Source organism: Vigna unguiculata, chromosome 1 (genome assembly GCF_037176805.1).
Source record: "Vigna unguiculata cultivar grain cowpea cultivar isolate G323 ecotype 2 chromosome 1, ASM3717680v1, whole genome shotgun sequence".
NCBI lineage: Eukaryota > Viridiplantae > Streptophyta > Magnoliopsida > Fabales > Fabaceae > Vigna > Vigna unguiculata.
The window spans coordinates 8,574,676-8,646,764 of NC_140792.1; the positions used below are offsets into that span (position 1 = coordinate 8,574,676).

The 72,089-nt window shown below is 32.2% G+C and overlaps 1 protein-coding gene across 1 annotated transcript; it reads right to left on the minus strand.

The window, feature by feature from the left end:
- Positions 1–49,002: 49,002 nt before the first annotated feature.
- On the minus strand, positions 49,003–51,419 carry LOC114191515 (9-cis-epoxycarotenoid dioxygenase NCED1, chloroplastic). Its single transcript, XM_028080728.2, has one exon. The coding sequence runs from the start codon at positions 51,266–51,268 to the stop codon at positions 49,430–49,432; it is 1,839 nt and encodes a 612-aa protein (XP_027936529.1). The 5' UTR covers positions 51,269–51,419; the 3' UTR covers positions 49,003–49,429.
- Positions 51,420–72,089: the final 20,670 nt, after the last annotated feature.

Sequence of the window (72,089 nt, forward strand, 5' to 3'; positions counted from 1 at the left end):
CTTGGAGAAGGTGGTTTTGGTAGGCAAGGATGTGCTACCATTGAGGTTTTGTCTTCCTCAAGCTTTAAGGTTGTGCTTGGTGGTTTTCTAGGTCTGCAAGAGGTGTCTTATTGTGCTGGTTTAATTCTTATGTGATTCAAGAGTCATTGTGTTGTGTTTTTGCATATTTTGAAAGTGTAATGTTGTGAACTTTGTTAATCTTTTGAAATAGTGCAAAGTCAGGCTCGGGTTGCCTTGACTAATTGGATGTAGCTAAGGTTTGAGTGAACCAATATAAAATCTTATGCATTGTTCTTTTCTCTAACCCTTCTCTATTGTATTACACTTTAAAGTTTAAAGAATTTTGATTTGACTCATCTTTTTTACATTCTTGTTTGATCTGCCATTATCTATAACATTGCTCATGTTTGTCTAACTCATTTGAACCCATCTTTATTGATCTTTCATATTACTCCTGACTTAAATTACAAATTCGCATTTCTGCATTCTTCCATGTTGATTGTATTAGTATTGTATCTATTTAATGAAATCAATCTGCTAACTTTGTTTTTGATCGATAAGTGTCTAGTCCAGGAGTGTTTGCATCCATACTTGGTGGTTGATTTGATTAAATTGAAAATTGTTTTAGGCTTTCAAAAGTCACCTTTTCTTTTAATTAGCCAATTCAACTCCCCCATTTTTGGCATTTCAACCATTTCAATACTTACACAAAGTGCACGAACATACATCACATGCTTCAATCTTAATTTCACACATGCATTCATAACTTTGAATCATATCAACACATACAAATATCAAGAAGTCCTTCATACTCATAGTGTAACCCACAAACGGTAATCAAACAGTTCATACTACCCATTCAAAATCATAACCAAGCCCACACAGTACATGCACTAGACTTTGATAGGTACGTTATCAGGATAAAAGTATATAATGTAATATTTTATTCGTACATTATATATATATATATATATATATATATATATATATATATATATATATATATATATATATATATATATATATATATATATATATATATATATATATATATATATATATATATATATATATATATATATATATATATATATATATATATATATATATATATATATATATATATATATATATATATATATATATATATATATATATATATATATATATATATATATCTGTGTGTGTGTGTGTGTGTTCCTGTGGAAACAAATAAGAGATGTTACGGACACAAATATCACCTTACCTCAATCCTCAATCTCTCGAGTTGGCCTCTTCTCGGCTTGTATACGCCATCTGTCGATGCACACAGTTTGGACCCTTGAGGGGTTACCTGCGGAGAGGGCTCTGACGATCAATCCAGCTAAAGGGTTCTCAAAAAGTCAAATCTCTTATTAAGGAATTAATGAAAGCGTACCTTAAATTGCTGGGGTACATGTGTATTTATAGAGTTATTAATTATGTATGTCCTTCTTGTGGGTTGGGCCAGTGTTTGGGTTCTAGAAGGGTCTGGGCTAAGCCCAGACCCCTAATTAATGTCTATTGGTACCAGGAGCCTTGTTTGTGATATTCTAAGTTTGGAGTGGTCAACAGATGACGTCTTGTCTTCTAAACTAGGCAGCATAGGCCGCTATGTGCTTGCTTGATAACTTCACCTGCGTGGTTATATGTTGGCGGGCTTGGCCGTGTGTTTTTATTAGTCCGCTTAGGTGCAGTACACCAGTCCTCCAACCATTGTCGAGGGAGGTGTAGCGGCAATGGATTGGAAGTGTGTGGGTAGTTTTCTTGATTCGTCTGGATGCAGTATACCAGTCCCCCAGCCTTTAAGTGTGATGAACAGTGTTAAGGCTAAAGTTTAAGATGGTAATACAAGGTGAAAGAGTGGCAAATGTTTGTTATAGAGGGTGCAGATAGTGTCTGTTGTAGGAGGGATCTATGCCCGCTCTTTAGCTTTATGCTGGCTAGTTTAGATAGGATATCGGCTCTGACATTTTCATTTCTCTGGATTTGTTGGACGTATACACGGTAGAAAGCAGATTGGATGATGTTGCGAACTAGGTGATATTACAGGAGAGTGGCATCTTTGATTTGGAATTCATCGTTGAGATGGCCCATAGTGAGCTTGGAATCGGTTTTTCATATAAGTGTTTTGACGCCGACTTCACATGCGAGAGATAAGCTGACTAGGATAGCTTCGTATTCGGCTTGATTATTGGAAGTTTTGAAGGGGAAATGGAGAGATTTTTCAATGAGGATATCGTTGGGACCTTCCAGAACGATGTCAGCGCTTGCTCCCTTAGGATTTATGGAACCGTCTACATAAAGTGTCCAGTGGTCCTCCTCAGGGGTGTGTTGAAAGTCGTTGATGAAGTCGAACAGGCATTGGCTTTGATGGGGGTGTGTGGTTCATAGCGAATGTTGAATTCAAAGAGTTCCACGACCCAAGACGACATTCGGCCGACAATGTCAGGCTTTTGGAGTATTTTTTGGATAGGGTAGTCGGTCTTGACAATGATGTTGTGATTTGGAAGTAAGGGCATAGGCGTCATACTGCATGTACCAAGGAGAGTGCTAGCTTTTCCACCATTTGGTATCTGGTCTCCGGATCTTACGAAGTTCAACTGACGAAAGTATATGGGGTGTTGGACGCCAATGATTTCTTGGACCAGCGTGGCGCTCACTGTGTTGGAAAACTTGTTTGCATTCGTCGTTCCAACATAACTTCGCAGATTTTTTGAGTAATTGAATGATGGGTTGGGTTTGTTTGGCTAGTTTTGGCGGTTAGGCGGCCTATCAGGCATTGGACCTCTTTGATATTATTGGGGCTTCACATTTCGATGATAGTAGTGCACGTTTCAGGATTTGCTTCAATGTCGCGCTGTGTGAGCATGAAGCCTAAGAACTTGCCACGATCAACGCCGAAAACGCATTTTTCAAAGTTGAGTTTGAGGTTGTATTGTCGTAGTGCGGAAAATACTATGGACGGGTCTTATGCATGTTGTTGGTGGCTTGGTGATTTGGCAACCATGTCGTCGACGTACACTTCGACACACTTACCCATCAGGTGGCTGAATACTTTGTCCATTAACCTTTGGTAAGTTGCACCTGTGTTTTTTAGGCCGAAAGGCATGACCTTGTGAAAATAATTGGTGTCATCAGTGATGAAAGCGGTCTTGTTCATATCGGTTGTGGCCATTGGGATCTGGTTGTACCCGGGGTATGCATCCAAGAAGCTGAGTACTTTGTTGTCGGTTGCACTGTCAACTAGCAGGTCAATGTTGGGTAAGGGATAGGCATCTTTGGGGCATGCTTTATTGAGGTCCGTATAGTCAACGCACATTCGCCATTTTCCTTTTGCTTTTTTGACCAGAACCACGTTAGATAGCCATGTGGTGTAGTGGGCTTCCTCGATGAAGTCAGCGTTAAGTAACTTTTTGGCTTCTACTTTTGCTGCCAGCCGACGTTCTTCTCTAAACTTTCGCTTCTTTTGGGAGACATGTTTGGCTTCTTTGTAGATGGAGAGCTTGTGGACTGTGACCTGAGGGTCGACACCGGGTAAGTCTGCAGCTGACCAGGCGAAGAGGTCGGTGTTGGCGATAAGAGTGGGTGTCAAGATATCACGTTGTTCTTGTTGGAGGCCAGTACCCAATTTGAGAGTACGACCATTAGGGAGCTCCAAGCTTATAGTGTTGTCAACTAGCTCGATTCGTGCGTCGCATCCTACTTTGGGTCTAGGTCATTGCCATATAAAGTTATGCCAGAGTCGGGTGGGTGTTCAATGTTGTTGGTTTTTGGATTGGTAGTTGAGGGCACAGGCTTGCCATATAGCATTCTCATGCGAGCCGTTGGTCACTATGAATGGTAAGGATGTCACCTGATGGGGAGGGGAATTTCATGGCTAAGTGGGGTATGGAGACTACGACGCCTAGAATGTTAAGGGATGGTCGGCCAAAGAGGACATTGTATGAGGTGGGTGCGTCTACGACAAGGAAATGGATGGGGATTATTTTGGTTTGAGATGCTTCCCGAAAGACACTGTGGAGGTCTATATATCCACGGGTGGAAACCCTCTCTCCGGAGAATCCGTAGATAGGTTCATCATAAGGAACCATGGCAGTGGGTGGAAGTTGGAGTTTCTCGTAAGTTGTTCAATAGAGGATGTCAACTGAACTGCCTTGGTTGATAAGCACATTTTCTACCGCGTAGTGCTCGAGTACTATAGTGATGACCATGGGATTATCCTACTGGTGGTCGACATCGTGGAAGTCATCGTCAGTAAAGGTAATGGGCGGCATGCAACATCTGTGGTGAGATTGGGTTATGTGATTGATATATTGGAGGTGACAGAGGTGTTTCTTTCTGGCTGAGGAGGTGGAGCAGACGTTGGCAAAGCCCCCTAAGATGGTGTTGATTGTGCCGCGTAAGGGGAGATCAACTAGGTTTACGTCTATACAGGTAGGTTGTGGTTCTTGGCAGTTGGGTTGATTGGTGCGATGATCGTGGCGAGTATTGCGATGGGGGTGTCGGTTATCGAATCGTGATAGATGCAGGGGTCCGTCTCTGCGAACAAAACGGCGAAAGTGGTCGGCGCGAACCAATTCTTCAATTTTGTCTTGGAGCACTTTGCATTCATCTATAATGTGGGCATTATTCTTGTGGTACCGGCAATACTTGGTCATGTCAGCATTGGGGGGTTGGAGGTTTTTCGTGGTGGTAGGATGAGGTCAGCATGGAGTGCTTCGTCGAGAAGTCGAGACCTGGGGATGCTTAACGAAGCGTATCTGGTGAATCGTGGTTGTCTAAGCTCTCTAGGCCTAACATCAGGTCGTGTAGGTGGTTTGTCTGGGCCCATGGTTGAGGGGGTATAGTCATTGTAGAATTTGGTGTGGAGGTTTTGTCTCTCTTCCATGCGTATGTTGCGGCCCCAAGCTTGAGTTTGTGCATGGAGGCAAAGGGTGGAGGTAGACGTTATTAGCGAACGGATCGGGTTTGAGGGTGAGAGCCATACACTACATAATCATTTCTTGATTAAGGTTGGGTGTGCGGAGGGCGGCTTTGCTGAAGCAGTCGATGAAAGCACGCAACGTCTCGTCTTGTTCTTGTTTGACACTAAGAAGGGATAGGGTTGTGGTTTGATGTGGGCGACTTCCAGTGAAGTGGGTGGTAAACATGTGGGAGAGTGTGTTAAAATAGTCGATGGAGTATGTGGGAAGGGTAGTGAACCATTCGAGGGCAGGACCTTTGAGGAGGGTGGGAAAAGCTTTACAGAAGACGGCATCGTGGGACTTATAGAGGGCGACGTGGGTTATGTATATTTTAAGGTACTCGTCAGGGTCGGTTTCTCCCGTATAGCGGTCCAGTGTGAAGGGTTCCCACTGGACAAAGAGAGGTGTGTTGGTGATGGCGTCAATGAAAGGGTGGCGACGTCTGGGTGGTTGGGGTGGTAACGGGTGTGGTGGAATGTGATGATGGATGAGGGTAGGAAAGGTAGTGGTGAAGTGATGAGGTGGGATATGGGTGGTGGGGAGGGTGGCAGCAGGGGTGGGTGTTGCGGGGTGCCTGGGGATGGTTGGATGATGAATGTTTGTGTGGTGGGTAGAGATGATGGGTGTTTGTTGAGTGGTGCTAAAGGTGTGCGAGGTAAGTCAGGGACTTCGGGGCTTTTGACGATTCCTTGGCTTTCCCTTTCTCGGTAGGGTCAACCTCGATCTTTCTTCTCAGCGTCGAGTTTTCTTGCCTGGGCGCTTCCATCTCGTCAGCATTGCGTTTTCTTAGGTCAGCGAGCTCTTGTTGCATCTTGGCTTGGCCTTCAAGGAAGGCGGCCAAGTCCAGGGTGACATTAGCAGATGCAGTAGGGCCTGCCTCAGGTTGCTTCATAACTCCAACTCTGCTACGAGTAGCAACCATTCTCGACAGTATGCGAATTGTTAGTAAGGTATTACTTTGTTTCCCACGGTGGGCGCCAATTGTTCCTGTAGAAACAAAAAAGAGATGTTAAGGACACAAATATCACCTTACCTCAATCTTCAATCTCTCGAGTTGGCCTCTTCTTGGCTTGTATATGCCATCTGTCGATGCACACGATTTGGACCCTTGAGGGGTTACCTGTGGAGAGGGCTCTGACGATCAAGTCAGCTAAAGGGTTATCAGAAAGTCAAATCTCAGAAATCGTACATTAAATTGCTTGGGTCCACGTGTATTTATAGAGTTATTAATTATGTTTGTCCTTCTTGTGGGCTGGGCTAGTGTTTGGGTTCTAGATGGGCCTGGGCTAAGCCTAGGCTCCTAGTTAATGTTTGTTGGTACCAGGGGCCTTGTTTGTGATATTCTAAGTCTGGAGTGGTCAACAGATGACGTCTTGTCTTCTAAAGTAGGCAGCCTAGGGCGCTATGTGCTTTCGCTTGACCGATTGCTTGCTTGATAACTTCATCTACGGGGTTATGTGTTGGCGGGCTTCGCCGTGTGGTTTTATTAGTCCGCTTAGGTGCAGTACAATATATATATATATATATATATATATATATATATATTGTAAGACTCCTTTTTTCTGCCCTAAAAGTTAAAGGGGCCTAGCCTCATCTATTAGGCCTAAGGGCTGGCCCATAGGGTGCCCAAAACCCCTAAACCAGTCCTAACCCCTCTCATTCTACACATTTCAGAAAATTAGTTTCTCAAACACTTTTTTTCCCTCAACAGAACTTTGCTAGGGTTGGACCTCTGTCATATTCAAGCGAGCTCGACTCCATCTCCTACTCTTGTAAGTTGGTTCTCAAAATGTACATTCTTTGTTTCTAACTTTGTTATCGTCATTCTAACTAGGATTCACCTCGGTAACCCGTTTTTAATCTGTTCCACTATCTCCAACTCTCAAATCTGCTTTTGGAGCTGTTGTGTTCGTTGGCGTAGGCGTCAGAGTCTTTTGGCTAGCTTTTTCCAAGTAAGGGAAGGTAGGTTCTTTCATATTTTCCTTAAATCTACCTATTTTCAGCTTTGTTTCATAATTGTATGGCTTGTGTGCTATTGTGGATGTATGGAATGCCTCTATATGTTGTTTGGTATGAGTGTTCTCTTTATACGTGCTTGAATAGTGGCGAGATATGATGTTTTTGCCCAAGCGAACTTGTCTTGCCTAGGTGAGAATAGTAGAAGCTGACTCAGGTTCCTGCTCGAGCTCTCGCTTAGGCGGAGAGCCCTCGTTTTGAGCGAGGAAGCATCTCGCTCAAGCGAGAGGGTCTCGCCTAAGCGAGAACTCATGGGAGCTTGTTGTGGTTCGCTTGGTTATAGCTCAAGCTAGAGACCTTACATTTGGGCAAATAGTAGTCTCACTCAAGCGAAGAGGTCTCGCCCAAGCGAGAGCTCGCGAACACTACAATGCTCTTTGTTGGCAGTCTCACCTAAGCGAGAACCTGTAGCTTGAGCGAAAGACCTCTTTCGCCTGAGCGAGGGTCCCTAGCTTGAGCGAGACTGGTGCAGGAATTTGTGTTCTTTTCCATGTTTTTGGTTGTTGGTTGTGTGATTGGTTGGGATACCCTATTTAAAGTATGAAGTATGTGACTATGCATGGAATATCTTATTGTATGGGCTGAAATTGATGAGTTTGGTATGATCTTTCGTATGGAACATGATTGGATGGTGGTTATAAATATTGGCATGAGATTGGTATGCATGATAACTTTATGTTTGGTTGATGAAACATGATTTTGGTATGGTTTAGGACGTAATTCCATGAATCTCTAGGTGAGATCTCATGGTGGTGTCTCATGGTCAGGATGTAATTCCACGAAGGTTTCGTGGTGGTGCCTCATGGTCAGGATGTAATTCCATGACCTTTTTTTGTGGGAGCTCATGGTGGTGCCTCATGGTTAGGACGTAATTCCATGGAGGTTTCGTGGCGGTGCCTCATTATATAATTCAGTAAGGATTCAAATAAGGATTGCATCCTGAAACTCTAAAGAGTTAGTGAGTCTCACGTAGAGCGTACTGACTCAAGTGGTGAGAGTAGCAGGAGACCCTAGTCTTTAGCAAGATAATGGCCTTAGATGTTTGCAGGCTAACCTTGTGCGTGGTAGGATGAAACCCATTGGCAATGGCTTTGTAGAACAATAGGGGCCACCACAAGTGCAAGCATCTAGTGAATCCGACTGATTATATGTATCTGGATAATTGAGTCTTAGAGTCGTGCTTGTTGGTTATCACATGCTTGGTTGTTTTTGGTATCTTTGTCTTTTAAATTGTATGCAATTGTATGACAAAACTTTTTTCACTTTAGCTTACCCTTCTATTTGTTTGTATGTTCTATGTGCGTTTTCTCCTTTTGCGATGATCATCAATTTATTGATGTGAGTAGATGTGAGAACTCCTCATGATCAATACCCTTTATGATAAACAGATTCATTTTGCAAGTTCATTATTACGGGTAGTTCCTACAAAGGATCGGACTAATGACGTATACAATACTTGAATTCTCGATGTAGATGCTACATAGTTGGTTCTCATCCTTCAGAGACTACGGGTATAATAGGAGCATCCATCAACAAAAGGATCACCCTAAGATGATCATCTCTTGGCTATTGAGAACGAATCAAATTAGATGGTTCTATTTCTTATTCTTAATGTTTTCGATCTCGGTTCCGTAGGAACAAGTCATAGAGATTGAGAAAAATAGATCATTCACAACCACTGATGAAGGATTCCTCGAAAAGTTAAGGATTAGTAATCCTTTTGAAAATTCAAAATAGAAAGGATTCGGTCTTATACATAGGGTGATGGAAATTCCTCTACGTAGTTATTCTTAGGTAGGAGTCCATCTCCAAGTATTCTTTGAGGTTGAGGCCTATGTACTACCTTGTATTTTGGATATTGTTCAACCTTTATCTTATTTTGTTAATAGCATCGTGGTGTGCCTTAGACTTTCTCTCCAAGTATCTTCGATTATTCTGTACGATATTTCATTTAATTAAACTTATTTATTAAATAGGATGATATATATATATATATATATATATATATATATATATATATATATATATATATATATATATATATATTTATATATATATTTCAGGATAAAAGTATAGAAAGTTTTGTTAATTTCGAAAACATCAAGAAAAACAACTAATGTCGGAGATCAAATTAATGTGATTTTTTTCTCAAACGAAAATGTACGAAATTGTTTGTTGTAGTTGATTTTATTTTTTTACCAATTGTTTGAGATGAATAGATAAATGAAGTTAACCAAAAGATAACGATTGATTTTAGACTTTTGATTAAACAAAAAAAACTTTTTATTGCATTAAATAATTTTAGTAAACATATTTTTTAACGGGTTTTATATTATCGTAATAAAAAAACAGGTTATATTTAAATTTTTTTTATTCCAATATTTAATCTTTTACCGCACTTAGAGAAATTTGAAAAAAAAATTTGTCTACAATCGTGTTAATTTTTAAAGGGGGTTCGATCAAAGTAGTGTAAAACGCTAATGCCCATATTTCTCTGAAGCAAGTTTAAGACCCAACTATTGGCACATGCCAGTCAAATAGGCTAGTTTGAGATACAGACATTGGATAAAGAAAAAGTAAAGGCCCAACTACAATTGTTTTTGTTATATATAATTGCATGATATTTTTTTTCCTTGTTCTTTCTCATATTGAAAAGTTAATTAGAATTCATTAAATCTTTAGTTCTCAGAATTTACTGTTATAGTATTATTACTGATGGGGAAAACAATAACAAACAATATACCAGAGAATGCAGCGGATATAATTTCCCCTAACTTGCAAGAATCTATGAGGAGCAATAATCAAAGAGCAGCAATAATAAACCACCAAAAGCACAAATAAAGGCACCAAGATTTTTAACGTGGAAAACCCCTCAAATCAAGGGTAAAAACCACGAGTCGTCCAGACCAAAGAAATAGCTTCACTATGATCAACAAGAGTACAAAAGAGTCTTAATCAATAGCACAAATTAGTGCCAACACCCAACCAAATAACAAAGCAACAAAGCTTTCAAATAGAGAAGAACAAGAGAGGAAAACCTCTACAAATCACTGCTGCAGTGAGAAATTAATATCTCCCAACTCAGACCTCGTATCAAAGATCCGACCGGTCAGAATGAAGAGCAATGAGTTCCGAACCTGCTGTAAAAATTTCAGCCCGATCCAACGGTGAACGAATCCGCAGCGCCGAATTTACTGCGACAGCTCTATGAAAAACGTGAACAGAATTTTCCCTCTACCTCTCCCTCTATGTGTTAGGGCTTTCAGTGTATTCTTACTCTATTGTTCTGCCTCTCTCTTTATTTTATAGCCTCCTCTCCACTAGGTTTAAGTGAGACATGGGCTTCTCAAATTTTGGGCCTTTTCTCCACATAGGAAGGGAGCCCAATACCCAACAAATCTCCCCCTCACAACTATGTGGAGATAACCGCCAAACCGGCGATCTCACAACAAACTTCAAACTTTCCTCTTGGCAATGCTTTAGTCATCATATCAGCACCATTATCATCTGTATGAACTTTTTCCAACTCCAACAACTTAGCATCCAAAGCATCACGTATCCAATGATACCTCACATCAATATGTTTGGATCTAGAATGAAAAGTTGGATTCTTACCAAGATGGATAGCACTTTGGCTATCAACAAACAATGAATAGTTATCTTGCCTAAAACCAAGCTCCTGCAAGAATTTCTTCAACCATAACACCTCCTTGCATGCTTCAGTAATAGCAATGAACTCTGCCTCTGTAGTAGACAACGCTACACACCTTTGTAGTCTTGATTGCCAAGCCACAGCTCCTCCTGCAAACTTTATCAAATAGCCAGAAGTGGACTTTCTGGAATCAATATCCCCAGCCATATCTGAGTCTGAGTAACCCATCAAAGTAGGTTGATCACCTCCAAAACAAAGCTTCATATCAACTGTACCATGAAGATACCTCAAAATCCATTTCACAGCATTCCAATGCTCTCTACCTGGGTTTGACAAAAATCGACTAACTGTACCAACAGCATGTGCAATATCTGGTCTTGTACACACCATCGCATACATCAAACTGCCCACCGCAGATGCATAAGGAACTCTACTCATATTGGTCTTCTCAACTTCATTTGAAGGACTCTGTTTAACACTCAGTTTAAAATGAGTAGCAAGAGGAGTACTCACAGCTTTAGCATTTTCCATCTGGAATCTCTGCAACACCTTCCTAATGTATTGCTCTTGTGATAGATAAATCTTCTTTTCTCTCCTATCACGTGAGATATGTATGCCAAGAATCCTTTTAGCAGCTCCCAAGTCTTTCATGGCAAAAGACTCGCCAAGTGTCTTCTTTAACCTGTCAATTCTGGAAATATCTTTCCCAACAATAAGCATGTCATCAACATATAATAACAGGATAATAAAGTCATCATTAGAAAACCTTTTAACAAAGACACAATGATCAGAAGTAGTCTTCATGTAACCCTGCTCACACATAAAAGACTCAAACTTCTTATACCACTGCCTTGGAGCCTGCTTCAAACCGTATAGACTCTTTCTTAGTCTACACACATAATCTTCCTTGCCTTTAACAAGAAAACCATTAGGTTGCTTCATGTATATCTCTTCCTCCAAATTACCATGAAGGAAAGCTGTCTTCACATCCATCTGCTCAACCTCCAAATCAAGAGTAGCAGCTAAACTTAGCACAGTTCTGATGGATGACATTTTCACCACAGGTGAGAAAATCTCATTGAAATCAACACCCTTTTTCTGTCTGAAACCTTTCACCACTAATCTGGCCTTGTACCTTGGAAGCGTAGAATTTGAATCTTGTTTCACCCTGAAAATCCACCTAGTTTCCAATGCCCTTTTGCCCTTAGGCAATTTCACCAAGTCGTAAGTGTGATTATCATGCAAAGATTTCATCTCATCTTGCATTGCATCCAGCCACTGTTTCTTCTCTTCACTATCCAAAGCCTCTTCAAAACACTCAGGTTCTCCACCGTCAGTCAAGGTTATGTACTCATCACAGGAATACCTTGTAGAAGGTTGTTTTTGTCTATTAGACCTCCTGAGTTGGACTTGAGGTGATTCAGGTATATCACCAAGATCGTCATCATCATCATGTTCCTCTTGAGCATCATCAATTGGAACCTCTACTCCACTTCCAAACTGTTGATCATCAACATCACCATGTTGCTCATTGTCTTGAGCTTCCGTTTCAACATTCTCCAAATTGTGAGCGGGCAACCTCATCGGATTACCATCAGTGAGATTACTATCTTTCTCGGGTGTGGTCTTCTCCACCTTATCAATGTCTTCAATGGTCTGGTCTTCCATGAATTGTACATCACGACTTCTAACAAGCTTCTTCTCAACAGGATCATAAAACCTGTAGCCAAATTCATCCTCACCATAGCCAATAAAGATACATTGCCTTGTCTTTTTATCTAACTTGGATCTTTCATCCTTAGGAACATGAACAAATGCCCTGCAACCAAAGACACGCAAATGATCATATCTAACATTCTTACCAAACCAAATTTTGTCTGGCACCTCAATATTCAAAGCAACTGCGGGACTGAGATTAATAACATGCACAGCTGCAAGCAATGCCTCTCCCCAAAAGTGCTTAGGCAACTTTGCTTCTGAAAGCATACATGTAACCCTTTCAACCAAGGTCCTGTTCATCCTCTCCGCTAGACCATTCAACTGAGGAGTTTTAGGAGGAGTCTTCTCGTGTCTAATACCATGCTGCCTGCAATAAACATCAAAAGGTCCACGGTACTCACCACCATTATCACTACGGATGCATTTCAGCTTCTTGCCTGATTGCCTCTCAACCATAGCATGAAATTCCTTGAACTTTTCAAGTACTTGACCTTTCCGCTGAAGAGCATAGACCCATAGCTTCCTGGAACAATCATCAATAAAAGTAACAAAGTAAACTGCACCACTAAATGACTTTACCTTTAATGGGCCACAAACGTCAGAATGCACCAATTCAAGTAATTCTGACTTCCTTGAGGGTGGATGCTTCTTAAAAGATACTCTGGTTTGTTTACCAGCCATGCAATGAGAACATTTCTCCAATTCTGCATTTCTCAATCCCATAAGCACATCCTTTTTAGCTAAGCAGTTAAGCCCTTTCTCACTTATATGACCAAGCCTCCGGTGCCACAAAGATGCCTCCATATACATAGCATTCACACTGTCTTTAGCAACCAAAGCTTTAGTCCAATACAATTTAGATTGTTTCTCCCCTCTGGCCATAACCAAGTTACCTTTAGTGAGCTTCCATTTACTAGAACCAAAGTGATTGTCATAACCACAATCATCAAGCAACTGCACAGAGATTAAATTAAAACGGACATCCGGAGCATGTTTGACTCCTTTAAGCAACAACTGCACTCCCATGTTGGTTTGCAGGCAAACATCACCAACACCAATCACTTTAGACTCACCATCATTACCCATCTTCAACACTCCAAAATCACCAGAAGTGTAAGATGTGAAGAACTCCTTCCTAGGTGTAACATGCAGTGTAGCACCACTATCAATAATCCACATGCTCTCATCAGATACAAGATTAACAGACTCAAAGTTACAAAGAAGAACAAGATCACCATCTGTAGCAGTAGTGACACGATCATCATCATCATGATCATTCTCTCTCTGTTTGCCCTTCTTGTCTTTGTTCTCCTTTTTCCACTTAAAACAATATTTCTGAATGTGCCCAGTTTTATGACAAAAATGACACTCTAAATTCTTGTATCTTGACTTGGACTTGCTCCTACTCTTCTCTCTACCACCTTTATGTTCCTTTTTCTGACTTCTCCCCCTAGCTTCTGTAACAAGCATCTCAGACTGAGATGAAGAACCATGTGCCTTCCTTCTCATCTCTTCATTAAGAGCACCGCTCTTTGCCATCTGAAAAGAAACAACACCATTCGAGGCAGAGTTTGTAATTGAAACCCGAAATACCTCCCAAGACTCTGGTAGAGTATTAAGCAACCATAATCCCATAACTTCGTCATCAAACTTTATGCTCATTCCTGACAATTGATCTAGGAGCCCTTGAAACTCATTTAAGTGATCAGAAATAGAAGAATTCTCCATGTACCTCAAATTCATCAAGCAATTTAACAAATACAATTTATTATTGCCCGACTTAGAAGCATACAAAGACTCAATCTTCTCCCACAAAGCTCTGGCATGTGTCTCATTAGCAATATGATTATAAACATTATCTTCAACATATTGCCGAATAAAACCACATACCTGTTGGTGCTCAAAGTCCCATTCTTCTTCAGACATAGAATCTGGCTTCTATGTAGCAAAGACCGGAAGATGCAATTTCTTGACAAATAATAAATCTTTCATCTTGCCCTTCCACAAATGATAATTTGTACCATTCAAAGTAATCATCTTTGCATTTGCCTCCATCATTCAAGCAAGTAAATATAGCCCAACCAAGAGCTCTGATGCCACTCTGATGGGGAAAACAATAACAAACAATATACCAGAGAATGCAGCGGATATAATTTCCCCTAACTTGCAAGAATCTATGAGGAGCAATAATCAAAGAGCAGCAATAATAAACCACCAAAAGCACAAATAAAGGCACCAAGATTTTTAACGTGGAAAACCCCTCAAATCAAGGGTAAAAACCACGAGTCGTCCAGACCAAAGAAATAGCTTCACTATGATCAACAAGAGTACAAAAGAGTCTTAATCAATAGCACAAATTAGTGCCAACACCCAACCAAATAACAAAGCAACAAAGCTTTCAAATAGAGAAGAACAAGAGAGGAAAACCTCTACAAATCACTGCTGCAGTGCGAAATTAATATCTCCCAACTCAGACCTCGTATCAAAGATCCGACCGGTCAGAATGAAGAGCAATGAGTTCCGAACCTGCTGTAAAAATTTCAGCCCGATCCAACGGTGAACGAATCCGCAGCGCCGAATTTACTGCGACAGCTCTATGAAAAACGTGAACAGAATTTTCCCTCTACCTCTCCCTCTATGTGTTAGGGCTTTCAGTGTATTCTTACTCTATTGTTCTGCCTCTCTCTTTATTTTATAGCCTCCTCTCCACTAGGTTTAAGTGAGACATGGGCTTCTCAAATTTTGGGCCTTTTCTCCACATAGGAAGGGAGCCCAATACCCAACAATTACTATTCTCATTTCTACTATTAGTCTTATTATTATTACTATTATTATCCAATTTTACATACTAAACATCAAATATCATTAATATTCATTACTATTATTCATTCATTATCTTAATGATCACCATACAAAATAATAAAACTTTTCCAATGTATTCTATAGGAAAAACAAAACACAGAAAAACATACACAATTGTATTAAAACCTGCATTTTTTATGCAGCAAGAATTTCATCACAACCCTGTAACGATTTCTTGGATCATTATAAAATTATTATATATAATTTAGAAAATAAAAAATGTGTATAGTTCGTTACATGTCAATCATTCGGACACGTGTGATATTGTGGTGGACCATCACCGATGCATGCTGGTATATACCTTAAAATCGTGTCTCATTGCTTATGTATGCATGTCTGCGAAAAAAAACGTTGAATCTAATAATTAGGTTGCGATGTGTTACATGCATCTTCTCCAAGTTTCTGTGCATTGTTTTGGAACCGAATCAGACACCTTCTTCTTCTTAACCGGAGATATATTAATCTAATATTGTTGTGTTGGCTTGCTCTCACATCAATCGCTGATTTTTATATTGTTTTAGTTTGGTACCTTGAAGCACATATTCTTAGAGAGCGTGACACATGGTTCATCACCATTACCATGTGTGTCCCTTATGTTCTTCTTCAACACAATAATGTAGAGAGAGGCTTTCCCCCAAGGAATTTTAGATGAGTAATAGGACCACCTTTCCCATGCCACACCAAAATCTTCCACCATCTAACCTATATTTTTTTATTTCTTTCTATCATCACTATTCTCCAATATATTCGGCCAAGTCCAACAACTATGGATCCAACACATCACAAACCCTCGTTTCCTTAGGTCATAGCTTGACAAAACTAGAAAAAAAACAACCTAAAATAGTTTTAAAATGGAAGAAAATAAAATAGATTAACCAAAGATTAGGGATTATTAACTATTAAATCAATTTCATATATTGATGTGTGCAATACACTACTTCGAAATTGACATCTAATATTGGTTTTTTGTCAGATTTGACGTAGATGTTAATAAATGTATCATACTTAATTAGTATCGGCTGTTAAAGCCATATAAATATGAAAATTATTATATTGATTAAACCCAAAATTAATGAAAAATGTGTCTTTCGCTAGTCATTTCATGACAATTAAAATATATATTATATCAATTCTTTAAGACAATGGGTATAAAATATATTCCGTCTTTATATCAGTTTTCATTAATTGATATTAATATCTATCACAAAATGACAACAGTCATTTCTAAATCGATGTAATATATTATTGTAAAATATAAATTTTGCTTTAGTAATAGTTAAAATATGTTAAACATAATGAAATCTACCTCACTTAAAAACACAAATTTAATAAGTATTATGATGATATAATTAAGAACGTTAAAAAATAGTGTTTTAGAAAATGGCTATTTGAAGTAACGTACCAAAAGAATATTTCATGATCATAAACACATGTTTAACTAACACTACTTATAAAACTAAACCAGTTTTCAGGTAGAACAGAAATTAAGATCTAACTAAAATATATCCTTATCTTTACCCAACTAGGCGTTGACACTTTCCTAATCTTTGAATGCTATGAGAGCGATTGCGACTAACACACATATCCAACATGTTTTTCAAGCTCCAGAAAATAAATGATTTTTTTTATTTAATTTAAAATTTGTTCTCTATAGCCATAACTACGACAGAGATCTTGCTTTTTCTGAGATGTTCATGATTACATAGTAAGCACTGCGTCATTTTGTTTTTCTGCAATTATCTTGAAATTTTGCAATTGCAGTGTCGACACAAGTGGTAGCTACAATTTGAAACTTGTTGACAGGTGTAACGCTACGCATGCTACAGACATTGCAGGTTAACCCTCGGTGTATACATTGGACCACTGAATAAGGATTTAGCCAACTTTTCTGATGTTCATATTTAACTTTGCTAGCTGTTACTGCCAAAATTCGTGTCCTCTGATTTTTGCATGCAGAATGTGACTCGACTCGGTTCCTCATGCACACGTATCCAACCAACATTCATTGCTTATGTTATTTTATAGACAAAAATAAATCATGTTAAAAAACAAATACTTATTTTTTGTCTGTTCAAGATTTTTAGCAAAAATTAATAATCCATATAATAACATGTTTGCAAACGTTGTCGTTCTAAATGCTATCTTGGGAAGTGTTAGGTCCATGAGTTGACTCCCAAGTTCTTCAAGGGTGAAGACCAAAAATTGTGGTCAGGGAAAAGGGTTTGAACCTAAATTTAGCTACGTTTGTGTGAGTGGACTAAGTGCAGAAGCTGTGAGATTCATGGTGTGTGTGGACTAAGTTCAGAAGCTGTGAGATTCATGAACTTCTTGAAAGAGGGGGCGTCAAGTACTCTGACATTAACAGTTATCTGTTTATCATGGGGAAAGAGTTTATGTTACAGTATGCTTACAGGGAATTTTTTTGATGATTTCTTTACCTTAAATTAATCGGTTAATGGGTTTAAATTTTTAGTATAATAATTGATTAAGACTTTTTTTAACCGATTAAATTTTGTTTTATAAGATTAGTGAATTACGCGTTGAATCGATTAAATGTAATAATCATTTATTACTTATGTTTAATTTTATAATTTTGTTAGAATAATTTATTAAAAACGTAATTTAATTAATTAAATGCATCATAATATCGAAATTGTTTATGTAATCAAATTAATAACATCTTATTTTAATAACTTAAACTTCAATGTTGTTAAGATATTAGTTAAAAGATTAGCACAATTAATCAACAAAAAATATCTTCCAACTAATTTGGAATTGACTTTTAACAATTATAAAACCTACACAAAGAGGCTTAGGCAAATACAATAAAAATAAATATCTTAAATCCATGTAAGCAATGCACATATATAAATTAAAATGCGGATGTTATGTAAATTTAAATGGGTATAAAAAGTGAGTCAACCCGGTTCACACGTGTTGGCTCACCATGAGTCGGGTTGAAAATGAGTGAATCTAATCCGACTCACTTTATGGTAAATCAGGAATTTTACAATCCGACTCAACCTACCACAAGTTGGTGGGTTAAGTGGATTGGTTCACCAACTCACATAAAAAAAATTATTTATGTATTTATTTTTAAGTATTCAAATATTTAAGTAATTTTTTAAGCAACCCATGACATGACAATCAAAGTAAAATCCAAAACCAATATTTTCATCATGCTCACCACCAATATATGATGAATTGTTTCCAAGAAAGTGTCCACATAGTCCAAAAAAATATGACTAATATTACGCATTTTTTGTCATTCTATTCAATAAAAATATAAATAAAAAAACTTCACATTTTTATCATGCTAATTTAGATAAAAATGTTTATAAGACAGTTGCTTAAGTAATTTATATAAAGATTATAGTTAAAGACTAAAGTATCAACGTATATAACTTGACAATCAAATTAATTAAACATTCAAATTATTCAAATATTATTGAATTACATTCTAACATTTAAAAATATGAAATTGTGAACCTATATAATTGGGGATAGTAAATAATTATTAAGAAAATTAAAAAAAAATCGTAAAAAAATGTTGGTGGGTTAAGTGGGTCAACCCATCCTTAACTCGGCTCGAACCCGTTTAACTCGTGGGTTTAGTGGACTGGGTTGAGTTCAACATACTTTTGAAAAAACTGAATTTTTCTCAATCCAAGCCGGCTCAAACCCGTGGTGAGCCGGGTTGGCTCACGGGTTGAAACCCATTTTGACATTTCTATGAACTATGCATGAAAAGAAAGTATATAATGTTGTCTATAATGATATTTGGTCCAAGACAACCTAGAAATAGGGATGGCAACGGGGCGAGACGGGGACGGGTAACGAGTATAATTGTGTACCCATACCCATTTTCTTACTATTCCAATATTAATTTTAATTATTTTTATAAAATTATGGTAAAGGAAACATAATATTATCAAATATTCAATATTAGTGGATGGTTGTTTCTTCGATATCAAATACTTTAAAATAAATTATAATTGTTTACATTTTATATTAGAATACCAAATAAAATTTCATGAGAATCAAAACATTTATAAAATTTGCAAACTGCAAACATTAATGAAACCTAGATGATAAAATTTTAAAATATAAAAGGAAAACAAATATTCAAATTAAAATATATTTTAAATGTTTGTTTACTTCAATTTTTAAAACTCTAATGAATCTTTTTTTATACACTAATAAAATTTATAATACATCACTTGATCAAATAATGCAAAGAACAAATAATAAACATAATAATAAAATTTTGACAATCATCTTATATCTTTTGAACTTCAATGTATGTTGGATGCTAAAAAAGAATATTCATGGCAATTACATTAAATTTTTATATTGTAGTAAATAAAATTTATTTATATAATTATAATAAAAAATTATAGTATGAGTGATAATGAGTTAGAAAAAAAAATAATTTCATAAAATAAATTGAAATAATATTGTACATGATAAAAATAGACAAAAAATAAAAATATTAAAAAATTAACAAATGTGTGTCTTAGAAACAATTTGGGAGACATTGAAAGAAATCGCACAAAGAAAAATAAATGTATATTTAAAGGTATGATGAGATGAAAAATACCTTAGATATCTAAGAAAACTTTTCAAATATCAACATACATACTCAATGGTTGAGAAATAACGAAAATTATTTTAACAAAACAAAAGTTCTTCAAATGAAAGAAAAATTAATAATAATAAGTAAAGAATTTTTTTATATTACCTAGTGATGAGTGCGTATTTTTGCCTCATTTAATGTTTAATTTTGAATATTTAATTGAATTTGTGTGCTTAAAGATTTATTTAATTAGAATTTTCTATAATTGGGTTTATTGAGCATGAGATACAAAAACATGTTAAAAATAGCGTTTTAGTTACATAAATGTTCTTTGAATATTTTGAGGTGTGTTAGTGTAGCTGCAGTTAAGTTGAGCTAATGGAGGTGTGGAAATAAATTGCTTAAAACTTCGTGACACCCTAAAGATAAATCCAAATATAGGAAATTATCAAAATCACAAAAATTCAAGCCAATTGCATGAAGACGACAATAAAAGCTTGAAAATATGAAGTTTGGCTAAACCAAGAAGAGAGCGACAAAAAATTGGACCTTGCGGTTTTCTTTATCTTTATGATAGAAGATAATTTGGGAACAATATATCTTTAGATATTTTATTTGATATTTTTAAAAAATTATCTTATTTAATTATATCATAAAATATTAAAAGATAATAACTACCAAATCTTTTTAAATATGACAAGATCTTCTTGAATCTTTTTAGTTCCACAACACACAAATATATCTTGAAGATATTGGATTATTTAAAAGATAATTTAAGGAGATTGCAAAGGGTTGATTTGGAAAATTAATACAAATATTAATTGGTGATAATTTATCATATATCTTTAATTAATTAATTAATTAATTTAATTATATTAGATATTGATATTATCAACCAACTATATTTTTCAAATAGTCTATATCTCTCTAAATATTTTTAAATATTTATCTTTATCTTTATTTTAAAAGATATTTGAAAGATTTTAACAATAGAAAAACCCAGTCCGTATATAAAGAGACCAAGGGAAAAGTAGAAACAAGCTCGGGACTTCGGAGTTTTGGAACCCTTAGGGTGGCTTAATTTCATTTCCTTTTTCTATTTATTCTTCTTTCTATTTTTATTTTACTTTTGCATTCTATGGAGTGCTGAACTTCTTGGGTTGATTCCATTGTAATTTCATTATGGATTCTGAGGTTAGAATGAAATAATTTCTTTGTTCTTTTTATTATTATTGAGGTTTTAATTCATCTATGTCTTTTATCTTTGAATCACGTCAAAAAAATATGGTTTTTACATCATAGCTAATTAGTGAGATGTTTTAATCTATATGCATATCAATCATATGAGTTCAAAGGTTTTTAATTTTAATTGAGAATTTACTTTGATTAAATTTAGAAACTTTCATGTGATTGAATGGGTTTTTACCAATGATTAAGAATGTACTTTGATTAGAGGTGAAAACTTTAACTAGAATTAATCAAGAATGTACTTTGGTTAATTAGCTTTTTGTCTTGATTTTAGAGGTAAAAGAATGGACATGATTAAGGATAGTAATATTTAATTAGGAATGTACTTTGGTTAAATTTACTATGATTAATCTACAAAGTTCTTGCTTTTGATTGAGAATTTACTTCGATTAATAGTGAGAACGCCAACAAATTAATTGAGAATTTACATTGTCAATTGAGATGCACCTCTCTTTCCTGGAAGTCTACTCAACAAGCTTTCAACTTATTTCTTTTCAGAAAACCTCTTTCAGAAATGAAAAATAGTTTTTCATATGAAAATAATCAACAGTGTGATTTTCAAGTGAACTATGATTATTATCCACGTGATGCATATGCTTATCAGCAACAAATTGTGACACCTACTTCACCTAATTTAAGTAGGTTAACTATATATCAACTATATGATCTATATCCTAGATCATCTTTTGTGGAATATGAGCAACCATCATACCATGAGCAACAACCATATTCTAAGTGTCCACCTCAGTCGTCATATGTTCCATTTGGTTCTCAACAACAACAACATGCACCATCACAACAAGTTGTAGCAATCAATGGACCATGCTATAAGGAAGTTGTGTTATTAATGGATGGACTGAGAGAGAAATTAGACACCATAGATGAAAGGTTGCGAGTTGATCAACGATGCAAAGGTATTGAGCAAAAATGGTATGGAAATGATAAAGTGTTGTACGACATGATGGAGGATGCAAGTAGCAACAACTTTGTAGAATTACTTTGTACTGTTAATACTAACCTCCAATGACATCCGAGATTTCCTGAAACCCCGGAATTTAGAGCACTTCGTCATGAAATAGAATATATGCTTCTAAAGTTGGCCATGAAAGCTAAACAAATGTCGAAAGATTTAAGTCAACTAATGAAAGACAAACTTATGAAGATGATAGTTGAGCAAAGGGATGAAATGATAATGTTAAGGAGCATGAATCAAAGGATGGAACAATTGAGCGCTGATGTGAATGAGTACATGATTCAAATGTTAGATCAACCAACACCAGAATCACATCACATTGATATATCTACTGATAGATATAATGATGCTCATAATAATTTGTCTACTGACATATCAATTTTGCTAAAGATGTTGCTGATGAAGAAATTGAAGATTCTCACACATTCATATCTACTGATGAATATGTTGATGATGCTCAATGACAATATAAAGTTTTATCTATTGATGATGATATGAGTATAGATGATATTTTTTAGGAGCAAAGTTGTGAGAACAATACAATGAAGGAACCAAGTGCAGTTGAAGAGCCAACGATATTCGAAGATGTAGCTGAAGCATCAACTATTGCAACTAACTTGGTTAATGAAGCAGCAGATTCAACTACTTCAAGAGCAGATTTTTACTCACAAGATGAGATTACAAGGATTATTGATGATCCGGTTAACCATTTGAATGCACCTGATGATGCTCAAATTGAGTTGAGGCCACACACTCCACATATCAAGTTTGTTGATGAGAATGATGCAAATAAGTTTTTAGTGGTTATCTTTGTTGACATGGCTGCAGAAAAAGAAGAAAGGTTGATGCAACAGGTAAAAAGCTTAGATTCAAATTCTTTTGAAATCATTATTGATAGAAAATTTAAATTGCATGCATATTTATTTTCTGCTTTTAAAAATTTTCAAAAAAATATGATTTTTTTTAACTTTTTATAAAAATAAAAATGTAAAAATTAAAAAAATGGTACAAGCTGATTTGTACTTTGTAAAATTAAAGAAAATAAATTTTGACATATGGCCAGATTAAGCCAGAAGTCACAAAATTTTTTCGTCTTCTCCCCAAAATAAGTCCATCAAGGACAATTTTTGAAATAAGTGTGGGGAAGACAAACTATGGGTAGGATTTTTCATTTTTTGTTTTTCAATTTTTTTTCATAAAAAAGTTGTGATTTCTTTTTGAGAAAATTGTGAAAGTATTAACTTTTTACTAAGCGAAACTTTTAAACACCTATGTCTCTTAAGAATCCACCAAAAATATTTACCTTCTTTAAATAAAAAATATGACATTAGATTTTTAGGATTTGATTCAATAATTGGGATGATCATAATTCTAGAAAAATAAGTCATGTTGATATGAGTTGGTTGTTTTTATGATTTGCTAATTGAGTTTATTTGAGAATTTCTTGATTAAATCTTTTGTGAAAGAGTTTGATCTTGTGAGTCCTGAGCCTTAATGCAAAGGATGAACCGCCATTTGCCATTCCTTTTTTTTTTGAGTGACTTGCTCATGTTTGTTTATACTCAAATCTTTAGCTTGACTCTTTTGTTTTGTATCTTAGGTGAATATGCATGATTTGATATGACTGAGGCATTTCTTGTTTTTAGCTACTTGGCAAAATAAGCTCACCTTGATATTAATCCATTGGTAGCCCCTTTAAGCTTTTAAACCTCTTTTTCTTGTTTTAAGCCTATTGCATAACCTTGAAAAGAAAAAAACCACAATCTACCTTATGAAGAGAGAAGGAGCTAATGGGTTTTGTCAAGAATGGTTGAGGAATAAAGTGTGTGGGTGAGCACAAAATAATGAAAATGGCAAGAAGGAAGAAAAAAAATGTTTAAAAAATGATTCCTTTGTCAAAAAGAGCAACAAATGAAAGAGTTGTTTTTGAAATTATGATCCATTATTCTTTCTATATTTTAATTTTAAAAACCCTCAAAGGCCCTAAATTTTTCTACCTTTGCCTTGGCCCCATTATAACCTGAAAAAGTTCTCATGATCTTTGAATGCATGTTTTCTGAAAGTTTGTAAATATCAGAGTCTTGTTAAGTATTATGAGTGTTTACTTGCATGAGTATTTTGAGTGAAAACACAAGCCAAAACACTTGAGATAATTTTGGTGAGAAAATACACATTTAACTTGAGTGCTTTCTTTCATAATTGATTGTCTTGCGAATTCAAAAGATTAACTCATGTGTGAAAAATAGAACCCTTCTATTTGTTTATGCATGGTAACTTGATTTATAGAATATTGATTTGTCTCAAATAAGGTTCATTCCTTTGATCCACTGTAGATGTGAAATAAAATACCTCAGAACAAGTTTTGAAATAGCTCAATTTTGCCCAAGAGTCCACTGTATTTAATTGAATTTGTGTGCTTAAAGATTGATTTAATTGGGATTTCCAATAATTGAGTTTATTGAGCATGAGATACAAAAACATGTTAAAAATAGCTTTTTAGTTGCATAAATGCTCTTTAGATATTTTTGAGGTGTGTTAGTGCACCTGCAACTAAGTTGAGCTCATGGAGGTGTGGAAATAAATTGCTTAAAGATTCATGACACCTTAAAGATAAATCCAAAAATAAGAAATTATCAAAATCACAAAAATCCAAGCCAAGCATTGCATGAAGACGGCAAGAAAAGCTTGAAAAAGTGAAGAAGTTTGGCTAAACCAAGAAGAGAGCAACAAAAAATTGGACCTTGCGGTTTTCTTTATCTTTATGATAGAAGATAATTTGGGAAAAATATATCTTTAGATATTTTATTTTATATTTTTAAATAATTATCTTATTTAATTATATCATAAAATATTAAAAGATAATAACTACCAAATCTTTTTAAATATGACAAGATCTTCTTGAATCTTTTTAGTTCCAAAACAAACAAATATATCTTGAAGATATTGGATTATTTAGAAGATAATTTAAGGAGATTGCAAAGAGTTGATTTGGAAAAATAATACAAATATTAATTGGTGATAATTTATCGTATATCTTTAAATAATTAATTAATTTAATTATATTAGATATTGATATTATCACCCCACTATATTTGTCAAATAGTCTATATCTCTCCAAATCTTTTTAAATATTTATCTTCATCTTTATTTTAAAAGATATTTGAGAGATTTTAGCAACAGAAAAACTCAGTCCAAGTCTTATATAAAGAGACCAAGGGAGAAGTAGAAACAAGCTCGGGACTTTGGAGTTTTGGAACCCTTAGGGTGACCTAATTTCGTTTCCTATTTCTCTCTATTCTTCTTTCTATTTTTATTTTACTTTTGCATTCTATGGAGTGTTGAACTTCTTGGGTTGATTCCTTTGTAATTTCATTATGGATTCTGAGGTTAGAATGAAATAATTTCTTTGTCCTTTTTATCATTGTTGAGGTTTTAATTCATCTATGTCTTTTATCTTTGAATCACATAAAAAAATATGGTTTTTACATCATAGCTAATTAGTAGATGTTTTAATCTATATGCATATCAATCATATGAGTTCAAAGGTTTTTAATTTTAATTGAGAATTTACTTTGATTAAATTTAGAAACTTTCATGTTATTGAATGGGTTTTTACCAATGATTAAGAATGTACTTTGATTAGAGGTGAAAACTTTAACTAGAATTAATCAAGAATGTACTTTGGTTAATTAGATTTTTTTTCTTGATTTTAGAGGTAAAAGAATGGACATGATTAAGGATAGTAATATTTAATTGAGAATGTACTTTGGTTAAATTTACTATGATTAATCTACAATGTTCTTGCTTTTGATTGAGAATTTACGTTGGTTAATAGTGAGAACGCCAACAAATTAATTGAGAATTTACATTGAATAATTTGTAAATCTACAACAATAATTAATTGAGCAACAATCTTTAGATAACCGATGATGGATCTATTTTGAAAAAGTAGTGGAATCAATCTATTTTTTCTTATCATTGTTTTTTTATCTTTTTATTTTTTTATCTTTTTTCAAATTTTATTTCTTTATTCCTTGTTTCATTTGATTAACTCTTTTGTATAGTTTTTATAAGAACTAATTTGTTAAAAATCAATTTCGTGTTCTCTGGGAGACGGCTTAGGGTTACTTTACCCTTTCTATTTTCTTGACTACTATCTAAGCAATACTACAACTGCTATAGTTTAGTAGTATTAATTTGATCGCGTCAACGACAACGTTATCACCTAGTAAACGAAACATTTATGCTATTAAACACTTAAATTGAGAGTATTAAACATTCTCATATGAAAGGAAAATATACAATAAATAAAAAAATTCAAATGTGACACATAAAATTTGTTTAGTTCACATACATCATTTTAACATAATTATATAAAGGTTATGATAAGATGAAAAATATATTGGAGATGCGAATGAGTTTCATGACAAACCAAATAATTAGAAGGAAAAAAATAGAAAGTATATATATATATATATATATATATATGTGTGTGTGTGTGTGTGTGTGTGTGTGTGTGCGCGCGCGCGTGTGTGTGTATGGTTACTTAATTAATTATGAACATTTTAATAATTTAAACGTAGACGGAGATATGGCGGGGACGGGTATTATAGTGGGGATATGTACATCTCCACACCCATTCCCATACCCAATTGAAAAAGTCGAGGATTCCCCATACCTATAGCCATACCCAGTCAATGTCGGGATTCCCTATCAAAACGGGGACGGGTTCGGACAATACCCATGGGACGGGTTTATTTGCCATCTCTACCTAGAAATAATATAGATGTTTAGTTAAGTCCACTAGTTGAAGTCATGAAGTTGTTGTGAGTTGATGGGATTGAAATATTTGATGATTTTACTTATGAAACTTTCATTCTGAATGCATTTTTACTTTGCACCATTAATGACTTTCAAGCTTACAGTAATTTGAATGAGTACAATGTTAAGGGTCATAAAGCATTTCCTATATGTGAAAAAAACATTGCAGCTCATCAATTAAAACACTAAAGGAAGACAACATATAAGCATCACTGATGATTTTTACAACATAATAATCCTTATCAAAGGTTAAAAAAAACATTTAATAGACATAAAGAGAATGATGATGCACCAATTCCATTGAGTGGCTTTCAAATTCATGAAAAAGTTAATAGCGTACATCATGTATTTGGGAAAACATCCAAGAAGCCATTTGCAATGAGCCCTTGGAAGAAAAAATCAATATTCTTTGATCTTTCAAATTGGTTGAAGTTAGATATTAGATATTGCATACATGTAATGCATGTAGAGAATAATGAATGTGATAGCTGGATTAGTACACTACTGAACATTTAGGAAAAGACAAAAGATGAAATAAATGGTCATTTGGATTTTCTTGAAATGAAGATCCGAAAAGACTTGGCACCAAGAGAGGTTGGTAAGAGTACTTATTTGCCCTCTGCATCTTACACTATGTCTAGACAATAGAAGGTAAGCTTTTGTCTTTGTCTAAATAGTGTCAATGTACCATAAGGATACTCTTCAAATATTAAGAGTTTAGTGTCGGTTTAGGACTTGAAGCGTGTTAGCATGAAGTCTCACAATTGCCACATTTTAATGCAACAATTGTTACCTATGGCTATTCGTGGAATTTTACCCAAAAATGGTAAACAAACTATAATTCGTTTTTGTTTAATTTTCTCTTCAATTTGTAGTAAAACCATTGAGCATGTAAATTTAGATGAACGTTAAGGCGATATTGTTATCATCTTGTGTCAACTAGAGATGATTTTCCTTCCATCCTTTTTTGACATCATGATACATTTACGATAAACCTCTGGTCGCACAAAAGTTTAATCAAACTCGATTTCCTCAATTAAAACAACTTAATGTAGCAATAGTGGACAACCAAGGATCAATCCAAGAGATAGGCAAAGGCAAATGAGAGATTTGTTGACTTTTATTTGTGAAAAGAGAGGAAATCTAATAACTTCTACTCAAATTAAACTTAAACAAGTGTGTAATGTTATGAAAATGCAAAAATGAAAACTGTTTGATGAAATTCCTAAATAAAATCTAATGCACCTAAGGTGTTTGATGAAAAGCTAACATTAACCTATATGTGCCAATGCATGAATATGCCATGCAACATTCCTAAATTCATTCCAACTATGTAGAACACTTCTAACACCTAATTAAAACCTGACTCAACCACTGAAAGCAATTTACAACTCAAAAATGCTGAAATTCTAAGTTTATAAATGTGAGGTGACAAGGCACCTGAGATTTAGGAAAAACTCATCCTAAGTTCAGTGCTGAATTTGGCCAATATCACTCAATCAAACACTCTTGAACCATGACACCTACTCAGCAGAGAAGAGAAAGAAATTCAGCACAATTAAACGGTGAAAATGCAAAGAAAGAACGAATTTATAACGAAGAAGCATTCTTACAACAGTTTGTTCGGTGAATTCGGATGGAATCACCTTCGAACAACCCCAAGGTTCATCAAACTAGTAGCAGAAAGTGCAGAAAATCAAAGAAAAAAAGTGTTGTTGCAATGAGTGAGTGGTTCATGGAAGAGGAGAAAATTTTGTGGTGTCAATGGGACGAGTGAGTTGAGTCTTTTTTTGTGTGTGAAAAATGGCGCTAAAACTAATACAAAGCCAGCACCTACAACTGGTATGACAAGTTCCAAAAATAACTAAATAAACTACACACTTTTGCCTAATTACATTGCTAAATGCACAAGTAACTTGGGTTGCAGTTATTCCGCGGCTGCTACTAGCTAAACCAGGTTCATTCATCTTAATTCATTACTAGCTTGGGCTTCTTGACTTGCTGCCATAGGTGACCAAAGCCAACTGGCTCATAGCAGTCTTAGCTTCTCATTTTCAAGCATTCACGGGTTAAGCTCTTCATCACTTCTGGTCTATTTGGTCACAGTTCACCTCATCCAGCAGCCTTCCTTGACTAAAATCAACTTTAGCACATCTCATCCTGCAATTTAGGACTCAAGAAATGAATTAAAACCTACCAAACAATGTCATGCTATAACCACAAGAACCTAAAAGGATTAAACATGTGAAAATGAGTTTTTAAAAGTCTCGTGCAGCTAGGGTCCACTTTTCAGCCATCTTAGAGTCAGAACAAGTGTATTTTGATGTACTAAAACTTTTCCCACAAGTGCCAACTCATTTGGAACATATATTATTGAAGAAAGTGTCAAGGTTAGTTCAAATTACATGACAAAAGCAAATTTGTTAGGAGTTCCTCACAAATCATGGTTGAACAGGTGTTCTATAAGTAAGAGCCTAGGATGTAAGACCCGTGAAAATTAATTAATTAAATAAATAATTAATTAAAAAATGCGGGTAGTGGAGCCTTTATAGCATTTAATACTGATTGATGTGACGTGAAATAGTATTAACTCAAGTGGTTGAGAGTACTTGGTTGTGTAAAAAGGACTTGGGTTTGAGTCCTATGTATGCCATTTGTGTGCTATTTAATTATTATTGTTTTTAATAATATGCTTGATCACGTTAAGTGATAATATAATCATAGAATTATATTAATCATCATGAAACATGAATTGGTTAAATGGTTATGCATTGATTTGAAAGGGTTTTATGAGTTTGCCATTGTGGAACATTGTGAGGAATGAAATATTCAAAGAGAATTAGTGGTTCTGATGTGCAATTACATGCTTTCTTTTTTAATCAATTCGCAAATTCTGGGTTTCTGGAAATTTTCCAGAAACCGCCTGGCAGTGAGCGTTGTGCTGCTAGGCGACGCGTGACAAACCAACCCAGAAATCTTGAGTTGTGGCTCGGGTTGGCGAGTGTTGTCGGTGTGAGTGTGCTTGTTGTGGCAGTACGGATGGGTCCAGATAGATTACCCTCCTCAATAATTATTAGCTGACTAGTTTGGTAGTCTTGGGACGTTACAAACTATGTTCGTGTTGGGGACTCCACCTGGCGTTACGATGTGTGATTCGTAGCATGGTTTCCCGCACAAGCTCTATCGATTGTGGCCGATAGGTATGGCAGCAAGACATCTCGAGGTACTCACTAGAAGACGTAGAACACGGTTAACATGGTTGTGACCATCTGTTATGAAATCAAAGGATGGAATTCCTTTGGTATGATTGTGTTATATATATATATATATATATATATATATATATATATATATATATATATATATATATATATATATATATATATATATATATATATATATATATATATATATGTGTGTGTGTGTGTGTGTGTGTGTGTGTGTGTGTGTGTATGTATGTATGTATGTATTGTATATATGTTTATTCTGTTAGCTTACCCTATTTGCTTGTGTGTGGCGATGATTGTATACGCGATATATGTGAGCAGATAATGTTGCAGGTGGATCTGGTGAGGCGTAAAGCCGGAGCGGGGCTAGTCTTGAGTAAAGATTTTCATCAGAGATTTTCTATTTTATGATTTTGAATAAATTGTAATCGTTTACATTACTAGACTTTTGGATAATTATAATGGTATTTGTAATTATAGATTTTGGATTGTTATTAAGGAAATAAAAGTTTTGAAATTTCCCGCATTTTTGTAAAAAGGTTTTATAATTAAGGAATTTTTTATTTTATTATTTAAATTCATAATATCCGATCGGGATGTTACATAGGAGGTGTAAATTGTAAGTATTGAAATGGTTGAAATGCCAAGAAGGGAGGGTTGAATTGGCTAGTTAAAAAATAGGGTTACTTTTAAAAGCCTAAAACAGTTTTCAGTTGAATCAAATCAACCAGCAGGTATGGATGCAAACACTCATGGACTGGACACTTTCAATCAATCAAACACAAAGTTAGTTGATTAATTTAATTAAACAGATATAGTAATGATAGAATCAATAAGTTAAATCAAAAAAATAGTCGACTGAAAAACTGGGAAAAATGCATAAATGTGAATTTGTGATTTAAAGCAAGAATAATATGAAAGATCAGTCAAGATAGGTTCAAATGAGTTATACAAACATGAGCAATGTTGCAGAGAATGCCAGATCACACAAGAATGTCAAAAACATGATTCAAATCAAAATTCTTTAAACTTTAAAGTGTAATACAAGAGAGAAGGGTTAGAGAAAAGAGAAATGCACAAGATTTTTATATTGGTTCACTCAAACCTAAGCTACATCCAGTTAGTCAGGGTAACCTAAGCCTGACTTTGTTCTATCGCAAAAGATTTACAAAGTTCATAGTACTACACTTTTAAAATATGTAAGAACACCACACAATGACTCTTGAATCACACAAGAATCAAACCAGCAGAGCAAGACACCTCTGGTAGACTTGGAAAACCACCAGGCACAACCTAAAAGCTTGAGAAAGACCAAACCTCAGTTGTAGCACAGCCTTGCCTACCACAACCACCTTCTCTAAGCTTCAAACACCAAGCAAACTTCTCCAAGAATGATCCAAGATCAATCTTCACCAGCTACACACTATATGATCACGAAAGAGAGAGTTCCACTGATTTTAGAAAGATTTCGCGCTAAAAAATGGTTTTCACAACTCTCTTTCGAAAAATACATCTTTTATAGTCAAACTGTTACGAAATTCAACAAGTTGATTTTCAAATCAATCGGTTGATTTCACTTAACTTAAGTGAAATTAGTCAATTACAAAATAAATCAATTGATTGAATATGCACTAGTTAAGACTATTGCAGCAAACCTTTTAATTTGTTAAAAATCCATTCAATAGATTAAAAGACACCATTTAACCTGTTGAAAAACATTTCAACAGATTAAAAGACACAACTAAAATACCATATACATCTAATTAATGCAAAATGGTCTACGTGAATTACAATCTTCAAGCTTGTTTTCCCCATGAATAATCCAGATAGAGAGCATGCTACACGACTTCATCAACACATGGAACATCAAATCTCCACATCTTCATGAATGTAAGCACGGTTCCAACATGTTCCAAGGAAATGACTTCAAGTACCTTCATCACATCTTCAAGCACCAAATCATTCAGGCTATTTGTGCCAACATAAATGTGGTAACTAAAGATCGTTAAGAATTGTTGGAAGCACATCTATACATATTGAACAACACAAATGAGGTGATATATAACTTATCTGCATACAAAGCCATTGTGAAGGAGAACAATTCGAGACAATTAGAGAAATGACAGTTGATGGAGCATAACAAAATATTCATGCCTTGGTTTTGAAAGATTTATAATCTTTTGAGACTTTGATGTGGTTAGCAAATGGATTGAGATTTGATGTCGTATGTTGCAAAGGTTCTGAAATTAAGAATTTCACATTATATACGAAGTCTTTGGATGAAAAAAGCACAATACAAAATAGTGGAGTCAATCTTGAAGCTGAGTCGTTAGAATTTTCCACATTCGAAGATCAAAATCTTGTATTTGGATCAATGACTAAATATGGTATAATAGAATAGATATGGGAGGTTGATTATATTATGTTTACTACTCCAATGTTCAAAAGTAATTGGGTTGACAATAAGAGTGGTGTCAAAATGGATGAATCATATATGACTCTAGTTGATTTTCGAAAGGTGGGTTATTGAGATGAGCCATTTATCATGGCACAACAAGCATCTTAGGTTTTTTATATAAACGATTATTAGGTTCTTATCAAAGACAAGGATTTTTATGGCAAATCTTTGTCAAACTTATCAAACTCGATCATGACGTCTTGACTTGTCAATCTCAAATTTGATTGTGGCGTCTTGACATATCTATCATTGATTGTGGCTTTTACTCTTTTGATTGGGTTCTTATTAAAGAGAGACCTCTTGGTGGCGAATCTTCCTTTTCTTATCAATCTGCTAGATTGTGGCGTAGTCCATCTTTATCTTATTCCATATTATTTACTCTTATTTTAATTGTTCTTTATAGAAGATATTCAAATTCAGAAAAGATCATCATCTTTCCAGTAAGGATCGTATCAAAACCTAAGAAGATTCCTCTATCTATGGATAGTCCTATTGGTGTATTACACCAGCTTTCAAACATTTTAAGCGATGAGTTGATGATGGTTTCATGAGATTTTGACGTTTGTGGAAAAGCCGTTGACATGCCACTGTACTTACGTAAGGTAGATGTCTTAGAGCTTGCATCGGGAACAAAAGAACTTAATATTAACATTATTAGGTTATGGATGTTGTAAGCTCTTTAACCATTCATTATATCTAATTGATTTATATAGTTACTTATGTCAAATAAATGTTTTACCTTCAGGTATATGTCTAGTGTCAGTAAGAGTATAGGGTTAAGTGATGTATATGGGTTCATAGACCCCCAACTCACTGATAAAAGCAATAAGTTTAATGAAATCCAAGAACGCATCACCAAATGCCTTATACAAGAGAAGCAAATATATTTAGTCCCATAAATTTCTACATAAGTGTAGTTTGTTGACTTGTAATTATAATTTGTCATTTTATGTTATAATGATGAAGTGATTTTCAATTTAGGTGTCACTAGAAGCTACTTGTGGTTGCCCTAAAGGACAACAATGTTGTGTGGTTTTGCTCCTTGCATAAGTCTCCCCCCAACCTTCTCTTACAAGTAATAGATTAGTAAGAACCTAAATGTTATGAACTTTCTTTGTTATATAAGTATATCATAAAACATTCCCTTTTTCATAGTTCAATTGTTGGACACAACATGTTGTTAGGGAAATCAACCACTAAAGCAAAAAACTTAAATAGTTGTACCTCTAGGTTTGTTATTTTGTTCCATATATAATTGTTTGATTCTTTTTCTTCCTCAATTATTTAAAAATTGTGTTTATATATTGTAGTGCAATAAACAAACCGACTCATATGAGTGTGGTTACTATGTAATGTAATTGATGGCAACCGTTGTTTATGCTCGTATTTCAACTAGTTAGGAAATGGTAATTATTGCATTAAATCAAATACTTTGCAACTTTATCTTTTTATATACTAATTGAAATTATTGTATTAAAATGTACACCATTTCTCGAGAAGTCCATAAAGTTTATAAGGATAGCTTCTGCAAAATATTTAATACAAATGTACAATAGTATTTTGCACATTTACTTGTGAATTATGATTCTTTCTAGTTGAACTATTTAGAAAATATATAATGTATTGGATATGTTTGATTTTGATTTTGTCTGTCCAGGTTTGATATCTTTGCAAAAACAAAAACAAAATTATTTAAAAAAAAGGCCTACAATAAGCTTTAGTTAATACCAAAACTAAAGCATAAAGCAAGTATTAGGCTTCCATTCTGGTACTAACCGAAGCCTAATACTTTTCAAATTTAAAAAATATTTAATTTTAAAGGTATTAGGCTTCGATTCTGACAATGACCGAAGCCTAATCCCTTTCTGATTTAACGAATTATTTTATTTTAAGGGTATTAGGCCTTAGTTATTTGGAGAACCAAAGCCTAATATCCCTTTAAAATTAAATATACTTTTTTAATATCAGAGAGGGATTAGGCTTCAATTATTAGAAGAACCGATGACTAATCTTTTTTTTATTTTGCATTATTTATTTATGGCTTTATGCTTCGGTTCGAAAAGAACAGAAGGCTAATATGGAAATTTATTTTTTGGTTCATAACTGAAGCCAAACAACCACTTTTTTTACCTAACCTAGATATGCTTCATTGTTAAACCAAAGTACAATGTCTAAAATAACCGGTGTCAAAACCCTTTCTTACACGGGTGAAAGCATCATTGGAGAAAAATGGTATATAAAAAGCAAGCTTGATGAGCAAGGCAAAGTTGAAAGAAACAAAGCTAGACTAGTAGCTACAAGTTACTCTAATAGGAAGGTATTGACTATACTGCAAGTTATGCTCCTGTTGCAAGATTATAAGTTATTCACATATTACTCTCATTTGTTGTATTTAGAAATATAAAATTATAGTGCATTTCTAAATGGTTTTATCGAGGAAGAAGTATATGTAGAATAGGCCCTTAGTTTTTGAAGATTCAAAACACCCAAATCATGTTTATAACCTCAATAAAGCCCTATATGGTTAAACAAGCTCCTAAAGCTTGGTATGAGAGAATAAGGATATTTCTAGCTGAGAATGGATTTCCAAGAGGTCACGTTGACACCACACTATTTAGGAAATATTGCTCTGATGTATTTGTATTAGTATAGATCTATAGATTATATCCTATTTGATGCTACCAATGAGACACTTTATGAGGAATTTTCAAATCTTATGAAAAGTGGGTTTGAGATAACTATGATAGGATAGCTAAAAATTTTCTTAGGCTTGCAAATAAAATAAGCTAAGGATCATGCATACATCCATCAGACTAAGTACGCTAAAGAATTTCATATGAAATTTAACTTGGAAGATGCAAAAGAGACGAAAACATCAATTCATCCTAATACATCCTTAGGATTTGAAAAAGAGTTTAAATCGCGGACAACACTCAATATAGGATCATTGTTATATCTCACTGCATATAGACCTGACATAATGTTTAATGTTTATCTATGTGTTTGTTTTCACTTAGATCCAAGAGAATTACGTCGAAATGTTGTCAAAAGAATATTTAGAAATCTTAAAGGTATTGCTAATCGTGGTCTCTTCTACAAAAAGCGGGAAAGTTATACTTTGCAAGGATATTGTGATATTGACTACGCAAAAGATAAAGTAGAATGAAAAAACACTAATGGAGGATGTCACTTCCTTGGTGGAAATTTAATCTCTTGGTGTAGAAAAAAGTAAGGAACAATTACATTATCAACTATTGGAGTAGAATAAATATCAGTTGTCAACTATTATTCTCAAATTTTTTGGATAAAAAATCGATTGGAGGACTATAGTATACATGAGAGTAACATTTCTATACTATGTGATAATACTACCGTTAAAAATTTAGCTAAGCATCATGTCTTGCATTTTAAGACAAAACACATTGAAATTAAGCATCACTTCATTATAGATTATGTTCAGAAGGGTATCTTTGATTTACAATTTATCCCCAACAAATGATCAACAGATGAGCGATTTAGTCATCTAAGAACCCTCTTAGACATGACTCTATAAAATTACTAACTAAAGCAATGAGGAAGCAGAAACAACATGTTAGCCTATTAGGCGCATCCTATTAGCCACATTTAGCATTATTCTATTAGATGTATGCAGCCTATCATATGCATCTAGTCAAATAGATGCATATGTATACATTAGACGTATTTAAGCACTAAATGCATATAAGTTGCATTAGAATATTGCATGAACATATAACTTCACTTCATGCATTGAAATAGCATTCTCGTAACTTCATGCATTACACTAAACTAAGATGCATATTTAAGTGTCATTGATATTGAATATTCATTTGATTGATAATCACTGATTAGTTTTTCAAAATCAAACATGAAAATATTCTAAATTTCAAAATATTGTAAAAATCTCTTTATTTAGAAAGGTTTTGATTTTCTTTCAAAAATAATTTCAACTATTTTCGGTTTTCAAAAGTCTAGTGTTGTAAGTTATAAAACCTTTTTTAAAATGTTTGAGCTACATCCTTTCCAAAAATTTAACCAATGTATATTTATTCAAATAATTGGTTCATACACAATTACACCTCCCTTCTTAACCTAGAAATTTCTTGTGATAATGAGTTCCAATAAGAACATTCCTTCTTCTCACAAGAGAATATCCTCTGGACCATGTCCTTCAAAAGAAAATATTTCAATGTGCTTTATGACACTCATATCTAAAACATAATCACCACCTACACCAGTTACTTTTCCATGACTTTCTAAATTCCCCCTAACATACCCAATGTGCCTAAAACTCCCAAAACAACCAAAATGGTAGATATTTTGAAAAGGATTTTGGAGATGACTATAGCACAAGAAAGGAGATATGTCCCACTCCCTTGTCACTAAAGCCTCCCTCACCATTGTCGTGATGTTTTTTTTTTACGTCAATCTCTTTTTTATGCTGACAAAAAAAGGAAGAAGAAAAGAAAGGGGGATAAGCAAAGTGAAGTGGCAACAATTTTCAATCTTTGGTTTTTGAAATTGCTTTTGAATGTTTTTCAAGTTTGGAAAAAATTTGGTTTTAAGGCTTTCTTTTGTTTCATGCAAGCTTTGGTTTATTTTACTGAAACATCTTGGGATTTCATTTAAATAACGATTTGATTGCTTTTAATTTTTTTTGTATGATCTTGTGCCTTTAATAACATATTTTTGCATGTTCTAGTTATGCTTACCAATCATAAATGTTGACATAAATTGCTATATTTATAATATGACATATTTTGATTTATTTTATTCTTATATATGATTGATCAATTTTGTGCTCTGAAACATATATGGTGAATTATTTCATGATTTGTTTTGTCACCATAAAAAAGGGGAAGATTGTTAAAGTAGACAAGCTTCATGCAACCAATAAGATTTTGATAATAACAAAACACTCTACCAGACGAGTAAGTCTTTGGTTAGAAATCAAGTTGTGATTAGACAACTAAGAGAAATAATGAAGATATTGAGAATGAGAAGTTGATCAATTTTATTCGAAGATCAAAATATATGATGTATATTGTTGCTTGAATATGCTAAATGATTAATATTTGTAAATTACAAAAAAAAAATAGTCTCATTAATGAGCATGCCAAATTTTAACATTACATGAGTCTAGAGATTATATGAGTCAAGGTGTTAGATGAGTCTAACAGTAGAAATCAACAAGTGAATGCATTAGACAATAAAAGTCTCTGAACAACCTAAGTCATTATGTTAGATCACTAAGGTAGTAAATGACTAACACATTAGACAACAAAAGGTTTGACAACCTAAGATAGCTTAAGTCATTAAACGACCTAAGTGTCAACCGACCAAGTACTAGACAACCCAAAACATATTAAAACATTAGACGACTTAAGCATCAAACGACCTTGATGCTGAAATATTTATAGTACACTTTGATGGTGTAAATAGGTGTTTAATCTTTGATTACTCATGCGAGTTAACTTATTGATTTCAAGGTTTTGGCTACCAGAGGAATTAGTTTATAATTTGGTTACTAAATATTAGCTACCAAGTTTTGGCTACTAAAGAAATTAGTTACTAAATTAGTCTATAATTAATTAGTGACCAATTTAGCGACTAATTATAATTTTTATTCATAATAGTGACTATTTTAATAATCAATAATTTTTTATTTTGTAAATTGATATATAAATGGGTCACTATAGTGACTAACAATTTTTTGTTACTACAATTGGTTATTATTTAAGAGTTTTCTTGTAGTAATACTAAATTATGTACTTTATGGTATTAGTTACAATAATTAAATATATAAATTTTGAATATATTTTTATTTCTAACTCCTCCAAAAACTTTGGTGAAGATCTAAATTGGCCAGAGAGCCAAGAGAAACCCTCATAGAGAGGAAACCTCAACGTGCAAAAGCATAGGCTTAAGATAGAAGGTAAATCTCCGAAAAAAGGAAGATTTGTCAGACCAAATTTGAAAGTTGTTGTTTAATAATTTTTTTAGTGATATACTATATAATGATTAATTATATTTTATCTCTAAATTAGTTGTTACTTAATAATTTTTTTTAGTGATATATTATATTTTTAATTATAGTGTAAACAATTGAGTTTTTCAATGTTATCAAGTCAAAGAAATTAAATTAAAATATAACGTAGAAAGGTTAATTAACAGGTATACAGTAAATAGAAATCTAATTAATTTAAAGCATATGTTGATTCATATGGTTAAAATTTGTTTCTCAAAATGGTTCTTCCTCGAATACCATTTGAGACGAAGTGTTTAATGAGCCACGTTATTTGTTTCAAAAATAAAAATAAACAATAGGCACACTTGATAACAAATGTGACAAAAAAAAATGAATACTTTGATTAGAAGAAATAAGAACAAATAACTGAATTGAATGTGACGTGGTTATTGTTTGATTCAATCTCATTATGATAAAGTAGTGTTGCCACATTGGTTATAAATGAGAAATTAGAGTACTATATAAAGATAAAGACCCATAAACCTATTGGTTGAGAGTGGTGTCAATGCCTTATGTGGTTAGGTTCAGGTCTCATTGGTGTTGTATCTCCCAAGTGAAACCTCCTCCTTAGTAGACCTAACAAGTGGTATCAGAGCCGATCGTTAAAACCGGCTCAGACGAGTGCAGTATGGTCCTAGTATCGAAAGTCTTCCTAGCAAGGGTTCCAGGTAAGCGTGTCCCGTTAAGAAGAACAGCGGTACATAAAAGGGCAGAAAATGAGTACTCATGGTTGGGAATGCTTCCGCTGAAGGGGGAGTGTACCAATGTGGTTGAAGGGACTCACCCTTGGGAGGGAGATTGTTAGGAATCCAAGTATGAGTCTAAGTCTCACATTGGCTAGAAATAGGAAAGTAGAGCACTATATAAAGATAAAGACCCATAAATCTATTGCCTTAAAGTTTTGGGTTGAGAGTGATGTCAATATCTTATGTGGTTAGGCTCATGTCTCATTGGTGTTGTATCTCTCCAGTGAAATCTCTTCCTGAATAAACCTAAAAACTTGACAACAAATGTGACAAAAAAAAATGAATACTATGATTAGAAGAAATAAGAACAAATAACTGAATTGAATGCGATATGGTTATTGTTTAATTCAATCTCATTGAGGGGTTGATTACTTTATCGTACCAAAAATGAGGTTAAATAATTTAATTATAAACTATTAGTCCAATTAATATGGCAATCATAAAGTACATAAGATGCAAATCGAATCTCAAAATCACTTCATTCAAATCTTCATGATGAGACATTGATATATCAGCAATTTGTATATTTAAAAGGCTTATCATGCATAGCCAATTGCTTAGAATAAAAATAATGAAATCAGATTATTAATTCAAAATTGTACAGAATAAAGGTTATAAAATTAACAAAATGCAAAGGGAAAAAAAAAACCTTGAAATGGAACAAAAGCTTAGATTGTAAATGCACAATTTTAAAAGAAAGCAAGTAGATTGAAAAGATTATAAAATGTAAAAGATAATCCAAATTAAGTCGAAGCTAAGAGAACTAATTAGAAAGAGAAAAATGTCAGATATTTAGTAAAGTGGTCAAAAAGATAAAAGTACTTGAAATGTAAACACGTGAAAAACATAAATTAAAAAAGCAATGTAAAATCACGGAAAAGTAAATGCATGAATTCAGAAACTTCATACAAGAAAATGAATGGAGAAAGAAACACGTGTTTGAAAAGTAAGAAAAAAAAAACTTTTTAAGCTAAATTTGCAAGAATGTAAATCAAAATGCAAGTATAGTTGCAAATGCAAATACTTTATCAAAAAGAGTTATAAATATAGACTCGACTCATTAAATTAATACTCACTGATTGTGACAACGTGTAATATTTTAACAACTAAACACGAAATATAAAGATTTTTTTTATATTTATTTTCAATCATATATTGTGTCAAATAATAGTATATACCTCATATAATAGTATACAGTGAGAGATTATAATATATACCTCATTTCATGTGATTATAGTACTTCCACCGATCTCAACTAATAGTTTTCAGTTTCCTTTCGAAAACGATTATTCTTTTAATTGATTTCCTCAACAATACTCTTATATATAATAAGGAGGATAAATTAATGTAGTACCACTTGCATTAAATAAAGAGATAAACATAGTTGAGAAAAATTAAAATATCTTTATCCAAATTTGTAGTATTGAGTATTTCTTAATTTTTATATATAATAATTTAAAAAATAACAATATTTCGAAATGAAAAAGTAATTATTGACCGAAATCCTTATCTAAAAAGTGACTATATTTGACATTTGATTATTTTTAGAAATTCCATTTTTTTTTCTTTTTATTTTAATTAAAACTTGCACCGAAATTTACATTAATCAAAATTTTAATTTTTTTTGAGATCTTATACATTGATTAGAAATAAGACAATTTTATAATATATAATTGATCGTAAACCTTATCTTACAAATCAATTTTGTAAGGTTGAATTAAGCTTACATCCACTTCTTAATATAGTATTAAAATTATAAGTTAAAGTCTATCCTAATAATATTGTTGTTTATTGAGTCTATCATGTCATCCATTATCCGGTCACTATCGAACTACTTATTAATGTTTATTCTCATGCTTGAAATGTATATACTTTGACATGATGGAGTTTTGTTTATATAAATATTTGTAAACCTCACTTTATAAGTTAGTTTTGTAAAGTTGAGTAAGACTTAAAATTTACTTTTCAACAAAACTTCATTTTCAATCGTGGATTTTGAAATGGACCAATAAAATAGATTTACCTTTCTACACTTGTAAAATTTAGCACATTATTCATGATGTTAGGAGGGTTTTAGTATAGCGTTTGGTACCACAGAAACAAAGTTTAGCATAGTGTTTGGCATTAATTAACCGAGTGATTCATTAAAGAAGCCGAAAGAAAATTGTAACATAACAAGTGGTGTGTGAGAAAGAAAGGATCATGTGTTTTGGTGCTTATTTTGTAAATTATTTTTGTGGGTAAAATTGAAGATAAGGGAACCTATTGAAGGTGTTGAATGTGGGAAGAAAAGTTTGATGAATTTTTTGGCATACGTACGCGACATATTGATAACAACATAGCTTCCATTATATATAATAATAATAATAGTGCCTTTAACAATTAAATTGTAATAAAAACTTGAAGCTTTGATTGTGGTGTGTGTATGTGAGAGTCAAAAACTGGCAGAAACTTGTGTTACGTGATGAGATATGTGATGAGATGTGACTTGTGGAGTTTATTATATAATAATATATCTTGAAGCTATAATTTTAATGCCTAATAGCACTTCAAGATTAGCAAAAGGACGCAAGTTAATTCATGCTAATTGAGGAATGTTGGACCCTTTGGGAGGGTTTAATGAATTTTATAGAGCTAAATAATGTTTATTAGGTAATCGAATACATCATGTTGGTCGTCATGTTCCATTTGATATAAGAAGATGAAAAGTTTCCCATTTACGTTCAATTTTATATCCTTTTGTTGCACTTCCATTCTCTTTATCCACTGGCCACTGATCCCATGGAAGAAGTTGACGTTTATCTGAACCAATTATCACATTAATTGCTCCCTAATATATCAAATTCATAAACTATTCAATCACCATTAATGCATTTCTTTATATTTCTTTATATTTCTTTATTCAATCCTGGGACTCCTTTTCAACGGGTTTTCAACATACCTACAAATTTTAATTCTATCTTCACATGCATCACATTAACAAAGTGTCAAGGTCATCAAAAAAATATTGCACAACTTTAGTTATACAATATTTCGTTTCATCGTCTTTTAATTACTTTATGAATTTCGCCTGAACTCTATCTTTCAAATTTCAAAAGGATATTTTAATCTCTAATTTGAAAAATAAAACCTATTCAATGCTAATTCCAGAAACTAAAATATTAAATTTAGCTCTTAAACAGTAAACCCCAGTAATGAATTTGATGGACCAACAACAAATTTATAACTAAATATTAATATTACTATCAACAACTTCTTTTTTTATATATAGCTTCACTATCTTTTCTTTTCCCAATGTATTTCTTCGCCATATTCTAAACTTTTATATACGGTGCCAATTCATTAGATAATTAGTTTGATAATGTATCATACGGGTAGTAAAAAGAAAGGAACCAAAACGACATCATCATACTACAATTTTTCATAAAACGAAGTTGTCCAAACAAAACTTATCTTTTAACTTTGTTCACAACACTTTCAAGTAATGTTAGACAATCGTCAACAAAAATTGGTTATCAAAGAAATCAATAAATAACAAAATTTAAATATGAATCTAAATTTCATATTACTTAAAAATAAGAAAGTTAATCAATACCAAAAAAAAAAAACCAACAAATCATTAATATTTTAGATTAAAATTGACAATGCAATAAATAATTAAGCACTATAATGATAAATTTAGACACTAATTTATAAACTAAAAATTATAACAATTTAAATAGTTTCAAAAGATTATAATTAGTCTCTAAATTGGTAATTAAAATAATTTTTATTATGAATTTATCTCTATATTGATCATTAACATTAGCTAAACATGTTTTTTGTCATTAAAATTGATTATTTTTTAAGAATTTTCTTGTCTTGTGACGTGAATTTTATGTATTTTATTTAAATTTGATTGTTGTATAATCTATTTTGTTATCGTAAGGGGGAAAAAAGTTAAAATTGTAAAGTTTATTATATAAATTTGATTTAAATTTGATTGTTTTTGAATGTGTTTTGTTATGACAAGAAGAAAAAAAAAGTTAAAACTGTAAAATGTTTACACTGATAATGAATCACTGTTCGGAGAATTAAGTGATAAAGAGAAGGGGGGGGGTAGAGAGTTAAGGTTTGAGACGTTTGTAGAGTTGAAAGCGGCGTTCTCGGTGTTTATAGGAAATATTAGTCAATTTGTGTCAGTGGCTCTCTCTTAGGACTTTGGAATTCATTGATTGAAAGGAAAGGATCATTCGTGGGTCACACCACATTCTTCCAACTTGTGGTTCTCACATCTTCACAAACTCACCATTAATATCTCACTTTTCGCTGCACCTTCACCTGACAACGATATCTTCCTCAAATGCGGCTTCCATTTCACATTTTCTTTTTTTCTTTTTTTACCATCTCATTTTTTTTATCTCCTTCAATTATTAACTCACTCTCATATATTCTTCTTTCACATGTCTTCCACATTTTATATTCATTCAAGATATGGTTCAATGCACCTCTTAAAGTACTATCATTATATATACTATTCTTTTAAAATTAGGTTTCACTAATATGTAACATAAATCATTTCAACAATTCACAACTTACCTTATATCTTTCCCTTTTCTCTATACACTTCTATGAGTCTCTATGGTATATCAAAGTGTTAAAGTAATTTAAAATTGAATCAACAATGTCTGAATTTAAAATTTGACATAAACTAACCCAACGAAGATTATTATATGTTTTGTGAAGATGGGACCTATTGTGAGGGGGAATGAATGTAACATGAACATCCCCAAAAATATCCTTTGGTTTTTCAACTCCAACAGAAACAGTTTAGAGATATTATTCTTATCATTGAAAGAGCAAGCATGTACATATCTTATCTCATAATAATACCCATGAATGTCAAAATCTATTAAAAGTGACTCCAAATAATTATCCCATTGACGTCAACCAATAACTAATGTCTAATATGTATCAACTTTTCCCTTAGAAAATAATGTCTCATAGGTCTAACCCATGACATGTGTCCCCTAATAGCCTCAATGTTTCATCCTCTTATTACTATTATAGGTTCACCTTTGCATCTTCATATATAGTGTGTACCATATACTCGTGTCAATATTAAATGCAGTATTTTTAGGGTTTCGTAGTTTCTAATAGCTTATTTAAAAAGTTTCATATCTATATCTATATTTATATATTACAATTGTGTCTTGGAATTAATGTTGAAGTATCATTTTGGTTAATTGAGCTAAAGTTTTAGGGAAGCCATGGCCACAAAACTTGCACGTTACTCGGGGTGCCATTGATTGTTGAAAGTAAACGTAGCTGCATATACATATATGCATTTATCTTATCCTCACAGAAGATAGATTTTGTTTATGTGTGGTTCAAATTCACTTCTAGTTCGATTTTGCAGTTGTCATGTGCACGAGATCAGAGTAGAACCAAATTTAGTTTTTATATTTTTTTTTTTCAATGATTAGATTTAGAGCAGACCCAGTTTTATGACATTCTTTTGAATATATTATCTTGTATTAATTGTTAATTAGTTGAAAATCATAAAATTTTCCCAATTTCCTATTCTTTTTCAAATGCTTGTAGTGAAAGAAAAAAAAACATATATGAACAGTTTTATTAGATAAAGAGTGGCATTATAAAATTAGTTTTAAGATTACATTCTCATTTCATATAATTGTACAAACAATACTTATGTTCCGCAGTGTATGTTTCATAAATTATTTCAATTAGGGTACAATATGTTTGATTAGAATATAATATAAGAAAAAAATGTTGTTTGACACTATTTGACGATGATTTGATAATTTGTATAAGGATAAAATAATATTAACAAAAATTAATTTTTATACTTTTAAAAAAAAGAAAAAGTAAATAATAATAAGGGATAGTATCAAATAGTAGTAAAAAAAAAAGTGGTGTCAAAATATCGGTGTCCATAATATAAAGTTCATTACAGTCATTTTTCATATGTTTCTCAAAGTAGCATTAAGTTTGTTAAACGCGTTTCCTTAACAAAATTCATCAATTATTATTTTATTTAATGTTATAATAGTTATTTTAACAAAATTCTACTCATAAAATTTTATCAAGGAACAAAAAAACGATAATAAATTAAAATTAACTAAAAAACAATCCCAACTATAATTATCTACAGACAGTTTTATTAAAAAGATGTATTAATTTATATATATATATATATATATATATATATATATATATATATATATATATATATATATAGACAAGTATAAGTCTAAGTCACGTACTAAATAAAAATGATAAATTTTTTGTATTTATCTAAATTTTACAAAACTCATAAAATTTGTGAGTTCCATTTTTTAACTTATAAAATTTTAGTTAATTATAAAATAGGTACTTGAATGTATCTTTACACTAACATACAATCAAATTAGTCTACCAGTAGTGTATCAGGGTATAGATGCTACCATTTTTATCCCGGTGCTATTCAAGCTTTTTAAGATAAAAATAGTTAACAAAATAAGTATATTAATAACATTTTAAATTAAAAACAGTGAATTTATGCATCAACTATTTTAACATGCATATATGCATGCAATTTTAGAGGGAAAGGAAAATGTTTTAGTCGTAATTTTGGCAAGACATACACATTTCATAGTCGTATAATAAAAGCACGATACCGAATCACCGTTACACGTAGCTATCGTAACATTAAATGCTGCACAATATCTTCTTCTTGTTTATTTTTCCCATATGAAATTGTCGTTGTTATCTCTCACTCATTGTGTTTGTGTGGCCAAACACCTCTCAGCTCTTCCATGAAGCTTCAACTCAACCACAACCATAGAACTTCACGATATGGGCATTGCAAAAAAAAGTACTGGTACGAGAATTTGTAGCAGCTTCTGTGTGTTAAAACCAACATGGGAATTTGTGTTGCAATCTTTTACTTACTCGGAATTAGTTGCAACTTGTTTACGATTACTATTGGAATTGATTTCAACCATTAGTTTATAAGTGTTTTCTTTTTCTTTTTCACATCATCATATATAGGAGTATTTAATTGATTCGGATTGTGGAACCGTGTCAGATTGGTATAACATAACCACGACGACCAAAGTGAAACAAATTTCAATTTAGGAACACGCTGAATATTGGGGACTTCCTATTTTCGCATGTAGGGCAGATACAATGTGACAATACAAGATGATATGTGTTGACCGAATATGAAGAAAATCACATTAAAAAAAATAGAATATATAAAAATATAAAATATAAAATGGTTGCTTGCGAAATTGAAAATGTGGAACCACAACATTTCTGCAACCTGCTGCCACCTTTTAACCTGCCACCTTTTTACAGCATGGCCGAAATGCAATGAAAATTTTATTTAAAACTCTTCATTCAATATACAATTCTTTCGGTGGGTTTAATAATTGTTTGGTGACAACTTCTAACGCAGAACACGAAATGTCGTTACTGGTCAAAGTAAAATTGTAAACCGGGGAGTTTTATTCTATTGCACTTCTATGATTAGCCATTCATTTGTACAATGTTGTTGGTCTTTCTGTTTAGGTTATAATAATCATGTAGCTCATTGCGTTAGGACTCTCTGGTTGTTTAGGCACTAATTCCATTCTCACTTTTGTCTATTTTATGTAAATAGAAATGACCTAATTCAACAATACCCTTATTAACATTTTTTTTAAAATAAGTATATAGAGACAAGAAATCACGTGTAACATGTCTGAAGCCGAGACAAAAATTGTAACAGTAGTTTTTTATGAATAAGAAGAGATTGATGGTAAATTATATTAGCCACGTTTTCTCTCTTTTTTTCTTCACATCACAAGCCATTTTTGCTGACTACTGACCAGAAAGAAACACGCTGCGTGCTTTAAAATGCATGTCCAAAATCCAAATATGCAACATTTATGAGGAAAAGCATTGCAGAAATGGAACAAAGTGTAAAGTAAATATCTGGTCATTTATTATTGAAAATTTAACATTTATTCCCGTTAATAATAGAGGCATGATGTTAATTCTTTCCACGTAAACGTAAAAGCAAAATGAAGAGGGTGAACAGTGATAGCACATTGACTAACGAAAAGGAGAACTTACTGTGTTGAAAAACAAAAAATCTGACGGATAACTAACTTCCACATAAACAAATTGGTGGTTGCCATGTGTTGGAAAAGAAATAGAAGGAACCAACTTTAATGAATAATTTCTTTTTTCGGTGACAAAGAAATCAACTTTATTACTGATATAATTGTTGGTTCTTTTCCTTCCACAGACACATATTCCATTTCATGGACCCAACAGCCAAGATTCATCAACAACGATAAACCATAAATCAACTTTAGTCTCTTTTTTTTTAAGGGGGGGTTAGTGAGGTGACTATGATTGAGATTTAATTAATTATATAAAAATGTTCCTATTGAGAAAATTAATATAATTTAGAAATGTTTTGAACAGTAGTAGCATATTGTCTGGTTTGAAATATGATGGAGAGTGGGGAATGAATTAATGCATGATGATGGATATATACATGACAGGGTGTGACTTCAAAGGTGAAGTTATTGTGAGTGAGTGAGTGTAGGAAGCACAATGATCAGTCCCTTATGAAGATAAAAACAAAAAATGGCCATGACAATAGCTGCACTATGAGTGAAGGAATTGCAAATTGCAAATTGCAAAAGCTAGCACTGAAGGAAGGAACTATAAAACACACACATGCCGAATCACATTGCTGCAAAAACAACTAAGGGCACATTGTTGTGAATGTTCCATCCAAGTTGGGTATACTTGAAATGATGAAAAGTTTCATTTTGGAGATGAAAATTTTGCAAAGGTTGGACCCTCCAAAGAGAGCAAGCACAGCACTTTGACATGTGGAGAGCCCCCTCCACAATAATTGAAGCTAATGAATATTTATAAATATGGTGAGTTTGTCAGGCCTCTGTGGTCTATAGTTGTGTCAACTTATATGTTTTCTCCACAATCTACCAATAGAAACCCCCCCAATTCCCTTGACTTTTTATACCCCTTTTTCTCTTTCGTTTCACCAATCCAACACCATTTAACATCACTATATAAATATCATTGCTTCTTGCTACACCTTCCTTCAACACAATTCTCGTTAAAAATCTTGTGCCTCCCTTCCAAATTTCAACTTGCAAGTTGACTTCCTACCTTATATACCTGAAGATATATAGATATTCTGGCCACGATTTGACACTTATTTATATTGCCATGTACGTCTATCTTACTCATACTTTCAACTCTCGCCCAATTGTTTGCTTCTCATTGGACACTCACTTCTCACCATTTTAACATGTGCTACCCAACCTTACTCTGTTACACCATAGGAATTTCCCATTTTAACTGCACAATTTTACATATTGATCAACTGACACAGACCTGTACCAACAATAAATAAACAAACAATTCTTTCTTTCATCGTATACATTGGAAAATTTGTCATGTATAATATAATAAAAATTTTGAAAAAGTAATTAACTGTAGCGTATTAATAATATACTATTTCCCTTTAACTCAGACTCAATCAAGCGAAAAGGCAGGTGGTAGTCAATGAATTCAGAGGTGACCTTTTTATTTTTATTTGTTCTCTTTCTTCCAAATCATTAGAAAGACAAGGATTTGAAGGAAACTAGAGGGACAATTATAAAAATAGCGGAACAAAACAAGAAGAATATGATTAATTATTTCTGATATTTACAACAGAAAACTGTAGTGGTGAACAGAAGTTTACAGTAAACCGTAACACATGACAGTATATCACATTCTATATAGTACTGTGATATTTATGTATATATGCACCCTCTTTTTGTTTTTTTTTTTTTTTTTTACTTATACTTACATGCACTCGGAGCGAGAGAAAAGCAGAGACCAGCTGAGCTTCACTGCTAACTACACCCAAAAGCTACACGCTGGTCCCCAAAACCTCTCACTCAAAGTTAAGCCCAAATTATAAAAGAAAAAAAAATGAAGAAAGAAATAAAAGTAAAAATCTGCAACAGAAAACTACAGGAGGAGTAGATTCCGGGGGCGTATCTGCAAGCATCCCTCAGTTAAATCTCTCCTCGGTTGAACCTTTTTCAAGCTTGTTTCCTCAAATCCTTGGAATGAATGAAAGTTCCATGAAAACCGTAGGGAACACGAGAGGGGAGTTTGATGGAAGCTTCGAGCTTTAAATTTTGGGCATTCACAATCTGCAGCTCGGATTTCCATTCTTTCTCGTCGTGCACGAATGCCAGAATATACCCATCGTCTTCTTTTTGGCCGTTGGGAAGAAACAGAGGCTCCCCACCGAACTTCTCTTCTCCATACATGTACTTCTTCACTTCCCCACTCAGCAAATCAACTTTCGCAAAGCCCGAGACTTTGGGCCAGGGCTCCGCCAGAGCCAGATACGCGAACTGGGTCTTCCTTCCGAGCTTGTTTCTGTTCACCATGCCGGCTTCCAGGTTCACTTGTTCGGCGTCGGAGATAATGGGGCGCCGAGTGGACTTGCCGGTCCTCAAGTTCAGCCTTATCTCTGACAGCACGCTCTTCAAACTCTCCTCGCATTCGTTGAAAATGGAGTCCGCAGGGGTCATGCAGGACCCAATCACCACAACCTCCTCGGTTTCGGGCTCCTCCCACGCGTTCCAGAGGTGGAAGCAGAAACAATCCGGCGCGTCGATCCACCGCATCGCATTCGCGTCCTTCGCATTCTTGTGCAGAATCCCAAACCGTGAGGTTTTGTTCTTGTCGTAGACCACGGGGGACCCGCCGGTGATCATCTCCGTTAGTTTGAAGACCACCTGCTGGTCGGGGACGACGACGAAATTCTCCGTTATGGCGAAATCGTGCATCATGGTGGGCTCCTTCAGGGGGATTTCCACGTCGGGGGACTTGACGCCGTCGGGGGAGAAACGGAAGTACTTGAGGTAAGGCTTCTGAATGACGTCGTAGCTGAGCGCGTGGAGGTCGCCGTCGACGGGGTCCAGTTTCGGGTGGGCGATCATTGTTGAGTTGAGCTGCCCGTTGAAGTCGTAACGGCCAACGGTGGTTAAGTCGCCGTTAGGGGTGATTCTCACGTGGTAGGGTAAATCGTCTTCGGACATGGCCAAGAGGTGGTTGTTGAAGTAGACGAGACCGGCGTTCGCCACGCCCATGCCCTGGGACCCATCAACGAGCCCGAAGAGACCGCGCGCGTAGAAGAGGAGGAGCCGCGCGATGCCGGAGTGGCCGTGGAGCTCCCCGATGGCCTTCGGGAACACCGGGCGGCCTAGAGATTTCTCCTGCGAGAGACGCTGCGTCTCGGTGAAGCGGCAGGCGTAGCTGGCGGCGCCGTTCGTGAACTTCACGGCGTGGACCATGCCGTCGCCGTCGAAGAAGTGGTGCCCGGCCACAGGCTCGTAGAGCGGATTGGCACCGTTGCGCACGTACACGCCGTCAATGCATTTGGGGATTTTTCCGACCACCGGGAGTCCTTGATCCGCGGCATGCTCCGGCACCGGCGCGAAGTTCCCGGCGATTTGGACCCTCGGGTCCGCCGTTTTGGGGAGCGGGTGTTTGCGCTCGTGCGAGACGAGCGCCGTTTCGACCAGGTCCAAGGCCGTGGCAGCGGCTTTCTGGAGAAAGTTCCATTTTTGAGGTAATGGTTGGTTGGTGTCAGAGAGAGGGTTGGTTTCCCTGGGCGGTGTGGTGGTGGTGATGGTGGTAGTTTTGATTGGGGTGGGTGTTGTGGTGGTGGCTGTGGATGTGGATGTGGATGTTGGTTGGTACTGTTTGGGGAAGTGGAGTGTTTGAAGGGAACATGTGATGGTGTTGGAAGAGGATGTTTTCCTTAAAGGAAGTAAGTTTGTGGGAGAAGATGTGGAAGGTAGGTCTTTGAAGGGGGGAGATGGGAGTGTGGCGTTAAACCAAGTGTTTGAAGCTGATGAAGGCATGCTTATTGGTGGTGGTGTTGTTGTTGTTGTTTTGATTGAGGTTGTCGAAGGAAGTGAGAATTGGCGTGAATAAGTATTTTGTGTTGTCCTGGTGGAATGAGAAGAGGTGTATGTGAGGGAGTGAGTTGGGGGGGAGTGGGGAGTGAGATATGGGTATATATAGTAAATAGATGGAAGGAGAGGATGGAGGTTGAAGTGACACATGTAGGAGGAGACCACGTGTAGGATTAAGAAAATGGAGGAGGGGACTCATAAAAGGTAGGATTGCCCAATAAGTGAATCGGACAAGGTGCGTGATAGGGTCCTCATACACTGCCACGCACCCCCTTCTTTCCCTTTCTCTCTATGCTTATAATATGTTTTTAATATTAATCATAATTATAATATGGGGAAAGTTCCTTAAATTCAGAGCAATCACACATGAGAATTCGTGGCAACAAAAACGGTAGAGAGAGAACCAATAAAAGGCCCATTAGTGTGGAGAAGTAGTGTAATGGGCTTTTTAGTGTGGATTGGGTGACTCAGTGGGGAACCCATTTGTTGTTTTGCACACGTCGAACCCCGCGTTCCTCCCTCTTTCACGATACACGTGGCCAATTCTCTTGCTCTCTCTCTTTTCTTTCCCTTCAAATCTTCCCCACGTCACATCCCAATTGCCCCACACGCTTCCCTCCCTTCTACCTCCTCTCTCACGTTTATGGATTAACAATTCCATCTCTACTTTTCCTCAAACCTAGTAATTATTATTATAATATAATGCATTTTCCTCTCCTTACTATTTTAGATATCACCCTTATACTAAATATATATATTACTCCAAATACCACACTAACTCTATCACCTACAATTCATCTATAATAACCTCACTGTTTTCTCATAAATTAAATTACATTCTTTTTTAAATTCTCATCATACGCCCCCTATCTATTTATGCATGTAAAAACACAATGTTTATCATTCTTTCAAAAAATTTATTTTTCATTACATATGCGTTAACTTTTTCCTCTTCTTTATCCTCTTCCACTTATAATTAATGCGAATGTATATATATAAAGTTTTGGAAAGCACAGTATAGTTTTTTTTTTTTTTGTACTGAAAGCTTATCCAAACATGGTGATAAACCAAACAAGAGAAAGGTGTCAATCTAAGATGAAAAAACAAAAACTATGACCATCGTTCATTCTCCTTAACTTTTTCAAAGACTTGGTGACAATTGAGCAAACAAATATTCCTGTGGTTTGGCGGGATTAATGTTGACAAAATTTGACTCTGCTACGTGTAGGGCTATGCTTTAATTCAAGGGACTGGACTGGTTCAATGGTTTATTAGCTCAGTGGTTGGACTTGGTTTAAGGAGTCACAGAGGCATAAAGGAATGATACATTATATGTTTTTACGAATACAGAGAAATTTGTTCCTGAAAACTTTGGTAATAAAAGGAATAAAGAAAAATGATGTAATGCATGATGCAACTAAACAATATTAGAAGAGATATTTGTTGTTTCTTTATGTGTAATGGCCAATGGGTAAAAATACATCATAATCACAACACAAACAAACTCTGGTAGCATCTACCGGAGTGGACCAGGTTGTCATGGACGCGCGTTTTGTGTTGTCATAACTCCATTTGCAAACAAACTAACCTACTAATTTCTAAATATCATAGGCATCTCGATCAAACATGGAAACATCGATGAACATGAGGGAATAAATATTCAGAGATAATAAATCTTTAAGTTAAGTCTAGATTCAACTTCTCTTCACGATCAATGGTTGTATTCTTAATTTTCTTTTTCTTTTTCTTTTTATTGGAAAATTGGCATACGAATGTAATGTAGGATTAGATTTTTGTTGGTGCCCGGATAAATGTGATAGGTGATGATAAGTTTAATAAATTTTTGTTCAGACAAATTCTAACATCATATTATAAAATGGATTTAAGTCTAACTTGTTATTATAAAATTGACTTATAAAATAAAATTTTATTTTTATTTTAATTGACGTAAACACTTTTTAATAATTTAAACAAAAATTTATTTGTTTTAATTTATTTCAATATTATACAATATTATTCAACATGTCTTCTAATTTTAGAAGCTTCATAAATAATGGCTATAAATATTTATTCAACATGTCTTATTTTTCAAAGTATCAAAACTACACCTAAATCATCTTAATTTATAGTATGGTATATATTAAGTATATATTATTTTTTTTTTAAATGAAAGCGTATAATATGGTATATATTAAGTATGACTTTTTTTGAGATAGTGAATTTCGTTCTAATTCATTTTTATTAAACTGGTTCGTGAAAATTTGTCTCATTTATATAAGGTTAATTAGTTTTATTGAGATTATGGTTGATAAAAATGAGAGATGTTCGATATCAGATAATATGAAAGACATTTTAAGTTGATAAGAAGTAGATTTAGAATAATTTAATATCATAAAATTGACTTATAAAGTAAAGTGTGTATCTATTTATATACTATGAACTCGTCTTATTTCTAGTTGACGTGGAATCTTCAACATTTTGTCTTTCCTTGTATGGAGGCATATACTTATCGAGCATTAATGGGTAATCCAATAGCAGGTGACACTTTAAATCTAACTTAACTCTATACAATTAATTAAGATGGGGTTTGCACTTATTTATATACTATGAACTCGTTGTATCTCTAGTCGATGTGAAATCTCAAATATAGAATTTGATAACATATTAAAATAGTGATTAAATGAGTTTGATACGGTGAAGTTTGTTATGGAATAACGAGTTGATGATATTATTTGAAATATAGTGGAATGATAATTATCTATGTATAAATAGTAGTACTTTAATACCTGCTTGTTGAACAACAATGTTTTGTGAATATAAGTTTGGAGATGTAGGTTTTCAATTGTTCATTTGCCTCCGTCGTGGCTTCTTTCTTCCGAATTATGGAGGTGATATATATATATATATATATATATATATATATATATATATATATATATATATATATATATATATATATATATATATATATATATATTTAAGTTTATCATTGTTCAAAACTGGCTGCAAAAGAAAGAAAGAAAAAGAGTTAAAAAATAGAGATGATTGAAGATTGAAAAGTTGGTGAAGAATATACACATTCACTTGAGACTTGAGACCAGGTGAAAGATTAATTAATAGGCACGATATACCTGCGATAAAAAGTATAGTTTATACCTTATTTAGGAGACAAACTATGGCTAGGTCTCCTTGTGTTGTTTTTTAATGAAAGCGTATCTGCAGCAGAAAGATTTTCTTCTTGTCAACTACAATATATTATATTATTAGTAATTTGTTTTTGCTGTGAAGAGAGAGAGATTCTGTGTTTGTTTACTAATAACTGGCTTTCGGCTTATCATGGGTGCTAACAACCATATATCCTCTCTATAGACCTTCAACATTAATACATTAATATTATACTTTCTTCTTTAGTGTCATGGATGACTCTAAAATTCAATCTAAACTTTAATTAAAAATATAACTTATTATTGTATGATGCATATAAACTAATGCAACATTCTTATGCGATTAACGTGTCGGCTGCACCGCATGTTACGCACTCCATCATCCAATCCCTCATTTCCCAAATCATTAACCACATTATTGGGGCTCTACATTTTAAATTAACTATGTCTTTCTAATATATTACTTTATTTATTTAACTACTTTATTGTTAACTTCAACTTTCAACTGTAACTTTTAACTTATTTCATTTTTTTTTATATTATTATACTTCATACTTTAATATATTTTTTACTATTTATAATTTATTTTATCTATTATTATCTATTTCTTTTCTTTTTCATTTCAAAATATTGAATACGGTACTAACTATTATATTATTTTTAGATTACTTTTTAATTGTTTACGTAATTTAAATTAAAAAAATATTTATCATTATATATTAAAGTGACTAGTATTTTATTACATAATAGTGTGTGAAAACTACAGAACAATAAATAAAAATATATATAAAAGAGAAACTCAATATCACAATAATTTAAATTAAAAATGGGAAAATAATAGATATGTTATAATTACATACTCTCATTAGTTTATCTATAAACCATAAAATTTATATATGACAACATTTGTGTAATAATGCTTTTCTATGTTATTCTATAGTTAATAAGTAGTTTATTAATTAGTTTTACTTAAATTAGATAATCAGCTTTGAACTTATAAAGTTTATCAGCGAGACATCTCATAAATTAAATTAATTTGTCAATTATCAAACAGACACAATTACTATTATCTATAATTTTTTAGTATTTATAATTTATTTCAAAATAACCTATATTTTTTTAGTTTACAATGCATTGTTGACTATTTTCGAAAAAAAAAATTCTCATACAAATTATCTTAATTTTAAGCATTGTGTCTATATTAATTGTCCACGATATATATATATATATACATATATATATATATATACATATATATATATATATATATATATATATATATATATATATATATGTATTACTATTTTTTTTAACCTGTGTAAAAGCTTAAACTTGTAATTTAGGACAGAGTGAATAACAATTCTCAACAATTTAATATATTTATACAAGAATATTATGTTTGAGTTAATGGTAAACATAATTAGATTAAAAAATCATTTCTTGTTCATATAGATATGATTGCTGGCCTGCGGTAATCAAATTCCAGGTCAAACATTACTACCACTAAGCTAAGATGTGTGGTTAAAATAATACATATAACTTAATCTCCTTACACATGTGATTAGGGTTGAATTACTTATTTATGTGTATGTAAAAACATATGTGCAAATAAGTCAACTTTTTTAATAAATCTCAGTATCTAAAGAAAACTTTACCTAACTTTCAGTTCATAAAAATAATTTACTCACCTTAAAAAAAGATCAAGTACAATTTTCCTGGATAAAAGTTCTTAGTATATTCTGAATCCTGATAGTTTTACCTGTACTTCAAAATTAATAGAAGTAATTGTAAAATAAAAAACTAAAATATAAGTACAATTAAATAGGTTTGATTGTAATTTTAGGTAGGAGTAAAGTTCAGTGTAAACAATAAGTATAAATAGGTTTTTTTTAATGATTTAGGTTAACAGAAATCACAAAATGCATCATTTTTCAGTCTCTATCCTGTGTAATTGTTTTATTTGTATGATCTGTTTTTCTCAAAAAAAAAAAGTATATCTAGTATTCAAATGTTTCATATTTACATTTCTTATACATCTATCTAATATTTTTGTACATGAATTAACATATCTTTAATATTTTCTTATATATTAGTTATTGTTGATAAAAAAAAAAGTTTTTCATTGATGTAACTTTGCTAATGAGATTTAAGAACAATCTTTTTTTAATGTTCTTTTCCGTTAAGAATAAAAAATTCAGAAGACAAAATTTTAGTTATTTTTATTATATTTTTGAAAAGAAATTATTAAATAAAGTGAAAATAGTTAAAATAATTGAAAATATATAATAATGTGAAGATGAATCTTAGTATTGTGAAATAATGGGCAGGTGAGTTAATGATTTGGATTCATTCATAAAGCCATAAATATAGATAGTGAAGAGTAGTCATAAATTCATAATTACATTTAGGATTCCTTAGAACAAAAGATTAACACACTAACTCCGACCAATCTATTCACAAACTTTCACGTGTCCCCTTCACCCGTTTTCTATTATTATTAAAATAAGAAAAACGTTAATCAAACTTAAGGAATTTAATAGTGATTTTATTTTTTCCTTTTATTAGGAACGGTAACATTACACTCACCTAAGATTTTTTTCGTGTACTCTTCTAGAAAAAAAGTTCTCTGTAGTTGATTCCTTTAACCAATGTTATAAAAGCATTTGTTACCACGACCTAAAATAAATATCTTTGCTTTTTAATTATTTTTACTAATAAACTAAAGATTTTTTTTTTATATATTATTTCATGAATTTTAACCGGATTATACTTCGATTTGGATCACGTATTCGTATATTATATTTTAGGTACTTTATCGATACTAATCAATAAAATATTTAATATATAAAATAATAATATTTTAAGATGACAATAATTTAATATTTTATATTTACAATTTTATATTATATTTTTTAATATTTATATATCACATATAATATTTTATTATTTTTAAAATAAATGTATTAACATATTATACATGTTGTAATATTGATTCCGTATATATTTTAACTAACTTCTATTAATTATTTATAGTATATTTGTATTTCACACTCGAGAATGAAAATATATTTTATTTCGGTCATATTTTAACCTATTTTCATATACTAAAACAAAGTTTATCATGTATCCTATTGATCATAGACACGTGTCGCAAAATTCTGTACATTCAAGATCAAGTAATTATTATTGTACAGTATGCTCTATTTAGTTAATTCAGATACGGATTGAAAAACGAAATCCAAATTAGTCTAGCTGAATATTATATCAACTATGTAAAATTAAATGTGTTCCAAGAGAATTAGAAATATTGGGTTAATTAGATAAAATATGAGGAGTAAAGTTTTTATTATTGCAACCATATAGTTTTCCGTGTTTAGCTTATTTCCTTTTGAGTTGAACATTTTTAGAATTATTTTTGTGAAAGGATTAAAAACATCTTAAACATTTCTTATTATATATATATATATATATATATATATATATATATATATATATATATATATATATATATATATATATATATCATACCGATTAACATATATTATTGATTATACATAATCTCTATTTATTCTTTATAACTCATTATCACTACAAAAAACTTACGTTAAACCTTGCTATACCAGAGATAGAGGATAGTAATATTCCACTATATTAAGAAAGGATATAAAACCTAGGTAGAGAGCTAAACAGGGACTGAACTACTTTGAAATGTTGTAATACAAAGAAAAAAAAAATGTACTGGAATAATTAGAAAAATTAATAGTGGATAAATTGAGTTTGTGATTTATATATATATATATATATATATATATATATATATATATATATATGTATGTATGTATGTATGTATGTATGTATGTATGTATGTGTACATAGTGATTCATTGTTAACGGTTATAACGCGTATGGGAGTTTCTGAAATGGTCTTCTTACGTACTCAGAAAACAAAACAACCGACCCACTTAATTTGAGTATTCATGCATAGACATATATAATGCATTTTATGATAAGAATTCCACAAGAAACGGCTCAGATATAACGATAACATAGAAAGTGGAGTTCATACATTTGGGAGACATATATAATCACAGTCACATCTCATCTTAATGTGCATAATGACATATGATATCAAAACTTAGTTTTTATGTACAACAATAGTAGGACTACTTCACACTTCTACTTCAATCTCATCACTCCACCCTACGCATTAATTTATACCAAACTAACAAAATACCATACTTATAAGATTTTATTTTTGAAAAAAAAAATTGTAACCTTTTAAGATATATTTTATGCTTCTGCTCGTAAAGACTTTCTTCATGTAATTATATCATATTCTTTAAAAGTTTTAGTCATGTGTCATCTAAAAGTTAACATCGTTAATTTTAGATGATGTATTTCACATGTTACTATAATGATAAATTTTATATGATCTTTAGAGAGAAATGAATTCTAATTTTATATATAAATATATGGACTAAAACTATATTAACTTTCTTTTTATATTGATATATGAGTTCCATTAATTAATTATATATATATATATATATATATTACAAAGTTCAGAGGAAAAAACCTAATTAAAGAGGGTAAATGACAAAAATTACTTTAAAAATATAAATGAGAGAATTTAATTTAAGGTTAAATAAGTTTTTGGTCCATTAACTTTTACTAAAAAATAGAATTAGTCCATCTTTGAAACTGTAACACAATTTAGTCCATCAACTTTAGATATGCATGAATTTAGTAATTTTAATCATAAATTTATTCATTTTAACCAAATTTTGTTAAGTTTATTTAATGTTTGAAACACATTTCTTAACTAACATTGAAACAGAAATGTATCAAACAGTATATACAACTCAAATGCTATCATAAAACGTAAAGTTCTCAAAATAGGTAACACGGCTCGACCGACCACGGGTTGACCACTTAGTAAGCCAACCCAACCTGACTCACTTATTAGTGTACCAAAAAGATTTGAATTCAGTCGGCCCACCGCGAGTTAGTGGGTTAAACAGGTTGACTCATTGACTCAATTAAAAAAAATACAATTTTTTTCTCTTCAATTTCAAAAAAACTAAATTATAATTCTGATTAAAATCTAAATACACTTCAATAGAATCCAAATGCAATCTAAAAGGATGTTAAACTCCAACTACAAATCAAAATCACAAAAATACTCATGTGTTGGCTAAAAAAATAATCTAATACAATCTAAATGCAAAGCCCAACTTAATAAAAAATAGTTGTGTGACCCTTTATTTGCAAGTTTATAAGTCGGGTTCTAGGTGGACCGGGTCAAAAATTAACCCATATTAAAATTTGTAAAAAAATTTTGACCTAACCCGGCCTGAACCCGTGATGGGCCGGGTTGGCTCAGGGTTCCAACCCATTTTGATAGCTCTAATAAAATACATTTGAAACGTCAAATAAACTTAACAAACTTTTGTTAATAGGACTCGATCCACACATTTCTAAAATCGAGGGATTAAATTGGACAAAAATTTTGAAGAGAAACTAATGCAAGTTTTCACTGAAAGTTAATAGATAAAAACATATTTAACCTTTTAATTTATATAAAGATAAGGAATGTATATCAAAAAGATTCTTATGCTTTTTTTTTTATAAACTTATATATAATATATTCCTTTTTAAAATTCCACATCCATTATAAGGTTGAATTTGAGCATGTTAGATGATGAGGGACAACAGAACACATGTATGGCCTTTGATTAGGAGGAAAACAAATAGCTTAAGACCCACGAGAAGGGGAATACACGTGCTTGTAACCTATATATGCCTCTGAAAGCAAATTAATAAACATACACATTTAACTAAGTGCAAGTGTATCATGAAGGCAATAATAATTAAGGATGAAAGAACTATAATTATAATTATAATTACAATTAGTATTTGGTGTTGCAGCCAGCACATGGAATGCGCAGCCACTCTTTATGGAAATTAAAATCGTAAGAGTATCTCCAACATATAAGTTCTTAATACTACTTTGATGAATCTTAGATATATTTAATTAAGAACCTAAATAAAAACTCTTCCATTCCAACTTATAATAAACAAATTTTGTCAATGAAAATTTGTACATTTTTTACATGAAGTCCACAAAAGCTCAGTTGAATTAAAAAATTCAACAAAGTTTAATATTTTTTGCACACCTCTTTCAAAGAACTTTGGTTTGAACAATAGCTTGGGAATTAAGATAAAGCTGATGTAAGAACAACAAATACACTAAATGCTTTGGTTGAAGAATCAAATCCATGTTTGGAAGAGAAATGGTCTCAATGATTGAAGTTGAAATGCAATTAATTTAGTATAGAGAAGTCGAGATTCAATTAATAGATGGGTGAAGTGGAGTTGAGTTCAACATTTAATTGCTTAATCAGATCACAGAAATTGATCGAGAACCCTTGTGCTGGGATTGACCTACACATGGGAGGGACCATGAACCATGAAACATCTCCACTTAATTACCATTTTTCATGGCAGCGATCTTCCATGTGTGCACATGCTTGAACATGCTTAACACTAATTAATAATATACATAAACAAATAATCTTTTTTTTCCTTTGTTTTTGTTACCATTCATCTTAATCATAGTCTTAGGGAACACGAGGAATGATTGGAACAAAATAACAACATATCATAATTGATCAACTTGACATTTAGTTTGACCTTGACATTTCAGTTGAGGTAATTCAACAATAGACATGTTTTATTTACACATTAATTTGGAAAGCAACTTTAAACCCTAATGCTATTTCAATTTAGTGATAAACAAAAGCATTATATATATATATATATATATATATATATATATATATATATATATATATATATATATATATATATATATATATATTATTCCTTTTAATTTATTTTTATTCAGTGCATAGGCCAAAAATGTTAAATTTATATCCAACTTTATTACTTTATATTTTTATTTTGTTGGATTTTTTAGTAGACAAAAAGAGTTTGTATGTATCTTTCTTACCTATATAAGACTTCCAAAAATATCCTAAGTAGAGTCTTTATGTAGTTAGAAAATGTTTGAATTTAACGAGTTTTAAGTAATGAGTCAATTCATACGAGAGATTTAAGATAATCTCCAATTAAATCTTATAAAATAATATAGTCCTAGATTTTTTTTTCTTATATATTTTTCATCTCATTATTTTTATATAAAGTGAGACTTTTAATTTTTGTTAGAAATCTAAGGGTTAAGAAAGTTAAATAATATATAAGAAAAAAATTCATAAATTTGTTGTCTTAGAGTATTAGATTAAATGTGGTGTTAATGTTTTATATGGGTTGAATTCATATTTCATTAATATTATTGATCAATTTCAATATATAGAATTTGTCATAGAAATCAAATTTGTTGATATCATTCTAAAATATAATTTGTTGATTTAAAAAGAAAGGTGTATATAGATTAAGTTATATGAAACTTTGGATTGTAGTCCAATATATGAAATTTGTTTGAAATTAGTACCAAGTTATTGAATATGAGTGGAGAAGTAAGTATATATGAATTTAAATGAAAATTGATGAAAATATGGTGTGAAAGAGTAGTTAAGGTTTGATTCACGTGCATGGAGCATTATTGACTTATATGACAACAACCCGTCTCACAATCAGTCTTCGGGGTCATTACTCCTTCTAAGTCAATAGCCGAAAATATAGAATAAAGATGAGTGAGACTTAGCATAAATTTCACGCGATACTTTTTTAATATATGGGATATTTGTATTACATGAAATTAACAACAAATTTTTAATTTGGAAATTTAAAACTCCAATTTCAGTATAATCTTAATTTTAGACCCTGACTTTGGCAAAATGGCCAATGTAATGGGAAAATCTCAGGCTTAAATCCTTTAAATTTTTAAGATCATGTTTAATTCAATTTTCAGTATTTTTATGTTTTAATTTTTTTTTAAAAAAGTATGTTACTCGTCAATTTATTTTTTAACCAAAATCATCAAGTTGCAAAAATAACTAATGTTAAAAGAAAAATAAAAACAGCACTCTAGAAGCGTTTTCTCATATTATTTAGTTCGAGATTGATAGAACAAGATAAATTGAAAAGTGATCCCATTGTCTTATTATTTGAATAAATATATATTTTTTTAATTAACGATGATGACCTAACTATTATTATCAGGAGTTCATCATATATATTCATAATTCTTTTGTTGTATAAACTATAATTATACTATTTTAATGAGAAATTAATCTCATCTTATGTAATGAGTTACGAATCTCCTATTTTTTTTTTCGCAAAATTGGATAAACTATTTTGAAAGGACATAATTGTTTCAAAACAGATTTTATTTTGTTTTTCCTGAAGATATTTCATGCTGACCTCTCTCTGCACCTTTCTAGAAAAAAGACACATCATTATCGATCCCCTTATTTTTTTTAGAATAAAAATATAACAACGCAACCCGCACTCATAATCCTCAAATTATGTTAAACAGAAACATTGTTTAATTGGATGTGGCTAAGCATAGTTTAATTGAAAAGTAACAACTGCTTAATCCTCTGCAATTAATAATTCCATTGCGCCCTTGATGGCAAGATTAGTCTAATCCAAACATGGGTAACTGCAACTTCCCCCAACCAATGTATGGCAGTTGGGATCCGCATCATGAAATATTCTTCCAACTTTGTTTTCTCCAAATTTTAAATACTATGTCTATCTTACCTTGTTCAATCCACTGCTGCCCAACAATCATGTTACAAATTTTTAAACAAAAATATTAAGGATGCAAATGCTACACTCACATGCATGACCCAATTCATGTCCATGCAATGCAATTATACTTTAAAATTCCTAACCAAAACCACCCTCACAACGTTGCTTCAACTTGCCATTTTTTATATTTACAAGCTTAAAAGTATATGGGTAGTATGAAAGTTTGGTGCTTCCTCTTGTGATGGAAAAGTAATCCAAAGAAAACAATTGGTGGATTCCTGGTCCTAGCAACGGATTACCAGAAAAAACTACTTAACTGTCCTTACCAACTAACATCCTTGTGTAACACCCACTTAGATTACTATAAATTCCACCAATCATGTTTGTTTCTTATCCTACATTCACATGGAGGCTGCAATCTTCAAGAAATCGGAGGAAACACTTTTACTTGATTTCATTCATGCATTTGCACAAACATGTAGCGGGTAGTTAAGGACATGGGAAGAAATGACACACAACCCCCATTAATTAAGGTTTTTTGCGAAATGGGTAATCGATCAAGGAATAGAATTTTGATTAATGATGAAAGAAAAAGTGATTGTCTTCATTCATACAAGTTTCTTAGATTTTGATGAAGAGTGTCCCTGCATCCATGACCAATATGTCCCTATGGAAGCTAGTGTTGAGGCACATGGAGAGCACATAAGCTGAATTAAAATCATAAGTGTGGGTCCCTTTTTGCAAATTAGACAACTTTTCAGACTATTAAATACGATACCTAACATATCATGAAAGACATCACCAACAACCTATTTGTTTATGTTTGTAGAAAATAAATGCTACCAAAACATTTTTTGACACACTATTTTAAATGTCTTTTATTATTGATTGAAACTTATATAAAATTTTGTGAGATGTATTCTTTATTTTCACTCAATTTGATAGTTTTTAATTAATGATAAAAGATATATTAAAAATATAACGTAGTATAGATTACTAGTTTATTTATTTATAAATAAATACTATTTATTCATCTTTTACAATTAAAAGATTGTTTAATACTCAGATAATTAGTGTAAGTATAATAAGATATACGTTTGCAAAGAAAATCGAATATAATTAGTTTGTGATTTTTTTTTCATGTGAATTAAATGTAGATATCAATAAGTTTTAAATAATTCAATACATATTGCTCAACAGATTTAGTTGGAATTGCGATTAACTATGTGATGGAATTTCAGTTAAAAAATTACATGTAATGAAAAACAAAACTTGGATATCTCCATCATCTCTAGTAAAAAAGAGTAGAAAAATATACAATATATAGAGATATAGAAAAACAAAAAGGTATTGGTTGGGGAATATCTAAATCTAATAAAGAGACATACTGATTAGATACATTCATCATAATAAAAAAAAATAGCATATTTGTTGCCATTAAAGAGAAAGACATGTATAAATTATCAAGTGCTAGAGGGTCCTTTTCTTCACATGTGTGACCTAAACTCTTTTTAATATAATATTATAATCTCAAATTAGCTATATCGCTACACTTGATATATAAATCATCCACTTTAATTAGGAATCATAAGGAATAAGGTGTTTTTCAACGAATATTTTTACTCATGAGTTTATAAATATTTTCTTCTCTCTCACCTACCATCGGGAGAAATCTTCTTAAGTAAACTAGGAAAACCTATGAATAACCTTCCTTTTCTTCCCTTAGTAACACTTTGTTTATCTCAACTTGTTTAATGTTATTACTAAGTGATTGTTTGAGAAAAAAATGTTAATTTGAACATGATAATTTTAGATGAAAAATAATAAAAGTTTGTGATTAAAAAAAACAACAAAAATGCAAGGAAAGTCTAGTGATACTTGTACTTTCTTCTTTTTACCCTTACTTTTGATAGATCACTTTTACTTTATTTTTTTTAATTTTTAAATTTAATTTTTAAATTTTAATTTTAAATAATTTTATTTAAAATTTAAAAACAATTAAGGAAAATAAAGTCCCCAAAAGAATCTAATTAGTAATGACTCCTTGGAGTCTCACAATAATTGACGGTAACTATTTTTACAAGAGTCATCTATTTGAGACAAACTTTTTCAGATCACTTAACAAAATATTTAAATATTCATTCATTCTTAAATTGATACTTAATTTTTAATATAGGAATTATTTAAATTATTAAACTATCATATATTTTTCATTGGACTTTATCAATTAAATAAGCGACAAAAAATTTCACCGACTTATTTTTTCTTTTCTCTAATTTAGACAATCTTACTATTTTATTTTTTCTCTTTTCTTGTTTTTAACTGTTTAATTTGTACTCTCTAATGCAAGAAAGTGCAAGACTAAAAGTATATTTAAGCATTTTAAAAATGATTTAGTTAATGATAGAAAAAGCAGCCAAAAATGGTCAAAAATTGACCAGTGTTGCAAGGGTCAGATTTTGGTTCATTTTGTGGTGATGGGTAGAGTTGAGAGGAATTTATGTTGTGATTGAAAGTGTAAATGGAAGGCGTAGGGTCGTATTGTTTTGTAGCACAAGAACATCATGGCTATGTTTGCAAATTCATAGGACCCAAGTGTATGCCACGTGTCCGGTTTGAATGAGTCAGTTAAAGGGAAAGATTGAATAATTTATCAAAAGCTGCATGATTTGAATGTGATGTGAAAAAGAGATTGATTAGCAATTCCAATTCAATCACTTCAACTACGTCATTCAAAATTCACTCTGCTACTCACTGCTCACCAATTTCCATTCATATTATATTACAACAACTTTTTTTTTCTTTTAAATATGTCATCAGTAATTTTTGTTGCAAATTTAACTATTTTTTAAGTGATATAATTTAATTAAAATATTTTTTAATATTTTATTTTGTCGAGAAGACCGCTATCGAGTGTTTAAAATGTAACTCAATCAATTATTTGATTATTTTCTCTACATTATAAAATATCCGAAAAGAGTTTTATGCTTTCTTTGAATTTAAGGAGTTAAAAAAAAAGGAATGAAAAAAGAAAATTTATTTTAATTAAGAGAAAGACGTTGGCAAATAGATGAAAAATTCTAATATGTTGATTAATATGATTCAAAAATAAAATTAATTAAGTAATTAGGAAGTTATTATGTAGCATAAAATTATTTAATAGTAAAAAGTTTCTTATATTTAAATAAATAGTTTCAAATTATGTCAAAAAATTCAAATAATAATTGAAAATTAAATTAAAATGAAAAAGATTCCGAGTAAAAAATGAGAAGTGAAGATTAAATTGAAAGAAAATTTAAATAAGTAAAATTATAATACATTTAACATTTATTACATTATATACTTTTTAGTTATTACCCAAACAATTTATTTTTCATGTAATTTATTTAGTATTTTCTTAAAGTAGGAAAAACTATCACGCTAAAAATTTAAGAAACAGCAAAAACTTATAATCAATTTCAGATTAAATTTCATTCCAAAGTGTGAGGAGAAGCATGAAAGAGATATTTATGTCACTTGGAAGATATGTGGTTTAAAATTAGTATTTTAATATTGAATGGTGTATATTGAAAATTAGATGAAAAACGATACACGCATGTGAATTGAATGGAGAAATAACGAAGAAGAAGTGCATAATTGGGGTGTTGTAGGTGAATCCAATGAATAAGTTAAAAATCCTGTTTGAGCAGTTCTTCGTATTACTAACTTTTTAATATTTAAAAGAATACCGATTATAATCTCAACTTTGGAAGCAATTTGATAATGTTATCTCGGTTACAATTAATAAAGTCAAACTATAATATATAGATGATAAAATAATAACAAAATTAAATTGAAATAAATTTTTTAATATAATATTAAATTATAAAAGAAATATTAATTAATATTTGTATTCATATTTAATTGAGCAGGTTTCAGATAAAATAGCATCAAACAAAAAAATAGATTTTATTTTATTATTTATTAAAAAAATTTAAATAAAATTAATTATGATAATTTAATAAATAATTTTGTATAAAAAAATTCAAAAAATAAATTTTAGATGAAAGACGTCATTTGTTAAATTTGTTTTATGTTTCCCAAATTCTTGAACCGTTTATCTGATAAATATTTTGTATGGTATTGGGTTATGACCTAATCGTATTTTTCTTTTAGGGTTAAGTTTGTTTTTAGTCCCTAAATTTTGGTCAAAAATTGGAATTCGTTCCTGATCGAAACTTTGATAAATTTTGGTCCCTAAACTTTAAAAATAAATAAATATAGTTCTTTTAACTCAATTTTGGATCAAAGTTCAGGGACTAGAAACATACTTCACCCTTTCTTTTATTTCTTAAAGTATTGTGATTACATAATTTTAATCTCTCCTATTTCAAAAGTTAAGACTTAGAAGTTAAAATTAATCGTAATTTACAAAAACCACTATCTCTCAATTTACTAAAATAAAGATCAATTCATGACTAAACTAAATCTAAACAGTTACTCAAATATGGTGGAGTATAATAATATATTTTAAATAACCTGACATTGACTTGGCAAAGTTTTAAATAAAGTTGGTGAAAGGTAATTACATATTTACAACTATACACTCAAATAAAGTAATATTTGGATATACTTAAAATTTAAAATTTGACATTATAGTTAAATATTAAAATGATATTATTATTTTGTGACTAATTAAAATATGGGGCATCTCTTATATAGTAAAATATGAATGGAGTGTAAAATTTTTATAAATTGAATTTGTAAACTTAGATAAATATGGTGAAAAAATAAGATTTTTGACGTAATCTAATATCTTCTATTTTTAAGTAAAACGAAACTTATAACAATCCTGTAATATTTTTGTAAATATTTGTACAATTATAGACCATATTTTTTAAAAAATTGTCTTCAGTTGTATCAGGTATAGACTTCAGTTTAATCTAAAATCAAAGGCTTTGCTCATTTGCATAGGATAAATTTTAGAAATTTTTACAATCCACCAAAGATCCTTTTACATAGCGCCACTATATTCTTCTTCTTCGTGTTCGTTTTTATCTTCATTATCTTTTATCTTCTTTCTCGTTTCTCCTCAATTTTTTTCTTTATTGTTTTTCCTTTCCTTCTTCTAACGCTGTTTTAAATATTGATAAAATGGTAATGAAACTAAATTTAAATATCACACTACCTTTTAAATATGAAGATGGAACATAAAAACTAGGTAGGGCAATGTCTTAGTTGGGAAGAATTTGTTCGACAATTTCAAAAAGATAACAAGATAAAAGTGAACATTAATAGAGGAATTCATGAATATCTTGGTCTGACAAGTACGTCCTGGCAGAGGGAGTATAGGCGAATATGTTGACAACTTTTCTGTATTTTTTAAAGTGAAAAATTTAGTTTATGCAAAATTTATGGGAGTTATATATACACTAGAACATGTTTGGAATGTGAGTATTAGGATGTTTTGGTTGGAATGTGACTCCTCTTTACTTTGTCAAGCTTTTTTGTCTAAAGGGTGATGCTTTGGAGTTTGAAGAGATGACAAAATATATATATATATATATATATATGAATATTCAATTTAAAGATTTTGTCGTAAAAAAAATCACTACGCAGATAAGTAAGTTAATTTGAATTGCAGTTAATTTCATAGTAATGTAATGTCTTATTTATGATTATTAGTTTGGAGTTTTTCATAATAGGTATTCTTTGTTAATGTTTTGTTAAGTGTAGACTTTTATTGTTTTTGCATTTCGGTGGTTTGGTGTGATTCTTTATTCAATAATTAACAAATAATAAATATACTTTAAAATGTGAATATAATTAAAATGTTAAAGTATATATATAATACCTAACTTGAGACAAGCATATGTATGAAGATATTAGAGTTGAAGTTATGATTAAAAGAGATAGAAGGTAGGTTTGAAAATTTGGTATCTAACGTAATAGTTTTGTGGGAGAAACCTAACGTAACGCGTTGTTTGGAGAGGGGCAGTATCTGGAATGAAGCAGAAGAGGTGAACGTGGAAAGAGTGGTGCAGGTGGCAATTTCTTAGAGGCCACCGAAAACCCTGTTTTCTCCACTCAAATTCATCAACAATTCTCTTTCTTTCTTTCTTTCTTTCCTTCCTTTCTGCCACATGCTTAAGATTCCTTCCATATTATGAATTAATGGACAACACCATTCATTCAAGTTCACCATCATACTTTTTTTTTTTTCCTTTTAGGGGCCAAACCCACCTCAATACTACATTAGATATATAGACTCCGCATGGCATCATATGGCTTTTACACATGGATTTAGGTCATAATTGCTTTCTTCCAACAATTCTCTAACATTTGTTCTCGTAATAATATCATGATATTATATTCTATTTTTACAGATCACTTTTTTTCAATATTATCACGCACTTCACATTAAACCACCATAAATCATATTTTCAATTATTTCATGTAAACAAGAGTAAATATAAATAACCTTTCTAAAATCACTTCTTATCTAAAAACAATATCAAAAACAATTGAATTTTCTTAAAAAGAAATTTATAGATAAGCTGATGTAGAGTAAATTTCATATAATTTCTCAGTGTTTGCATTTTAATTTTCATATAAATTAATTTTAACCCATGAAAAAACCTTTTTTCCTTCTTCTTACTTATCTCTTCTGCATATTTCCTTATATGTCTTTTGACTTTTAATTTTGTCTGCCAAATATGTATAGTAGGCAAGCACTGCAATTCCCATGGTTTGTGGATATTAGCTGGTGCAAGTACAAGAGTTAGGTGTAGTTGTTTCTCTTCATGCTATTTTGCTGGCAATAAATAAATAAAAACTTAATTTTCATTAAATAAATTTGACCCTTGATATTTTAAGACTTAAATACTTTTATATACACTTTTATTAACTTAAATTAAATTACTAATTCTGCTGTGACCTAATATATCTTAGGACCAAAAGTAAGGGATCGATCTCTTTTATTAGATATTATTTTATACATAAATGTTTAAATCAAACCATTGATTACATGATTAAGGGACTTAGTTGTCTATTTACCAATCTATCATACATATCAGGTTCGTTAATATACTAAATTTTCTTTGAATGTGAATTGGAAAGAATAAAATTTAGACTCATATTTTTCTTTCATCTTGTTTTTTTATTTTTTATTTTATTTTTTATCAAAAGTTTATGTGCTTTGCAATGCTTCAAATCATATTTATATGTTATCACATGAAAAATATTATTATGGTGGTAGGTCACGATCGATTAGGCCAGCGAGTCCATTTCTAAGTTGAATAACTCTATATAATGTTTACGATAGGAAAAATGAGGGATCATGTAATAAAGAACAAACATTAAAAATAGGAGGTGTTCATGCAAAAACAATAATAGAATGTCAGGAAATACAAATCATATCTTATTCTAATCACTGACTTGTCGGACTGGTTACTCCTCAGTTTGGATGCGTCTTCTTTTAATGTTGGCAGACTGGACCCTTAGGGAGTTACCTGCGGAAAGGACTCTGATGATAAGTCAGCAAAGGCTCTCAAAGGTCAAATCACATATTAGTCAATTAATGAAAGCGTACTCTAATTTATTGGGGTCCATATGTACTTATAGAGATATTAACTATGTTTTACCTCCTTTATGGACTGGGCCCCTCTTTATTGTGTTGGGCCAATGTTTAGGCTTGGACTGAGTCTGGGTTAGGCCCAAGTCCCATGTTTGTGATCTGATGCTAGAAGCCCTGCTGTAATTTCTTAAGTTTAGGGTTGGTGGCTTTTACTTATGCGTTATTCTTTGGAGTGGGCGACCTTAGCCGTTATGTGTTGTTATCTTGTTCAGTTAACTAACCGTCTATTCTTTTTATGATAAAACTAGTCGTAGGTGGTTCAGACCAGGTAGTTAGCCATATCGATCCTGACCGCCTAGGTATAGTACATCAGTCCCTCAATCTTTGGCGGGATAGGTCACGTCAAAGGTTATATGTTGCTAGCTTGAACTAGGTAGTTAACCATATCGGTATTCGCAGCCTAGGTACAATACATCAGTCCCATAGCATTTGGCGGGATAGGTAACATTAAAGGTTGTTGTGTTTGTTATGGTGGCTATTGTAAGAAAAAATTGCTCCTTTCTTAGTATTCCTTGGGGTATAGTAGTTTCCTAGTCTTAAGAAGTGGAAACGTCGTTAAGACTCTGTCAGAAGTGATGGGAGTAGTTGAAGAGACGCCAGTTGTCAGGGGTCTCATAAGAAGGGTTTGCGTAGTCAACTTTTATTTGTGACGTTTCACATTCATAACGTTTAGGCTGGAAAAAAATTATTGATGCATATATGTTCTTATAAATAAAGGTTGAGAATAAGATTTGTTTATTCTGCTTCATTTGCTCAGATATGAGAAAAGTACTTCGCTTGCCTTTGTTATTTGTCCGATATATTCCTTATTTCTGCCGTCATCTTTAAAATAATCAAAAAGGTATGTCTAGTGATAACAATAGTATGTCTTCATCTGATTCGGGTAGTGGGAGTGGAAGGTCAGGGGATGAGGATAGTGGCCAATTGGCTGGTGAGGAGGGGGGATTCCAATAAAGGTTACTTCGAAACTAGAGAGGATTCGGCGGAGAAGATATCCGAGAGCAACTTGCCGAAAAAAGCCAAGTATGAATGGGTAGCTGCTGACGTGCGAACCAAATATTCTCTTTTCAGATGGTCTCGCATACTGAATGGATGGTTGAACTGCGTACCTGTCCTTGAGAGGGGTACCCGACGAAGCATAGTATCTTTTGATGAGATTTAGCGATAAAATACCCACTAAGGGTCTAGTTAGGGTTTATTTATCCATGCACCCACTTGTTGATTTAGAAGGTATCATTTCGTATTTTCACCGTCATGTTGTATTTGAGAGA

Bases quoted from the DNA above. Each gene is read 5' to 3' on its own strand.
- LOC114191515 (XM_028080728.2), bottom strand. From the start codon at position 51,268: ATGCCTTCATCAGCTTCAAACACTTGGTTTAACGCCACACTCCCATCT.